The following is a 72089-nucleotide window of genomic DNA, read 5'->3' on the forward strand; positions in this document are numbered from 1 at the left end:
AAAGACTGGACCACTAACAACAACAATATTCTCCCAACCTTTATCTTTTAGAAAATTCCTAAAGAACCCAAGTGCTTTATATTGCTTTAACCAATCAACCGAATATACTCGTCCTGCGTGAATGCGGTATTGAGCAACTTGATTGATATTCCTTCGTTGTACTTGAGTTAATCGAAGATTATTCAGTCCATTGTTAGTGTAATCATCCATATGCTGTGCATAAAGAACACGTGAAGAAACATCTTGAAGTATATAGCTCTCCGTTTTCGAGCTTACCTCAGTTTCCGAAACCCATTTTCCTTTACCTTTAATCAACCTTCTCTTCTTGCTAACTATAGGTAAATTGGCGGTGTTGGTGCGGTCGGCGGCGGACCGAGGTGACCGTGAACCGGTCTCGGGTGGCGTGACGGAGCGGGTGGTTCTCAAGGGTGATCGGGTTACCTTCTTTCCAACAACAACGGGTTTCTTGGATTGAAAACGGGTTGTAGGATGATTTGCCATTATTAATTTTGAAGGTTTTGAAGGTATATTAGGTGAGGAGATGAGTAAATTGATGAGAATTATGGAGGGGTTAAGAGGGTTTAAATAGTATTTAAGGAGTTTGTGTTTTGGTAACAATAAAATTCTAAGGAAAGAAAATAATACCAATTTCTTTATTTTTTTTTTTCGGTGCCCTTTTTTTTGTTTTCTCGGCAACTTTCCTTTTTTTTTTGGTATTTTTCTCCTTTTTCTTATATGATAATAATAAGAAAATAATCCTATATATTGTGAGATAAGGAAAGAATCTTTTGTATTGGTGTTTAGGTAGGATTGTGAAGAGGTGGTTATAAGAATATGGCAAGGATAGAGATTTGTGTAGGAATATAATAAGATAGAAATATCTTTATTATATTTAGGCATTTTATTGTAGATTTTGTCGAATTTTTGTAAGAATATGTGATTATACAGAATATTAAATATTACCATACACATAAGCAAGATATATCACGTAAAATAAACATTATTTAACATAATTAAACTTGCAACAAAACATACGGACACAATCGTACAATCTCATCTTCCTAGTCAGTCATTCAGGTTCCCAGACATAATTATGACGGATTTAATTATTGCTAATTTAACCAATCTCTAGTCTCAATAACTCAAAGCGTTTTCTAGCTAATGGCTTAGTCAAGATATCAGCCCATTGCCTTTCGGTACTACAAAATTCAAGTGAAATGTTGCCCTTCTCTACGTGATCTCGTAGAAAATGGTGTCTAATATCTATATGTTTGGTCCTCGAGTGCTGAGCAGGGTTCTTAAAAATTACTATAGCACTTGTATTGTCACACATAATAGGCATACGACCTACATTTATACCATAATCACATAGTTGTTGCTTTAACTAAAGTAATTGAGAACATACCAGTCCAGCAGATACATACTCGGCTTCAGCAGTAGACATTGCAACTGAATTTTGTTTCTTTGATCCCCATGTGATGATACAAGGTCCAACAAACGTTGCATACCCAGAAGTGCTTTTCCTATCTAAAGAGCATCCTGCATAATTTGCATCTTGATATGTAGTCTCATCGACACACTTACCATGTTCATCTATAGTCATCTTCTTATCAGGTACCATAGGTGTATCGTAAGATTTTGTATTTTCCATACCGAATTTTCGAATTAGTTCCTTGATATATTTCTGTTGGTGAATCTTTATACCATCCTTTGTTTGTTGAATTTGTAAACCTAGAAAGTACTTCAATTCTCCCATCATGCTCATTTCAAACTCAGAAGTCATTAGATCTGAAAAATACTTGCACAATTTTTCATTAGTAGAACCGAATATTATATCGTCTACATAAATTTGCACAACAAGTAAATTAGAACCCTCGGATTTTAGGAACAAGGTTTTATCGACAGATCCTCTTTTAAAATTATTTTGTAATAAAAACTTGGATAATCTATCATACCATGCCCTTGGAGCTTGTTTCAAACCATATAAAGCTTTGTCTAATTTATAAACGTGGTTTTGAAACTTGCTATCTAAAAATCCGGGAGGTTGTTCTACATAAACTTCTTCTTCCAAATAGCCATTATGAAATGCAGTCTTAACGTCCATTTGGAATAATTTCATTCCTTTATGAGCAGCAAAGGCAATAATGAGACGAATAGCCCCAAGTCTTGCTACGGGTGCAAAGGTCTCGTTATAATCGATCCCTTCTTGTTGATTGTAGCCTTGGACAACTAGTCATGCCTTGTTTCTTGTAATAAGTTCTGCATCGTCCAGTTTATTTCTGAACACCCATCTTGTACCAATAACACTTCGATCACTAGGTCGTGGAACTAAGTGTCATACCTTATTGCGTTTGAATTGTTGAAGCTCATCTTGCATAGCAATTATCCAATCAAGTTCAGCAAGAGCTTTTTTGATATTGGTAGGTTCAATGGTTGACAGAAAAGAGAAGAACGAGCAGAAATTATTCAAGGACCTTCTAGTTTTAATGCCTTGTTCTAGATCCCCTAGGATTTTTGTCCAAAGGATGGGAGCTTTGATGTTTTCACTTTTTGAGAATTCTAGGCTCATTACCATTTGATAAACTCGCACCATCTGCAAACGAGGAATCATGACTTGTTCCCCCTGAGTTAGACTCGGGATTTTCTTCAGAAGCATCACTAACTTCATTAGAATTATCATGATTTGGATCGGAAGTTACAACATCTAATAGGTATAACTTCAAGATCTTTTTCTTTATTTAAGGAAGGGTCAATAGTATTATTAACTACGAACACATCACTTCTCTTAGGATCGTTTGCAGAGTTATCTAGTTCATCATTGATACCTTGAATATTTTCATCTTCATTTAAAGGATCATTTCTTGCTAAAAAGAAATCGGGCTCATCTAGATCCCCTTCTTCCTGTTCAACTTTATCAAACACATTATCTTCGTCAAAGCGAACATAAACACTTTCTTCTATGCGCTAGGTTCTTTTATTGAACACTTTGTAAGCTTTACTATGATCCGAATATCCCAGAAAAACAGCTTCGTCACTTCGGGGGTCAAATTTTCCTAAATTGTCTTTTCCATTATTGTGAACAAAGCATTTGCTCCCGAAGCAACGGAGATGTGATATATTGGGTTTTCTCCCTCTTAAAAGTTCATAGGGAGTCTTTTTCAAAATAGGTCGGATCATAGCTCCATTATGCACATAGCATGCGGTACTAACAACTTCTGCCCAAAAACTTCTAGGGAGGCCACTACACAACAACATAGTACGGGCCATATCCTCTAGGGTTCGATTCATACGTTCCACGACACCATTTTGTTGTGGGGTTTGTGGTGCGGAGAAGTTATGTCCTACACCATTTTCCCTACAAAATTCTATAAACAATTGATTATCAAATTCCGTGCCGTGATCCGTCCGAATCGAAATTAGCTGTTTATCATATTTATTTTGGGCAAGCTTCATTAATGCCATAAATTCATCGAAAGTTTCATCTTTAGAGGAAAAAAAGATTGGCCAGACATACCCTGAGTAATCGTCGACTAGAACAAATATATACTTTGATCCACCACGGCTTCTAACTTTCATAGGTCCACATAAATCCATGTGTACCAACTCAAGTGGTCGTTTAGTGCTAACTACTCTTTTAGGTTTAAATGAGGATCTAACATGTTTGCAGCGGGCATATGAATCACACATTTTCTCTTGCTCGAATTTAATTGAGGGCAAGCCTTCAACTAAATCCATGGACTTAAGCTTCTTTAAAATAGTTGGACTAATGTGTGCAAACCTCTTGTGCCACAAGCTAGAATCATATGAGGTTGCTTTCATACACGAGAAGGAATTTGTATTGACAACATTTAAGTCAATCATATACACATTCCTCCTACGGTGACCCTTAAGTAAAACATTACTAGTGCCTTCAATTATGATACGACTAACATCGGCATAAAAAACAACCTTTGTCACATAATTGAGAAATACTAAGTAAGTTATGTTTAAGACCACTTACCAGATATACGTTATCGATTGAATGAGAGGTTGAAATTCCAATTTTTCCTACTTCAATAATCCTACCCTTCTTGTTATCTCCAAAAGTAACCTTGCCACCAAAGAAGGGCTCTAGTGAAAGAAAAAAATTTCTGTCTCCTGTCATGTGTCTCGAACATCCACTGTCGAGATACCATAGATTATTTTCTTTCACCACTTCCTGCATATGAATCAAATAAGTCTTTTAGGTACCCAAGCTAAGTTGGGTCCTTTATGGTTAGTGACTCTGTAGATTTGATCCTTTCTAATCCATACTTGTTTTATTATTCTTTTGGCTTTAACATTAGGTTGTCTTGGTCTTTGTCTAACAATTGGAACATAAGGTACTCTAGGTTTTGTTCTAACAAAAGTAGCTCTGGGTCTAATACCTTCATGAGACACTCTATGTTTAGTGTTATGAACTTTAGACTTGAATGTATGCTTTTGATTCTCATTTATTTTGTTTGATTTTGGAGGAACAGATGAGTAATCGAAAGCCATATCATAAGTCCATCTAAACTCATTATTACGTTCTTCATTGTTGTTAGATTCATCTATAGTTGAGACATCGTCTTCCACTATGAAATCATAAGTCTTAACAGATTCGACATTCTTTTGCTTATCCAAAGCAAGTTTGACACAATTGACTTGAATATGTCCAGTAGAGCCACAGTAATTGCAAATCAAGTATTCTGGATGATTAACATATTTTCTTTTTCTGAAATCGTGATCAGAAGGATTAGATTTGCATTTATCATGGTCTCTACGGCTATAGCATTCATGAACAAATCCCATCTTCAGGTTATTATCAGATTGTTCAGTAAGGAAGTTTAAAACCTTTGTGCTTCCTTCCCACTTATCATGAACTTTTCATGCATGTAAGAGTAATTCTTTCAAGGACTCAATTTTTTTTCACATTTCGAATGATCTACACTTGAATCCTTGGAAGAGTTACCTTTCTCAAAATCTTTACGAAATTTATCAAAACGTTCATTCAAGACACGTTTCTCATTATCATGTTGTTTCTTAAGTTCAGACATACTATCACTAGCTTCTTTCAATTGCTTAGAGAGAAATGTAATTTCTCTCTTATGTTCGGAAACCACATTATCTTTGCCATTAAGTTCATCTTTTAAAATCTCATTGACTTTCTTCAGCTTATAAGTTATAGCATCACTAGCTGTAACTTTAGCTTAAAGATGCTTAATGTTGAGTTTGAGCTCTGAAGTTATGGCATCACTAGTCTTAACTTTTGATTCAAGATCGTTTTTCTCAGCATTTGTCATGTCTGAAGTTATAGTTGGGGTAGCCATAACTTTAGACTTGAGCTTTTTGGATTTAGCTTTTAGAAGTTGGTTTTCCTCAGCAATGTCTAGAATTTGTTCCTTAAGGTCTCTTAACTCTAATTTTTGTTCATGACAATAATCAAGGGTTTCTTCAAAAGTTTTAATTAAAGCACTCTTAGAAAGTTTCTTAACTTGCTTTTTAAGTTCAAGAAAGCTTACCTCTTCATCCTCTGAATCTGAATCTGAATTTCCAACAAGACACATCTCGGCATTAGAAGCATTACTTTCATTGTCGCTGTCGTAGAATAGGTCAAGACTGACGTTGCTTAGGCAAAGATTTGCCGTTTCTTCTTCATCTTCAGATTCACCATCTTCAGAGTCCAAGTCTCCCCAACAGTATGCCATCATAACTTGCTTGAATTCCTTCTTTGTCTTGTTACGTTGATCTTTGTCTTTTATTTTCTTCCATGTGGGGCAATCTTTGATCATATGATCATTATCACCACACTTGAAGCATCCACGGTTAGAGAATGACCCTTTTGACTCAGAAGTTTTCTTGGGAGTTTCCTTTGATTTGTTATTTGTTTTATTTTGGTTTTGATTGAAGAACTTTTTCCTAAGTCGTTTAACAAGCAACACAGTTTCATCTTCAATATCTGAAGAATCATTAATCTTGCTAGACTCAGCTTGTAAGGCCATCTTTTTGCTTGTACCTGCTTCCTCCTCATCCTGATTCAGAGTAATCTCGTGAGCCATTAAGGTTTCGAGTAGCTCCTGATAGGATAATGAAGTTAGGTCCTTACATTCCTCTATAACAGACACTTTATGTCTCCATCTGCGAGACATACTTCTAAGAATTTTCCTAGAAATTTCTTCGGAGTCAAATGTTCTTCCTAAATTCTTTAGCTCATTAATGATACTAGAAAAGCGAGATGACATGCTGTCAACTGACTCGTTTTGCTCCATGGCAAACAGCTCGTATTTTCGCATCAGTAATGCCATACGTTGCTTTTTGACAACAGTGGTTCCCTCATAGGCTAATTCTAGACCATCCCATATTTCCTTGGCAGATGAACTGGTTGAGAAATGATCGAATTCAGTTGAAATCATACCGTTTTGCAATAATCTTATTGCTTTTGAATTCTTCTCAGCCTTTTTATAATCCGCCTCAATATAGTCCTCTTCCTTCTTTTCGACGGTAGTGCCATTATTGGTTGCAAGTAAGATCTTATTCGGACCATTCTTGATAATCAACCAGCACTCCCAATCGTTACCCTTAATGAAATGGGTCATCATATTCTTCCATAAACCATAGTTCTTCCCATTGAATATAGGACACTTAAGGTGTTTAGAATCCATTTGATAAAAAATAAATGCAGCGAAAAAACGATAAATAGACTCAAAAAAAGATCAGACTCTAGCTGTTAGGCTATCAAGAGCACGAGGCTCTGATACCAATTGAGGAGTCTATTGATCGAATACGAAAGAAGGGGGAGGGGGGGGGGGGTGAATTGAGTATTAAAAATGATGCCCTCATTTTCGAAATATATGATGTAAGATTAATTATTTGATTTTACTGATTAAAATCAACTAATTAATTTACTAATAATAAACGCAAAATCGAAATAACTAAAATAAAGAAAGAGAGACACACAGAATTTTTGAAGTGGTTCAGTTTCACACGTTGAAACCTACGTCCACTATTCTCGATTAATAATTTTTAGTACCTTTCTACGGATTACAAAAATTATCAACCCACTCGTATAATCAACACTATGATTATAACTCAGATTGAGTATCGCTAAATACTCTAGATTGCTCTTACATTAATAAGAAAAGCACAACGATAAATACTAATCTCACGTTATGCGAGTGAGTATAATATCTTTGTGTACTTAGTATCCTATAACGATTTCCTTTGAGTGATTGACAAATATGATGCGCAACTTTTGTATAAGCAATTTGTAAAATAAGAGTTAAAGCTCAAATAATTTTTGCTTAAATATTTTTCTCTTGAAAGTTGTAGATGTGTGTCACCCATAATTGTTGAATGAAGAGAGGTATTTATAGTTTTTTAGATTAGGGTTTAGAATATTCTGGAAGGTGTGAAACCCTAAATAACTTGATGAACAGGTAGGAGGCTAGGGTTTGGTGGTTCGGCCTCTAGGGTTTCGGCCGGCCCATCATTGGGCTCTCATGAGTCCAATTCGGCCTCCACTTGTTCACAACAAATCGAGATAGAATTTAGCCGAAACCCTAGGTTGCATGACAACATAAATATCGTGCTACAAACCGATAGTACATCTAACTTAAATTCTAATTAAATAATTCCAATTATATAAATACTCTCTTATTCTTATAAAACATTAAAAATATATTTTCCAAAAATTAACGCATCATTTTTGTATAGCAGTAAAGTTATGGCTATGAGGTCATAACTTTACTAACCTTTAAATCAAACAAAGTAAAACCATTACCGGATGACGACCTATACTATCTAATCTTCAGAAGATCTTGAAGAACGAATCGTCTCTTCACAAGTCTCTCATCTTGAGTCTTGTGGTTGTTATTTGATCTTGATCTTGAATATTACGATCAAATGTTTTTGAAGTTGTACCTCCTTGGTCCAAACTTCAAGCTTGCTTCTTTTTGAAGTTATACTAGGGGTGCTAACGAGCCGAGTCGAGCGCGAGCCCAGGGGTGCTCGGCTTGAGCTCGAGAAGTGTGAAGGTGTACTCGGCTCGAGCTCGAGCTCGTCAAGCTTCAAATGGGTGGGCTCGAGCTTGAGCTCGACATAATCATATTGGCTCGAGCTCGGCTTGTGGGCTCGTTTTAGCGCTCGGCTCATTGGCTCGTTTCGAGCTCGACTCGTGAGGTTCTCGGATTATACTCGTGACAGCCAGGAATTCATTTAGAATTTTAACGCATTACAATTTTAACAACCAAGTCTCATGCTACAATACGATAAATTAATAGTTTGAGTACACATTTCCGTAATGTCTTTCTACGTTATTTTGACCAAAAACAATAATCCCCCACAAAGTCTACTAAAAATGTAAATAAAAATTATATAATCCATAACAAAACCATCTCTCGCCTTTTCAATCTTCCCATATCCCGTCTTCATCTTCTACGAGCAATACATTATGACCTCATATGTCTCAGCGCATCTCCTACAACAAAGTATACATTACACAAATAAGTTTGTAAGGAAAATAAATAAGTTGAGTCCGACAAATAATTTTGGTACTATAAAAAGTGTAAATAATATACAGCCATGTCCTCCACTTAAATACTTAACCTATGGAAGTGGGATATGAATTTCCTTCGGTTGATCCTCACTTTTATTCTGGAATAAAAACATTCATAAATCAAACAACAGCTAAAATAAAGTAAATGAACCAAATAAAATAAAGATTGTTTTCGGACTTATCAGTTTATCACCTTATTCTTTCGTTTCAATCCATATAATGATCGACACCAATATCCGGTGCATAACAACATTTCTATTGCATCCGAACTCAATGAAGCACGATAAGGATCAATAACTCGACTACCAGCACTAAAAGTCGCCTCAGACGCAACAGTGGTAATGGGAACAACTAAGATATCAGCTGCCAGCCGAGATAATATACGAAACTTCATGGATTTATCTTTCCACCACGCCAAGGCATCAAAACACTCATCCTCATGAGGAACATAACACCCCTCGTCAAGATAATCATCAACTTCAGATTTCCTCGACTCAATTGTATCCTCACTTCTCACTGCTCGTAAAAGTTCAGATAATCCTGGAGTGTTGCTCCTTATACTCATAGAAGAGCTACCTTCAGTTTCATCACTCTGCCCCGTAGGAGAATACATGGTAACATATTCTTTATATAGCTCATACAAGGTCTCTCTTACCTTATTAACATTATCTCGAGCTACATTACCATCATCAAAAGGGAACATCTTTGGAAAAGTAATCTCCACAACCTTCATTTTCAATCGCGGATCCAACACAGCTTTAATTGCCATAAGCAAATTCCATTGACCCCAATACTTATCAAACCTTTCTTTCATTTTTTTAACTAATTTCTTAACAAATTCATCAGAAGTGACTAACTGTGTATCCAACAACACTTTTATTCTATAAATTTCAGCCAAAAACAAATTAGAAGTAGGGTATTCAGATCCTGATATAATGTTGGTCGTATCATTAAACACTTCCAATATCTCGCTCAATTTTTCAATTTTCGCCCAATCTTCAGCACTAGGACAATAAGTATAATTACGATCTTCTTGAGCTAGCCTTGCAAACACCTTTTTGAACTTAATTGCACAAGCTAACATTTCATACGTTGAATTCCAGCGAGTCTTGCATTCAAGAACCAGTCTTCTTTCTTTAAGGTTGAATTGTTGTACTAGTTCAGTAAACTTTTTGAGTCGTAGATCACTTTGATTAATATAATCAACACTCTCATGAATATTAAAGATAATAGTTTACACTTCTTTAAGACCATGTTGTACCATAATGTTCAGAATATGTGCACCACAACGAACATGGAACAACTTATCATCACAAAGCAACCTTTTAGTGAGAGAGAAAGTGTCCTTGAGAACTTGAATGCAAGTATCATTTGCTGAAGCATTATCAACTGAAATACTGAAAATCTAAAAAATAAAATAAAATTTGATAAGCTATTAATATAAGGTGTTCAAGTTATGTTCAAGTTAGTATAAACATGCTGAGTAGAAAATAAATCATAAGAAAAACGAAATATTATAAGGGAAAAAATACTTACTTTATTCTCTATATCCCACTCCTTTAGGCATTTGAATATGCAATTGGCTATGTCTCTTCCTGCTCGGGGAGGAGGTAAATGAACAAAATTCAAGACCCTCTTTTGGAGCTTCCAGTCAGAATCAACAAAATGACCCGTTAAGACCATATACTCAATCTTTTTAGGTTTTGATTTCCATAAATCCGTGGTCAACGAAATTTTCTCAACACCTTTCAACAATGATTTTAGCTTCTTTTTTTCACTCTCATACACTTTAAAAGAATCACTTCTTATGGTATGGTGAGACATACTTTTATATTACGGCATTCCCCGTTTCATCATCAAATTAAAACCCTCTTCCTCCACAATTCTAAAAGGATGCTCATGCATAAGTATCCAGTGTGCAATTCCCTCCCTCATCACTGACATGTCAAGTTGGCCATCATGTAAAGCACTAACTAAACCAGGTTGTGATGCACCTGCACTCGAATTAGATGGTAAAAAATTAATAAGGTTTTGCCTCTTAGAAAACAATGCTTTCTTCGCATTTTTATTTGAGTGCCTATTAAAATGAGATGTTACCCCGGATTTTAAGTGAGATAAAGCTTTGTCACAATACTTACACTTAGATTTCCATATACCTTTAACCAAAGTAGGGTCTAAAAAATCATTCCACACTTTGGCTTTCCTTTCTCTTTTGAAAGGATGGAGAGGTGGGCTATCCTCAGTAAGCACATCTTCGGTAGAATCAAGATGAGGGTGAGTATCCTCCTCCGTTACTTGTGCCTCCATTTCTTCTTCAATTTCCATCTCATCGTCAACATTCACAAAATATTCTTCCACTATAGGACGAGTGAATGGAGAGGTAGGCTCTGATGGTTTTGCAATACATATAAGTAGACAACAGATCATTATCCATGTGATTAAATAATTTACATTGAAATTCAAGTGCAAGATAATTAAATAATAAATAGAGAATTTACCAGTCATGGTTGTCCATGTTTCTCCGGCTCTCTTATCCTATACATTAAGAAATTTAAGTATCAAACTCGGTTCACAGAAAAATGGTAAAAAGTGGACCATATTTAACCATAAGTTAGTACACTAGTTCTCTGAAGATGAAACAACACTTGGGTAAAATAAAATTAGTACACTGGTTCTCTGAAGATGAAACAATCAATAGTATTCAGTATGCAAATTCAATTGAGGACAGCAAGGAGAATTTAAAAAAAATCCGGAGAATCAGAGAATCAGCAAGGAGAATTCTTATAAACAGAGAATCAACTAGGATTCTTATAGGCTTCTGGAGATCGAGCAAATTATCGTGTTAAACTTGTGGCGGTCTCGTGTTAATGTAATGTAAGACCAACTCAAGTAACAAATAGCCACAATCTTGCCATCGACTGCCGCAATTAGATTGTTGCAAAGCAACAAAGAATGCAATCATAACTAAATTGTACCTGAAAACCTATCTTATAACAGCCACAATTTCCTTTCCTAGCATCTACTTGTTTGCCTTTGAAGTTTTGATGACCAAATAGTAACAGCTACCGAGTAGATATTTGATATCCTACCCAGCTGTTCCTATAGAACTTATACATCATTATTCATTATTGGCATGACCAAATTCAATCAAGCTAGAAGGAAGAAGATGTCTAGAGCGCGGGATGGAATTTTGAAGTATATGTTGAAGTTGATGGAGGTTTGTAAAGCGAGGGGTTTTGTGTATGGGATAGTTCCTGAGAAGGGAAAACCAGTTAGCGGTTCATCAGATAATCTAAGGGCTTGGTGGAAAGAGAAGGTAAAATTTGATAAGAACGGACCTTCTGCTATAGTCAAGTATGAAGTCGAGTGTGCAACAATGATAGAGGGAGCTAATAAAGGGAATGGTCAAAGTACTCTACAGGATTTACATGATGCTACATTGGGGTTGCCTTTTTCATCGTTAATGCAACATTGTGATCCCCCACAAAGGAAATATCCTCTCGAGAAAAAAGATATCAAATTCTCACTAATTAGCACATGACTTGATATTGCAAAGATAAGAAACCACATTACCTAAAAAAGATGTGGAAAGTTGGGGTTTTGACAGCTGTAATAAAGAACATGTCACCTGATATTGCAAAGATAAGGAGGTTGGTGAGACAGTCGAAATACTTACAAGACAAAATGACTGCTAAGGAGAGTTCAATTTGGATAGGAGTTTTGAATCGGGAGGAATCCCTTATCAGCCAGCCTAGCAGCGATAATGGAGCGTCTGGTATTACAGGAAGTCCATGCCAGCGCGGCATTTATACCGGCTACTTTTCCAACAATAAAACCACAAGTAACAAATTATCTACTAGATGAATCACAGGGGCTTATGAATTCCGTTCAAGGGATTGAAAATTAAGACGATTACTAAAAACGATTTCAAGGGATTGAAAATTAAGACGATTACTAAACATGAATAAAAACAGGGGCTTATGAACTCCTTTCATAGTTTTATGATTTGAGTTGTCATTAGACGTTCTGAGAAATCATCTACTCGGTAAAAAAGCCAATGGTGGATGATCAATTAATGGAGTTGGCGATGATTAAAAACAGCGGCGACGATTAAAAACAGTCGGCGATGACCCAATTTGTGTAAAAGGACGACCCATAATCCCAGAATTTAATCAAAAGACATAAAAGAATGAAGTGATTAACCATAAGTAAATAGAGTACCTGGCTTGAAGGTGAAGGCCTGAGTCTTGACTGCGTGACGGTGAGCGACGGCGAGGAAGAAGATGATAAAATTGTAAACAATTACTCCGTAGAATTTAGAAGTTAGAACGGCATGAGGCAAAGACGGTAGTTTAGGTTTTTTTTACTGCTTTGTGGATTATTGGGTAATCGGGTAATGGACTAGGGTAGTGGAGTTTTGGGTAAACATTAATTAATTAGGACTTTTTTTTAGAATATATAAATATATTTTACTATATTTTAAAAATCGAGCCGCTCGCGAGCTTTTCGAGCCGAGCCAGGCCTTGCTCGGCTTGACTCAAAAAGTATCCGAGCCGAGCCAGAGCTCGAGCCGAGGTCAAACGAGCCGAGCTTTGACCCAGCCGATCTCGAATAGCTCGCGAGCTGTCTCGTCTCATTAGCACCCCTAAGTTATACCTCCTTAGGCCAAACTTCAAGCTTGCGTAATTGTTCCTTTCTATACTAAGACTTGAGCACACAATTACACGCATATGTTTATAATATTAAGTTCACATACAAATCATTACTGTCATTATCAAAACGACTAATTAGGAGTAAAGGTCCAATAAAATCAAAATGCATATGGAAAAGTAAAACATTTGTCATATATATATATATATATATATCCACGTGGTATGATATTTGACCCGTCTTAATCTTAAGACGGATATCTCTCTACCCCAAATAACCTGAGATTAAATTAATCAATAACAGATATTAAATACATCATTGAGGGTAAAAAGTAACTTGATAAACCTCTACAGTCTACGCCCCCAAATAACTTGACTCGTACCCGTCCCACCCCTAAATCACAGGACCCAAATTTAGCCCGCATTACAAATGGGCCTGGTCATATCTAACTCGATATGAATAATTATTGTTAGTAACGTGGTACCGACCATTATTCATAAATAATTTGATTTTAATACACCCGAAAACGTCTGAGACCGAGATGATAGAACTAGGCCCGACTTCTTGCAAACCCCAATTGATCGGGCCTAAATTAACTCGAATATGAGCCGTATGACCCGTTTGGCAAGTTTACCAAAAAGTCATGTGAACCAAAATACTCCTTAATAAACTCGTTGTTGGCTAACTTGGCTCCTTGTCCAACGATTGAGTAGGGCATAAACTCCCACTCTTTTATCCTTTTTTTTCTTTGAGCGAATCGCAGTCCCCTCCCATGTTCTTTACACAATCAATCTAATCAATACTTGTCACTAATTTGATGCTTGTATCAATTTGACTCATCGTATCAGATTTACCGAGTTATTCTTTTGTCATGAACAAGCTATCCTTGAATTCTATTTAATATAAGGTGTGACTTCTAAGTTAGACCTATTTAAAACTTAAAACCTGTTTGTACTAATTCATTCTCGTACTATAGCTTGATTGTTCACATCAATGGATTATGTTAAGGTCTTGTATATAGCATATCATCAGTTCCGAGTTTCTGACTTCTGAGTATTATTTCAGACATTCTACTTTCGAGTGTTTAGTAGAAGGCCATGAACAAACAGAGAGAAGTGTATAACGAATCTTGATTTTCAGCAAATCGAAAATAATGTAAAAATTGGACTTATCGCGAAATCAAACAGAAAGTAAAGATACATCAGAGTTGTTCGAAACAAGGATTTTTTTGGCATTATGCACGTAGTTGTAACAAGAATACAAAATGCAAAAAATGACCACACTTCACGCACCTCAGCAGATTGGTAGCATTCTTAATATTGGTGATACTTGAGTCACATTGCTGCATTGTTTACTCATGGCTTTATCATCAACTACTACTTTCTCTAGGGCTTGTAACCATGACAACTGAAGCACTTGCAGCTGAGGAAACCCTATCTCAATAGACACCATCTGTGTGCCAACGTATGCATTATCCGCTAATTCAAGAAGGGTCAACATTGATAGTTTTCGCCTTAGTAATGTTTTACATAAATATAAATTTGTTAGGCTCTCTATAAATTGATGCATGTCCTCATGTATGTGCTCAATTTTTCCCTCCAACTTGAGTTTGACAAGATTCTTACAGTCCTTGATGTCCTTGATAGTGGTGGTAACTGCGGAAAACTGGTGTTGGTTTGGAGGACTAATGACTGTAGGTTCCTTAATTGTGTGAGAGTGTCAAGAGAAGATTTGACAATCCTTGATGCCACTATTCAGAGAATTTGTAGTTCATGAAAATTTGTAAAATTGCAATGTTTATTCGGGTATATTGCTCCCAAATCACGTAGTTCAATGTCCAAAATTGAGTCAAGATGTTGATGTGGAAAAGACTTTCATTACATACAGTTAAATGTCTCAATTGATTCAGCTTGCTGATTTCGATTGGTAGGTCCCAGTTGAAAGTTCTAGTTGCTACTAAAGTTGTAGGCTTCTCAATTTTCCTTTAGAAGAAGCTAACTCGGACACATTGCCATTTCTTAATGTCAAATATCTCAAGTGGATGAGATTCCCTATTGTAGAAGATATTCTATCAACTTTACCCAAGTGAGCTAATTTAGCACCCTCTAAGTCCAACACTCTTAACAGTTTGAAACGTGAATATATGAAGGTCGTTTCTTCTTTTTTGCATATAAGTTGGTCTAGATTGAAAATCATAAGTGAACGCAGTTGTGAGTTTGGATGATTATCTGATAAATACCTTTTGATTCTTGAATGTAAGACTTGCCTTTGGAAAGGTACAAAGTAGAGACGTGAGCTAGAATTCGTATTTTCCCCATAGATGTCGAGAAGATGGTGTTCATTTGCTTTCTGATTCGCTAACTCATACAAGCTATCATAAATTTTGCATATTGAACGTTTTCGCAAAACTACCTCTACTTCTTGAATCATGCTTCTATTTATCAAGTATTCCTCAACAACATCCTCCATTTCCCTTTTCTTGATTTATGAATCCTTCTGCTACCTAGAGTCGAATTAGTTTTCCTACATTTATCAAGTTATCCTCCGGGAATAGGCAAAATAAAGGAAACAAGGCTTGAGCTCTATTGGCAAATCGTTGAAGCTCAATTCTAATACACAATTAACAAAATGTGAATATCTGATGACATGTTGCTAAATATGTTCCCTCACCTTAGCCCATTCATTTAGAGGCCTTCTTGATAGTATTCCACCCATTACAATGATTGTTAGAGGCAGACCTCCACATCTGACCACCATCTCCCTTGTGAGTTATTCCAAAGCTAGATTATGGTTAAAGTCATGCTTACCAAAAGTTTTGTGGCAGAATAACTTCCAGCTTTCTTCGTCATTAAGAAACCTGAGGTTATGCTGGAAGCATTTCTCTTCAGCGAGTACACAAGTCCGATTATAAGTTGTAAGGATGATTCGACTCCCGTTTTAGTCATCAAGTAAGGCTCTTCTGATCTCAAGCTTTCCCAGACTTCTTGATGCCACACATCATCCAACACAAGAAAATACCTACTTCTTGCTAGAAAATCATGTAAACGATCTTCCAAATCCTTTACCGACATGATCTCCATAGTCTCCAAGTCCTTCAAGGTAGGCTTCCTCAATGAATTTATGATTCTCTGAAGAATATCGCCAAGTCTATATGCTTTTGAGACACAAACCCAAGCACAATTATAATACCCAGACCATTTGAGACCCTTATGTGGGAAATAATCTGTATACTTCCTTTTAACATGAAGGATTATAACGATTTAACAAAGATGATCTAAGGTCATAAAATAAAATACATAAACAAAAGTAAAAGGATTTAAAATTAACCTCAGGTCCTAGCAAAATTGGCCTAAGAACAATATCAAAATTGATATTCGCCTATTAGTTGCACCCAAGACGATCTGAGATATACCCTTTGATTATGCTAGAAATCAATCTAAAATTTTCTGTAAAATTTTATTGTCTTTGTGTTCTTGTGATGAGAAAGAGAAGGCAAGGTCAGAAAAAGTATTAGGTCAGAAATAATTCTCTACCTTTATTTTTATATAGACCAAAATCTGAAATCAATTAGGAAAGAAATAACCTCCTAATTTTCGGCCAAACAGACCGAAAATAAGGAGTGTATTTTCCTTATTTTGGTCTTTCCAAAAATATATAATATGTGTTGAATTGTCATCTAGTGAGGATCGAACCCATGAACTCTTGGTATGTGTACCCTCACTATTACCACTATGACACATTCAGCTTGTTGATATTAAATACAACTGATTATATTTAATTACAATTAACAGATTAATTCGTCGAAGCTAACATTATATATATTTAATTAAATATAACTTATTATATTTATTTTACGAATTGTGATTAATTGTCTCAATTTAATATTATTTAATTTTATTTAAATAATTATCTCATCAACACATTGACTAACTTTTTAGTCATTTTGGGCATCAATGTAATTATATTTCTATAACCACATTTCTCAAATACGTCCTATAGGTGTGACCTTTAGGGACCAGTTGATCACCGCCATCTGTATGATAATAACGTCAAACTTTCTAGCAAGCCAACCGTTATTAGGTAAACGTTAATCAACTGATTAAATATACGAAGTATACCCTTGTGAACCTATAAGAGATTTACAAATGTTATCTCACTAATTTGTGGAGGACACAAGCTCCAACAAACTCCCACTTGTCCTCACAAGTGTATGTGCGATAACCGATTCTCATATCCTTTAAAATTTCTTCCACTCAATGTAAAACAATTTGCAAATCCGAATTCACAAAGGTCGTATTTTACAAGCGATCAGTATCAAGAGTGGTTTTCCCGACTAGAGAGTAACTTAACTGATAAACGAATCAACATTCGAGCATGGCCATGCATTTCAGTTACAACTCCTCGAGTGGCCCTGAGAAATAACTATACCTGATAAGGGATGGATATTTTCCTCAACTCGAATCCTGCAGACGTAAGCACAGTATGAAATGACCCAGAAAAAATCTACTTAGCCCCAGTTACGGTAGACCCTGAGAAAGAAACCAAAGTCACCCAAAGACTGCCTTAATCTCAAGAGACAGTTGATGGTCAAAAGAATCAACTCTAGGTACACAATGGATGTCCTATCCACGACCTGGCACCGAATGTTATAAAACATTTAGGATTCCATTACGTTGTCACAAAAAGATGTCCTACGAGGCATCGTCATAATCTCGTATCTGTGATCGATTAGTCAACCGTTTAACTTATGGCTCGTTGAACCCACCATCAATCGACTGCACAATATAATAGCCGGAGTTATCGGCTCACATCGGCGATTACGGACCAAACAAATATAATGTAATTCGATTCACTTTGTATGCGTTCAATGTTGTCAGTACAATCCACATGAAAAACAAAATATTATACATATAAAACGATGAAGTTATAAATAATATATGAAAAAGATAATGTATCAAATCCATAATCAAGTACTACAACCTAGGAACATGTGTGATTCCCATGGAATTAACATGCCCTACATGCTTATCATAATTCAACGGTTTGGTGAGAGGATCCGCGATGTTATCATCCGTCGCAATCTTGTCAATCACTATCTCTTCTTGCTCCACGTAATCACGGATCAGGTGAGCCTTCCGAAGTACATGTCTAGATTTATTGCTAGACTTTAGCTCCTTAGCCTGGAAGATGGCACCTCTATTATCACAATAGATGGTGATCGGGTCATTCGAACTAGGAACTACCGAAAGCCCTTGTAAGAATTGACGCATCCATATCGCTTCCTTTGCTGCCTCCGAAGCGGCATAGTACTCGGATTTAGTAGTAGAATCTGCTACAACACTCTGTTTGGAACTCTTCTAGCTGACCGCAGCACCATTAAGAGTGAAGACGAACCCGGACTGAGATTTTGAATCATCTCGATCCGTTTGGAAGCTAGCATCTGCGTAACCGGTTGCGCATAGCTAAGTATCGCCTCCATAAGTCAATACCCAATCCTTAGTCCTCCGTAGGTACTTGAGGATATTTTTGACTGCTATCCAGTGTGTCTCACCTGGAGTCTTTTGGTACCGACTCGTCATACTCAATGCATATGCCACGTCTGGACGTGTGCATATCATGGCATACATGATCGATCCTATTGCAGAAGCATAAGGAACACGACTCATGCGCTCAATACCTTCAGCGTCGTGGGTGATCGAGACTTGCTCAATCGCATCCCGTCGTCATAGGAAGGTTCCCCTTCTTGGAGTTGGTCATGCTGAACCTCTCAAGAACCTTATCCAAATAAGACTCCTGACTAAGTGATAAAGTCCGTCGTGATCTATCTCGGTAGATACGGATTCCCAAAATACGTTGTGCCTCACCCAGATCTTTCATCTTGAAATGTTTCTTCAACCATTCTTTAACCGAAGATAGGAGAGGAATGTCATTCCCAATCAAGAGTATGTCATCGACATACAATATTAAGAACACAATCTTGCTCCCACTCGACTTGATATATAAGCATGGTTCTTCGACCGATCGAGTGAAACCATACTCTTTTATCACTTGGTCGAAACGATGATTCCAACTCCGAGAAGCTTGCTTAAGTCCATAAATGGAACGCTTAAGCTTGCATACCTTCTTAGGATGTTTAGGATCTATGAAACCTTCGGGTTGCACCATGTACAACTCTTCCTCCAAATAACCGTTTAAGAAGGCGGTTTTCACATCCATTTGCCAAATCTCATAATCATGAAATGCGGCAATCGCTAAGATTATCCGAATGGAACGTAGCATGACTACAGGTGCAAAAATCTCATCATAATGCAATCCTTGAACTTGAGTGAAACCTTTTGCCACAAGTCGTGCCTTATAGATATCTGGTTGCGCGTCTACAGAACGCTTTATTTTGTAAAGCCATTTGCCTTTGTAGAGGTTTTACCTTATTAGGTAAATCAACTAGATCCCATACGTTATTCTCATACATGGAGTCCATCTCGGATTGCATGGCTTCGAGCCATAGCTTTGAGTCGGAACAGGCCATAGCACCTTTATAGGTTGCGGGTTCATTACTTTCTAGAAGTAAAACGTCATTCTCCTCGACCATACCAATGTATCTGTCCGGAGGATGAGAGTCTCTACCCGACCTCCTAGGTTCCTCAGGAATATTAACCGTATCATCAGTTGGAGGTACAGACTTCCTCTATCTGTTCCTCGGTTGTTGGTTCCTGGAATCTCCGACGTACTCGAAGGTTCTATTACTCGACTTGTTCTCGAGAAATTCTTTCTCTAAGAACGTCGCACTAGCCGCAACAAAAACTCGATGTTCGGTTGGCGAATAGAAGTAATGACCAAATGTTCCTTTTGGATAACCTATAAAGTATGTCTTGACCGATCGCGGGCCGAGCTTATCCTCGTGTCTCCACTTGACATAAGCCTCGCAGCCCCAAACCCGAATAAAGGACAAGTTAGGTACCGTTCCCTTCCACATTTCATATGGAGTCTTGTCGTGACTTTAGTCGGACTTCGGTTAAGTATAAGAGCGGTGACAAAAGAGCATAACCCCATAATGAATCAGGCACTACGGTGTGACTCATCATGGATCGAACCATATCAAGTAAGGTTCGATTTCTCCGTTCGGACACACCATTTAATTGAGGTGTTCCAGGTGGAGTTAACTGTAGAGCGATTCCAGTCTTTCGGTGTTGATCAAACTCATTTGAAAGATATTCGCCACCCCGATCTGAACGGAGTGCTTTAATCTTTCTACCCAGTTGGTTCTGTACCCTATTCTGGTATTCCTTGAATTTCTCAAAGGACTCACTTTTATGCTTCATTAAGTAGACGTATCCGTATCTACTCAAATCGTCTGTGAAAGTGATAAAATATCTATAGCCATCTCTAGCGGTAATTGACATAGGTCCACATACGTCCGTATGTATGAGTCCTAATAGGTCACTAGCGTGCATTCCAACACCTTTGAAGGAAATTCGAGTCATCTTGCCAATGAGACATGATTCACACGTGCCATATGCAGAAAATCCGAATGAGGGAATAGTCCCATTATCGACGAGTTTCTTTACGCGTTTCTCATTTATGTGTCCCATTCGACAATGCCATAGATAGGTTTGATCTTTGTCACCAACCTTTAATTTCTTATTATTCATGTGTAATACTTCCGTGGTTTGATCTAAGATATAAATTCCATTCATGGAAACTGCTTTGCCATAAATCATTTCATTAAAAGAGAAAATACAACTATTATCCTTTATTGAAAATGTAAAACCGTCTTTAGCAAGTACGGAAAAAGAAATAATGTTCTTAGATAAACTGGGTACATAGTAACAGTATTTAAAGATAACTCAAAACCACTAGGGAGTTGGATTACATATGTTCCCTTCGAGGCAAGACTACTCGTGCTCCATTCCCGACTCGCAGTCCACATCACCTTTTTCGAGAGGTATGATGTTCTTTAGGCCCCGCAAATGATTACACAGATGAGAACCACAACCAGTATCTAGTACCCAAGTTCAGAAACTTGCATGGTTAATCTCAATCATATGAATATAAGATGACATACCAACAGGAACGACGCGGCCTGCCTTGATGTCCTCACGGTAGACGGGACAGTTCCTCCTCCAATGTCTAGTCTTGTGACAATGGTGGCACTCTATGTCACCGCCCTTGCTCTTTGTCTTGCACTGTGAGCCACTAGTCTCACCAGGCGCACTCTTACCGTTTCCTGGCTTCTTAAACTTTGGCTTACCTACAGCTAGGTCGCCATGAACCTTGCCCTTACCTTTACTCTTGTTGTGAATCGTGAGAACATCCTGCTTCATGCTCCCACTCAATTTCATATCCTTCTCGGTCTGTACGAGAAGGGAGTGTAGCTCATGAGGACTCTTTTTCAAGTCATTCATATAGTAGTTCGCCCTGAAAAGGGCAAAACCATCGTGAAGAGAGTGAAGCATTCGGTCAATGACAATGCTCTCACTGATTCTACAATTCAGTGACTCCAGTTTCTCGACATTCTCAATCATGTGAAGAATGTGTGGGCTAACCGGTTGGCCCTTCTGGAGTTTCGCATCAAAGAAGCGACAGGTATGCTCATATGTGATGATTCTCGGTGCCTTTGAGAACTCATTAGTGAGCGTGGTGAAAATCTTGTTTGCACCTTGGGCAATGAAGCATCTCTGCAAATTGGTTTCCATTGCAAAGATGAGTACGTTCTTTATCGCCCCTGCTTCCATAACGAAATCACTATAAGCGAGTGACTCGTTGGCTCCTGCATTTGGGCCTGGGTTGACCGGTATTGGCTCGATTAAATACCGAGCTTACCGTCGCAGATGGCAAGCATTCCGTAGTGCCGCCTCCCAGCCCGCAAAATTGGACCCATCATTCTTCAGTCGAGTGGACTGATTCATTTGGTCCATGAACATTTTAAGCCAGGACGAACGATCTAGTGTGGCACTAGGCATTGGTATTGCGTTATTTCCAGCCATTTGTTGTAACAGTATTATTGATAATAAACGTGTTCTACACTGCGAAAGAAGAATAAAATAATAAGCATGTGCATCGTTTTTATTTTAAGTCTAATGAACTAATGTCATAACGCGAAGACTCAAAACATTTATACAATTGACCTCCCTCAAGAATTATATAAATGACCCCAAGACTCAATTCTCTGTAAATTGATAAGCTAACCTTTTAGCTAATTCTACCGTTAGAATTCTTGGTCGATAAATTTCTGTAAATACTATCTTTAGTCCATCATAATCACGAGAAACTCTTCGGACTATGATGTTGAGGTAAACTAAGTCAACACAACTACTTACCCAACGTAGAAGGGGTCATATTAGGCCTACCGACGAAGAAGGGACTCATAGATGTTTGCCCTTATAAAGACTAATCTCAATTTCCGTTTTAGAGGAAGATCCCATCAATTTTTAATTCATTTTAAGTGAACTATAATCTAGCATGCGAGAATGATTTAAACCTAAGTGATGGCTTATAGACAGTGACATCTGCATGTCCATGAAAACTAACATACAACTATATGAGTCAATTTTCATGCATTTTAGTAGTAGGTGGTTTGGTTTTAGGCGGAATATGATGCAATTACTAGCATGTGAATGAAAAGCAATAAAATGAAAAACGTAAAAAAAAACAGTAAAAATCCTAGTGTGGCCTATCCTATCAAAATGAACAATAAATACAAGTTTGGAATCCATCCTTGGACCCGAGAAGCTTGTCTTGATGTTCCATCTTGATCCATGTAGCGGGAGTGAGCTTGAATCTTCATCTTTAGTCTTCTTTGAAATTAAAATTACAATAATTAAAATTACATAATTGACCTATTAATTACATTCTAATTTCAAAACCCAAAACTAAAATAAAGGAGATTCGAGATCTCATAATTACATAAAAATTATGTTTCCTTCATTACGAAAACATAATTGACTAAGGCCACACTAAGTATTACAAATTACAACCGATTGCAAAATTAAATACGTAAATAAAATTCATTCATTCGATTCATTCAACATAATTAAAAGCATCAACTAAAATAAATTAAACATACATAATACAATAAATTAATTATGTTGATTAATTTATCCAAACCACCTATTTAAATTAAATTAAGTGAAAATTCCGTAATTTAATCACATTATTTCATACATGATCCATATTAAACTTGTAATATGAATTCTATCCGTCAAAATTTTAAACTGCTTTAAAATAACTCGGTATCATTAAATTGTGAACCGATTCACAATAACTAATTGGCCAAAATAAAAAAAACGAAATCCAATTTTTTTAAATTGGTCACGGCAAAAAAACATAAATTTTTTTTTTTTTTTATGTTTCAGCTGCACGGCTGAATATTTAAAAAAAAAACCTTTTCCTATTTTAATTTGGTAAATAGGAAAAACAAGGAAAAAACTTTCCATAATTTTTTTCCCTTTCTATTTCGGTAAATAGGCAAATAAAAATTTCTATTTTTTATTTTTTTTTTCTTTTTCTCAGTTTACCAAAAACAAAATTAAAATAAAATTTTTTTTTTTTTTCGGTAAACCCTAAAAAAACGTCCTTACCCTTTTTTTTTTCTCTTTTTGCGGCAAGATGCCCTAAAACAAGATTTGATGACTAAATTGTTTACCTTTGCTATTAGCACATGATTAGCATATGAAATAATAAACATGATCAATTTATATGCCAAAAACTATATAGCAAAAACAATCCTTTTATCATAAACATGATGATTCCATTTAATTTTAACTTAATCTGCATTAAATCAAAAACTACCAATTTTTCATATGACAATTTTAACTGATTATAAACTATAAAATGAAAAATAGAATGGAAAAATATCATCAAAAAGAAAGAAAAAAAACGGCACAAGTAAAAAAAAATTCGAATCACAAAAAAAACGAAACCCTAATTTTTTTCGAAAATCAGGTTAATGTTTACATACAATTTTTATGAAAATCATCAAGATTAAAATCGTAGCCTAGTGCTCTGATACCACTTGTGGGAAATAATCTGTATACTTCCCTTTAACATGAAGGATTATAACGATTTAACAAAGATGATCTAAGGTCATAAAATAAAATACATAAACAAACGTAAAAGGATTTAGAATTAACCTCAGGTCCTAGCAAAATTGGCCTAAGAACAATATCAAAATTGATATTCGCCTATTAGTTGCACCCAAGACGATCTGAGATATACCCTTTGATTATGCTAGAAATCAATCTAAAATTTTCTGTAAAATTTTATTGTCTTTGTGTTCTTGTGATGAGAAAGAGAAGGCAAGGTCAGAAAAAGTATTAGGTCAGAAATAATTCTCTACCTTTCTTTTTATATAGATCGAAATCTGAAATCAATTAGGAAAGAAATAACCTCCTAATTTTCGGCCAAACAGACCGAAAATAAGGAGTGTATTTTCCTTATTTTGGTCTTTCCAAAAATATATAATATGTGTTGAATTGTCATCTAGTGAGGATCGAACTCATGACCTCTTGGTATGTGTACCCTCACTATTACCACTATGACACATTCAACTTGTTGATATTAAATACAACTGATTATATTTAATTACAATTAACAGATTAATTCTTCCAAGCTAACATTATATATATTTAATTAAATATAATTTATTATATTTATTTTACGAATTGACAGTTAATTCGTCTCAATTTAATATTATTTAATTTTCATTAAATAATTATCTCATCAACACATTGACTAACTTTTTAGTCATTTTGGGCATCAATGTAATTATATTTCTATAACCACATTTCTCAAATACGTCCTATAGTTGTGACCTTTAGGGACCAGTTGATCACCGCCATCTGTATGATAATAACGTCAAACTTTCTAGCAAGCCAACCGTTATTAGGTAAACGTTAATCAACTGATTAAATATACGAAGTATACCCTTGTGAACCTATAAGAGATTTACAAATGTTATCTCACTAATTTGTGGAGGACACAAGCTCCAACACCTTAAAGGAACTTTGGGAGGTGTTAGAGACCTTTAGGCCGATAAAAACTACTCGATAATGAAGGACAACTGTACAGTGGAAGCTGTAGTGGACTGAGTAGGTTCCACTCGACCGAGTACACACCGTACTCCACTGAGTGAGTGTCACTCGGTTGAGTAGTTCCGACACTCGGCCGAGTGTGTCGTGTCAGATATCGTCTTATATAACTCATGATTCCTCATTCTATCAAACCCTAAATCATTTCCCCTCCTCCCTCTTCAAACTCAAACACTCTCCCTTCTTTCTAAAACCCTCTCTAACCTTCTTCCATGGAACCCAAGCTTGAAGATGTGGAGCCACTACCCTCTTCTCCACCTTTCACCTATTTTCATGGTAAGTCAAACCTTCACCTTTCTTCATCTTTTGTTTAGACTAATCCTAGATTTGGGGGTTTTGGGATGTCTTATTAATTAGGGTTCTGATTATAGTTATATGTAATTAAGGGAAGGGTTCTTACATAATGAGAGATTATGAGATGTTTTGCAATAGTATCGTATGACCTATGCAGGAGATGAAGAACTTGTAACACCCCCTTCTTACCCGACCAAGGTAATTAGAAAATGTTACCATCTCGGTTTTCCGAAGCAGTGAAATCGGAATTACAATTAAGAAACTTTATTGAATAAATGACAAGTTTAGTTATTACAAACATAAACTAATGAATAAATGAAATACAACTCATCTATGACTATGTCATTCATGCTACACTACTCGACTCCGAGTCCAAAGCGCGGCCCAAATCCCGATCACGCCAACAAGCAAGACATGTACTTAACCTGCTCCCCATATGCGGAAATATCATATGGATTAACAAAGGGCACCTCGGAAATAGGTGGCAATTACACAGACACACAAACGTCAGTTTCAATAAATAAATAAGGTGTGACACGACTCAAGTGTGTGAATATGCAACATGCTTCTGATATGAATGACACGCTATCAAACTACCACCACCATGGTACCGGGACACGCCCAGACATACCGACAACCACACTGATACCGGGATACGCCCAGACATACCAACAACTACAAATAGATACCGGGACACGCACAGACGTATCGGGTCCGGAAGCCCACCGGACCCCTTGCCAGACGTCGTGTCTCAACCACACGAGTCTCTCCATGACTCAAACCATTAATGTGCACATCCCTCTTGGAGTGGGAAGCTCCAAGAGGCAACTTAAGCGTAAGACGGTCTCCCAACCGCCTTACATCTCTATACAACAAGTAACCAAACAAACCTCCATGTCCTCCGACATACAAGACAACACAATAAATGCAATATACCATATAACATACCAATTACCGACGCATTCAATGCAATTGATAACAAATGACTCATTTAGCAAATAAACACGATATTGAAACTGAGTAGGATAAACCTACCTCACAGCATATCCGCATAAGCAATCCGTCAAATACAAGCTAGGTCCACCTTCTAAAACCGTCTCACCAAAACCCGTCTCCTAAAATACGACAATAATAGGAATACGTATAAATATACTAATCTAATTATATAATCGAATACGTATACACTAAATAAACCCGTCTTATCTAACTACCCAAACCCGACTCAACAACTCGAACCACCACCACCTCTCCCCACCGTGACCACCTCCATCTAGCCCCTATGGCCGGCCTGCCCAGCCACTAGCCGCACCACCTAGGGCCGTCCTATGTAATACTACGGTTTTACGAGTCTTTTGGTACTCTATCGAGTAGGGCTTACTCTGTCGAGTAAGTATGTTTTTATACGAAACAGTAGTCTGTCTGATGGGTACTCGATCGAGTATGTATGGCACTCGATCGAGTAAGTTACTTACTCGATCGAGTAAGTTACTTTTACGGGTTGTTTTAGTCGGGTTTTGTTAGTAACGCGTGATTGATATATTAAGCTTTCCGTCACTTTCTTCATCATTTGTACTTTTTATAAAAATCTTTCAAAAGAGAAAAGAAGTTACGTTGTCTACGTCATCGCGTTACCATCAAATCCCAAGGGCTAAGGTTGTCTGATCATCACGTTCTTTACACCGTTGAGTTCGTCGTGTCGAGAGTAAGATCCTTGTATAGTTTTTATGTTGTTTCTTTAAGTTTGGTTAAAACCCTAATTGGGTAATTAGGGTTTTTTAATTATATTGTTGTGGTAGTGATTGTATGAATGTGTGTATAGGAGGAGGGTTCGTAGAAGAAAAATTTTGAGACAGCTGCTAGATCGTCTGAATAGTGATTGCATTCCAGGTAGGGTTTCCCTACTCAATATTAGTTACATGATGTGTGTGGTGATTGTGTTGTAGATAGTAATTGTTGATTGTTTCAGACGGTGGTGATATTGTATTGTTGAATGTTTCAGACGGTTGTTGAGGTTGTGTTGTGATTACTGTTTAACTGTCTGTGATCTTCGGGGTGCGTCCCTGGCTGAGTGGAGTCACTTGCGGGAGTGGCTTCACGCCCCTGATTCGCATTCTGTGGAACCCGCCACAGAAGGGTTGTGCACATTAAGGAACATGGGTTTATCGCTCGATGAAATGAGCGGGGCTTAGGTGGGAACGGCTGCAGTCCCCCACTGGCGGTGTGGAGTACCTGTTGCGATGGGTACTCTGGCAGGGCTACACACTTTAGTGTGTAGTCAGTTGTGTGGAGATTGATGATGGAGACTGGGGATTGATGTGTTGATTGAGCTGCTTGGTATTTGCTTCATGTTGGTTTGTGTCGTGTAATTAGTACTGACCCCGTTTAAATGTTTTAAAAACTGTGGTGATCCATTCGGGGGTGGTGAGCAGTTATTAAGCAAGTATGATATGACGCGTATGGGATAGCCGTGATGAGTCATCACGTGGCAGTTAGAAGTCTTCCGTTGTGTCAGACGATGTTTTATAGCTTTGATAGTTTTAGCAGTAGACCGTCTAAGAATCTTGTATTTCGGTTTAACAGTTTTGGTTTTGATCATGTAATCACTTTAAACTATATTGTTATTTAAATTATGTTTCTTCATTGTCATTTGATTATCATTGCCTCGGGTAACCGAGATGGTGACGTTCTTATACCTTAAGTGGTCCTGGTAAGGCACTTGGAGTATGGGGGTGTCACAAAGTGGTATCAGAGCGACGATCCTGAAACCTGTAACCAATGAATATAATGAACCTAGGGAGTCTAATTAAAATGAACCCGGGATAGAAGTTGTAGAAGCTAATGCAAAGACTTGGGAGACGTCCTAAAGTCGCGAACTCGCCCTACAATTTTGAACCGGTCACCATGGGATATGAGTCGGGATCGCTATGTATTTATCTTGTGAATTGTGTATCTTTGTTGCAAAGTGTGGTATAATTGGTGGATGTATGTATATGGAGAATGGGGAATGTGTAGAGAATGATGATAATGAGGTGATGTTATACATTATTGATTGAAAGCATGATAGTTGTTTTATGATATGGCATTATAGAAATACGGAAAGAAAATTTGTTTGATTTGAGTTATACATAGAGTTATGTATACATATATGTTGTAGGTAGTGTTGTACGAGTTTATATAGCTGAAAGTTTGAGTAAGAGCATGAATAATTGGTGGAAAAAGATGATAATTATTGCATGATAATATGATTTTTGATAAAGCATGTTGTATGATGGAAGAGGTTTTATAATGTTGTTATGCTAGTAACATGTGAATAGGAGACTTGATGTTATATATTTGTGATTTTGTTTACGTAAAGTTATAGAATAAAAACATGTAGGTAATACATGCTTGGTAAATTGAATGATGCATGTGCATAATGGATGTTGTTGCTTGGCTTTTGAAGATAGTAACATGTGGTTAGGGATATTGGTTTTATGAGCATCGAGTTATTTTTGTTTACCTTGTTGTCGTTTAAGTTGTTTGGAAGTAAAATCAAGTAGTTGTGTTTTCGATTATAGAGAGGTTGTCTTTAAACTGTTATAACTTGAGATGCATAAATGATTTTAATGTGATTCCAATTGTAAGTGATAGCTTGTTCTTTTACGATTCTAACGATAGGTCACACGCCCAAAACGACCAAGAAGCGAGTGAGTTATGACCGTTTTACGAAAACTGGACAGTGCTGAGAAATGCGTAGGGTACTCGATCGGGTGGCCCTCACTCGATCGAGTGCACCTTGGTACTCGATCGAGTACCCCTTACTCGATCGAGTAGCCCTGGTAATTTGTTTTACGTGCTTCTGACCTTCACCTACTCGATCGAGCAAGTCACTTACTCGATCGAGTGGCCTGTACTCGATCTAGTGACCCCTGTTTTGGGTCATATGCTTATCTTTTGACTTCGTTGAATATTATGTTTAATTCAAAGGTGTTATTTTGCTTCTTCATGCATTGTTTTACATGTATGTTGGTCTTGATACGTAAGTTTTTTTTTGGTGAAATGTGAGGATAAAAAAGGCTAATTACAAAAGAGTTTTGAGTAATAGTCTAAGTTGTTACTCATAGCCAGAGCTAAACAAATACAAATATGCACACACATTATATGACTACTCATACTTCTAGCATACTCATAGTATGCCCCAATTTGCCAGCCATATCTTATCAGTGCTTGATACTGGTTCCTTGAGCTTCCTTCTAATTCTGCTCCTGACTTCCTCAATGATGTGCTCAGACACTTTCTCTGGTTTAATCAGTACTTGATTCATTATGGCACTATTCCTTTGTGTCCAAACTTGATACATAAGTTACCCAATCTTATGGTGTAGTGAGTGGCACCTGTGGTGAGTAGGAGTTTGGTGGGAGGGCATGAGTTATATGTGTTGTGATAGATAATGGAAAAAGAAAAGGAAGATTGGTATGGCTTATTGAGGCATGGAGCATGTTTTGTGAGAAGATATGAGTGATATGATTTTGTGTTGAGTAATGTAAAAGTAAGTAAATATGGGCAAGGGATGATGTGAGTCTAAGGTACGTGTGAATGAATAGATTGAAAGAAAGAATGTGGATAGTAGCAACTTGAAATGTGTAAAGAATTATGGAGGGAGATGGTTAGGAATTGTGTTGGTTAAGAATATATATATAATGAAAGGTCGGTTTAGAGGGATTGAGAAGAGTGGTATATAGTGAACTTAATGGAGACATGTCGCGACGTGGATTTGCAGATAGTGACTGAGTTTGGGAATTTGTGTTATCAAGAGGTGAAACTAACGTGTGATTTCCTTGGGCAATTAACGGTATAAAATGAATTTTGATTTCTAGAGATGTAAAAAGGGAGATGCAATTGTTTGAACAAGTAAACGTTGATTCTATGGATGGATTGGTGGCAAGGGTGAGTGATAGCATAATAAGAGAATATTTATGGTAAGAAAGATTTAGATGATATCGATATGAAATAATGAGATGTGAGTTTTGGAGCAATGAGAAGGTAACCGGAGCATTAAAGAGTTAGGTAAGAGGTAATAAGGAGTTGAATGGTTAATTGCTTTTGTCGAGTGTAAAAAGAAAAGAATGAAGGGAGTAAAACTAAGAAAATGTTCACCGGAGTTATGTGATATAAAAGTAAGGAATCGTTGAGATGTATGAGACTATCATGAGGATTTGAGTTAATGGTTATATAGGAGTTTCAGAACAACATGATTAGTCAGGAGTTTCGAGGAATTAAGTAAAGTAAAAGTTGGGTAGAGAATTTGCACGATATGAGATCTTGGTGGTGAGTCAGGTGACGATACAATTAAGGATGGAATTGGAAATAGTGTTGAGATGATTTTTGTTGATGTATTTGATGTTCGTTATTTGGGATGATAACCAAAGATAGAAAAGAAACTGTGATGTTTTGATGTACGAACGGTGGTAGTGTGGAGGTGTTGTCACTAGTGGTTAAGGGTGATGATAAATAGGAAAGATGGCAATTCTAAAGAGGTTGATTTTGTAGAGACCGAATTGATATGTATGGTTATGAGGAAGTATAAGACGTAGTCTTAGGAGGCGGTTCCTCGTAATGAGGGTTAGTTGTATGGTTATGTATGGCAGAAAGTGCTGGTTATGCGAATGAGAGAATGTGTTATGAGGGGCATACGAGTTAAGCTCGGGTGAGAGGTAACCTTTGTCAGGTGGTAACTTACGTGATCAGGACTGACTAATTGGATGTGATTACGGGTCTATGATGAGTATAAATGTTTTGAGTGAGGTTTTGACCTCACGAGAAGTGGTATGGTGTAATAGTTATAAAGTTGGTATCTGAATGTTCTATATGTTGGCTACGGTAACGTAATGGAATAATATTCAAAAAGTAATAATCTGAGTGATTTGGCATGGCTAGTTATGCTTGTATGTGCATTCATGATTTATGTTATTCCGTGATCTGGTAGGGGGATGATATTCATGAGATTCTTATCTGTTTAATTCATATAATATGTTGCGTTGTGATTTAGTGAAGTGGATTTGAGTAAGTTTTCTTGTCCGGGAAGTTATTTCTGAGTCGGTGTTTATGGGATTGTGTATGTTGCGATGTCTATCGGTGTGGTTGTGGTGCCTCGGGTGGTGATCCGGGCACGGTACTTAGTGTTGTGATGCGGGTATTTTCGCACTGCGGTGTGGCTGTTGGTGACGGTGTTGCGATGCCGTCACCGGTTGTGGTGGAGTAGGCGAGATGATTATGATACGAGTTTCCGAAAGTACATACCAATTATACATATATTGTTATTTTGTTTGCTGCTGTTCCTTGTGAGTTTTGGGTTGAACATGTAGACTGTTATTTTGTTTGTTGATGTTTCTTACCAGTTTCAGTTTGGGAATGAGGGTAAAGTATGATACAAAAGAAAGCTGCGTATGTTTTCATTGTTGTCATAGTATAGTAATATTTTGTTGATGGGCCACAGTTGTAAGAAGTTGTTATAGTAATTTTGATCTTGTTTTAAGATGAGGAATCGGTAGACATAGTCATGGCAAGTGATTTGTGGAACATGTGTTGTACTGATATGGACGATGCAGGCGGTTCATAATCAGATTTTGGGACAGTGAGTGTAGAGTGTTGGGAATTAGTGTCATGTTAAGTTATATATGAGTTTTGCGGTAATGAAAGAAAAGAACTTGAGAATTTAGTGTGAGTGTATGTAATAATTGTGGATCTTGAGTTATGAGTATGAAGATAGGTGCAAGTATAGAGAATTATGTCGTTTTGGCAGTAATAGGGAACAATTAAAGTTTTGGTTAAGCTAAAGATTTTGAGGTATAGGGTAGGTGGTGTGACGAGTGAATTGAAGTATGAGATCTGTTTAAGTAAGAGAGCCTTAGATATATACATGGCGAGTGTTTAGATTATAGGTGGTTATCTTTGACATGCGGTAGTGATGAGGATAATGAGAAGATATAGCTAGGATTTAGTATTAGTGAATTACGAGGACGTAACATTTATCTTATGAGCAGTAGGATGCGAGAAAGAGAGTTTGATGGTTGCAGATGTTGTAGTATATGGAAGTTTGAGTCTTAATGGAGAATAAAGGATGGTTTTCTGTTGTAGTTGAGTTGTTAAAGGTCATGACCATGCTTGTAGTAGTGTGATATCCAGGAGTGTGAGAATTCTTCGATAGTGTTGACAGTTGGATGATGATGTTATGAGTGGGAGTAAACTTCGAGGACGAAGTTCCTTTTAAGGGTGGTAGAATGTAACATTCCGTTTGATGTCTATGAGTGTCTTGATATTGGATTTGCTAGTGGATGATATATTACGGGGCTAGCAGCGCTTGTGGACGGTAGTTGGTAGTGTATGGAGTTAGTGTTGAGAGAGATATAATGGAGTTGATACGATATCGTGAGCCATGTTGTGGAGGTAGGAATAGTTAGTGGAGTTGGTGTTACGAGTTCATGTTTGGTTGGAGTTTTGTTTTGAGTTCTTAGTAGCGTTGTTGTGTCTTGATCGAGTTAGTATGTTTGTTTTTTAGTATGGGTTGAACTTCGGGGACAAAGTTCTTTTTAAGGAGGGAAGACTGTAATACTACGGTTTTACGAGTCTTTTGGTACTCTATTGAGTGAGGCTTACTCTATTGAGTAAGTATGTTTTTATACGAAACAGTAGTCTGTCTGATGGGTACTCGATCAAGTAAGTTACTTACTCGATCGAGTAAGTTACTTTTACGAGTTGTTTTAGTCGGGTTTTGTTAGTAACGCGTGATTGATATATTAAGCTTTCCGTCACTTTCTTCATCATTTGTACTTTTTATAAAAAACTTTCAAAAGAGAAAAGAAGTTACGTTGTCTACGTCGTCGTGTTACCAACAAATCCTAAGGGCTAAGGTTGTCGGATCGTCACGTTCTTTACACCGTTGAGTTCGTCGTGTCGAGAGTAAGATCCTTGTATAGTTTTTATGTTGTTTCTTTGAGTTTGGTTAAAACCCTAATTGGGTAAATTAGGGGTTTTATAATTATATTGTTGTGGTAGTGATTGTATGAATGTGTGTATAGGAGGAGGGTTCGTAGAAGAATGATTTTGAGACAGCTGCTAAATCGTCTGAATAGTGATTGCATTCCAGGTAGGGTTTCCCTACTCAGTATTAGTTACATGATGTGTGTGGTGATTGTGCTGTAGATAGTAATTGTTGATTGTTTCAGACGGTGGTGATATTGTATTGTTGAATGTTTCAGACGGTTGTTGAGGTTGTGTTGTGATTACTGTTTAACTGTCTGTGATCTTCGGGGTGCGTCCCTGGCTGAGTGGAGTCACTTGCGGGAGTGGCTTCACGCCCTTGATTCGCCTTCTGTGGAACCCGCCACAGAAGGGACGTGCACATTAAGGAACATGGGTTTATCGCTCGATGAGATGAGCGGGGCTTAGGTGGGAACGGCTGCGGCCCCCACTGGCGGTGTGGAGTACATTGCGATGGGTACTGGCGGGGGCTACACACTTTAGTGTGTAGTCGGTTGTGTGGAGATTGATGATGGAGACGGGATTGATGTGTTGATTGAGCTGCTTGGTATTTGCTTCATGTTGGTTTGTGTCGTGTAATTAGTACTGACCCCGTTTAAATGTTTTAAAAACTGTGGTGATCCATTCGGGGGTGGTGAGCAGGTATGATATGACGCGTATGGGATAGCCGTGATGAGTCATCACGTGGCAGTTAGAAGTCTTCCGTTGTGTCAGACGATGTTTTATAGCTTTGATAGTTTTAGCAGTAGACCGTCTAAGAATCTTGTATTTCAGTTTAACAGTTTTGGTTTTGATCATGTAATCACTTTAAACTATATTGTTATTTAAATTATGTTTCTTCATTGTCATTTGATTATCATTGCCTCGGGTAACCGAGATGGTGACGTTCTTATACCTTAAGTGGTCCTGGTAAGGCACTTGGAGTATGGGGGTGTCACACCCTACCCCACAAATTGACACCAATCGATCAACAACACACCAAACAACAACAACACTAATCGACCCCAACACACAACCCAACTAACACCACTATACATGGCCACCACCATGGGCCACCACCACCACGGTGGTCACGGCCTAACCGACTCCCTCACCACCACCAGACCCGACTCACCCGAGCCATCTCCTACCCACACCTGACCACAACAACAATAACAAGCAATAACAACAATACCGACACCTCCCTTTCTCTCCCCATTCCCGCCACCTACAACCGCCCTAACCACCACCCCTGACCACCATAATACTCGCCCCTCAACCCTCGACTAACCCACCCCACCACCGGTCCAAGTCAGCCACAATTAAAGGGGTAAAAACGCAGCCCTAAACCCGAGTCAAGAAAAGCCCAAAACTCCTTAAAATACTCGGCCAAACCACCCCGGGTGGTCAATGGTAGTTGCCCGGTCAGTCATGGTGGTCACACAGTGGGTCCAAGTCGCGGGTGAATCAACGGTATAAAATAATTAGTATTAGGGCTAGTATAAGACGGTCTTACCTCAGATCTTGAGACGGAGGGACTAAATGCTCATATCTTCTAATCTCTCTCTTTTTCTCTTTCTTTTGTTTGTGTGGTGGAAATGTGTAAGATGAAGTGATAAGGTGGGTGGATAAGGGATAAGGGGGTATATATAGGGTGAGAGTAGTATATGATGAATGTATGTATGTATATACATGTAGCTTGTTATTATTATTATTATTATTATTATTATTATTATTATTATTATTATTATTATTATTATTATTATTATTATTATTATTATTATTATTATTATTATTATTATTACTACTACTACTACTATTACTATTATTATTTTTTTTTTTTTTTTGGTAACGAGGGAACCCGCAACCGCTACCTTTTGGTGCGCACTGGGTAAACCCGCGGGTGTACGTGATAGCCTGCAAACCACGTATACCAGGTAAACCACCCGAGGGTGACAGGCTCGAAGTCTATTAGGCATGGACTCAGGCCAAGAATGCTCCATAAGATTTTGCTCTTGGGGAGGCTTGAACCTGGGTCTCCTGTGAATTTCACCCAAGTTTTAACCGCTAGACTCCACCCCTGCGGGCATTATTATTATTATTATTATTATTATTATTATTATTATTATTATTATTATTATTATTATTATTATTATTATTATTATTATTATTATTATTATTATTATTATTATTATTATTATTATTATTATTATTATTATTATTATTATTATTATTATTATTATTTATTATTATTATTATTATTATTATTATTATTATTATTATTCCGTCTTAAGCCCAACTCGATAAATATAATAAAATATTATTATTATTATATAATTATTAAATACGGAGTATTACAGAACTAGTGAGTCAGATGCGGTTTTTCATGTTGTTCATGAAATCTTACTATGAGGTACAGTTTCCCTACCCGGTTTTCATTATTTACATATAATTATTTGTGCCTTGTGTCGATCTTGTGTTGGTTGTGTTGGTTTCGTGTTAGTGGTATTGGTTTCTTATTGTTCGATGTGGTGGAGTGGTGTTGTTAGTGATGAGGTGTTTGTGGGACACCGATCTTGCGCCTGACCTTGCGCTTGAGATCGCTTCTTTGAGGGACCCACCTCCAAGGAGGATGTGCACATTATTGGTTCTGGTGACTAGATTCGTGTTGCGATGCGAACTCAAGTAGACCGTGTTGCGATGCGACTACATTGGGCTGCGGTCCGGCAATGGTGGTGATGGTGTTGCGATACCGTCACCGAGATTGTGATGAGATGAGATGGAGATGGATGTATTGGGTTTTGTGTCTCATGTGTGTGGCCGTAGACTTGTGGTTAATGGTGAATTGGTGATTATGTGTATTGTTGAGGTTGACGTTTGTGTGTGTGTGTGTGTGTGTGTGTGTGTGTGTGTCTGTGTAACTTGTCACCTATTTTCGGGGTGGCCTTTGTTGATCCATATGATATTTCAGGTCATATGAGGAGTAGTTGGATTGCAGGTTTGGTTTTTACTACGAGCAGGACATGGTGCGCGCGTTGGACTTACTTGAGAGTGGCGAGTCACCTCCATCGAGGTGGTGTAGTTTATACTAGAGATACATGTGTTGTAGTAAAGAGATTTTCCTTTCTATGTATTTTGTCTTGTAACAACTTTAAACTTGTTTGTAATAAAATGTTTTGCTATTGGAGTTTTGATGCACTACCTCGGAAAACCAAAATGGTAACACCCTTGGTTACCTTGGCTGGGTAAGTGGGGGTGTTACAACAATAATCAAACTTACTCTTGATTTCGGGAGAGGTGATTATTTTTTGTGCAAGTGTTGTCTTGCCTATGCCGCTCATTCCTGATAGTGTGACTAATACGTGATGCTAATTCTCATTGACAAGTTGATCAATGACTAAACTCCTCTAATTTTCAAATCCAACAACCTCATCTACGATTTCATATGGACTTGTTCTTCGATACTCTCGTAGTTTGTCAATCATACTCTTGCGCACTTTACTCACATCGCCTATATTTCCAATGCCATACCTTTCTCTACTCGTAAAGATATCTTGCATCCTTGCATTCAGCTCTTGAATCTTGATGCCAACATTATGCTTTGTCACGGTCCTGGGGATTATGCATATTAGTTGCTTTGCTCTAATAGAACACTCGCTAGTTTCACTCGAAATCTCTAAGGTGAAGCTATCTATCACATCTTAAGCTTCGTAAGAAATATTCCTGATTTCGTCCACCTAGTTGCGCACTCTTTCATCAATATCATAACTTTGATCAGCATCTCTCAAGAAAGGCAACATTCTGTTTAGTTCTTTTCTCAGCCAAACCACTTCATTTTCTACTCCACTGACAAATATTACTTCATCTGTGAGTAAAATGCGTAATCTCTCCATAATATACCCGATCATGTCCGACAATTTAGACTTTCAGGTGTTTAGACTTTAATTCATGGTCTACGAGCTTATGAATTTCAAGCTCATCTTTTGTGTTGGTGCTTGTCTGACCTCGCACCATAGATTAGATTAATCACTAATTACATGTTTTACCAAGTCTATTATTACATGATGGTTAGCTTGTTGCCATGTCTTTATGAACTTGTTCAATTCCTTTTTATTAAGGGTTATTTAGCATAAATACTCCAAACTCTATGTGGTCTGCTCATAATTCTCCAATCTACATTTTACCTCAAAATAAACCCAACTTTAGACACCCTCTTCTCAAAATAGAATTACTCAATTTTTGACTTGTAGTATGAGGTTAATCTTGAGGTGGCGCCTACATGGAATCGATGTGGCACAGTGCTTTTTAAAACAATTATTTAAACAAATTAATTATTACATATTACAATAATGCCCCCACGCTACTTACCCCTTACTCACTGACAATCTCAGAGCATCTACAATGGTAATCTAGTTGCTACTAGCTTACCTTTGCCACATAAGATTTTCAAGTTAGAATATTTTTAAGCTACAAACTACTACAATGGTAAGCTACTAGCTTAGTGTTGTGGCTTAAATGCACCATATGTCAACTACCTTCCACAACACTCCTTTAATTAATACATTTACTTATTTTACCTAGAAAATAAAAATTAAAAATATTTAAGTGTTGTTTTAATTGGTAGATTTTTTCTTGTAGGCCCATTTGAGCTACTAGCTCCATTGAGCTATTAGCTTAATTTAAGCTAGTACATGTAAAGTGCTCCAATGGTTAAGCAAGTAGCTTGAAAACTTTTTTATTTGCAAGCAAGTCATTTTGCTTAACCATTGAAGATGCTCTCATATCTCATCCCCAATAACCTAACCCATTGTTACACCAGACCACCACCACCAGTTACTTCTCACAACACACTACCACAATATCCTATGGCCACCACCGTTGCTCAAACCTCACAACCACCATTTTTCTCCATATAACTTCTTCAATAAACCAGTAAATTAAGCCCCATTTTACTTGAAGCAAGATCTGATGTCTTAAATCATCAATTCAATAACAATAAAATCATTAATACTCAACTCACCAACCATGGATGCAAACAAGTGAAATTAAGCAACATCCATTTCCTATTAATAAGCTCAATTATTATCTCGTCTTCGCTCCATATCAAATTCGCTCAGTTGTCCATAAAAATCTGAATTAGCATCATTTAATTTGTTTGTATGATTTTTTGGATTCCCAATCCCCCCAAACCCATATTTTTATCCACCCCCGTTTCATCGCCTCAATCACCCATTTCTGAATCCCCAATACTTTTCCAATGCCACCACCACCATCCGGTATTTTATCCACCCCTGTTTCACCCCCTCAATCACCCACTTCTCCGAATCTGCCCTCACTGTCTGGATGGGAGTTTGAGTGGTAGTATGTACTCACTGCCAAATGTGGGGTCAAAGTGGTTGTTATGGTTAGTGGTCAGAAAACATAGGTATTGGTGGTGATGGTGGTGGTGGAACTTTTGAGTGATTTTATAGTGGGGTGATATTAATTATTCTGATTATTTGATAGTAGTTTTAATAGGATTATTATTAATATTATTATTAAAAAAAACAAAATCTAAAATGGCAATGACCTGTTAATCAGGTAGCAGGTCACTCGAGTCGATTTTAAGAAGAGGGTATTAAAAGTTGGGTTTATTTTGAGTTAAAATATAGTTTGGAGTATTATGAGGAGACCATATATAGTTTGGAGTATTTATGTTAAATAATGCTTTCATTAATGTATAGATTTAATTAGCTAATATATTTTGCTTATGACTTTAATACCCCCATTTACCAAGGAGTCTTTAGCAAGATATTTCCTAGAAAATGGGAGGGTTACCATCTCGGTTTCCTGAGGTAGTGCACCAAAACTTCAATCAACAAACATTTAATAACGCCCTAAGTTTAGTGATTAATACAAAAAGGGAGTCTACATGAATATACAAAATCTCAAAACTACAACGAGCAACTCTAATAAAGTCTATATCAATGCTCAACTAGACTTCAATTGTTAATAGCTCGTCCCATGCCCCGATCATCAACAAATCCAAATCTGCAACTAGCTGTTCCCCCAATATGATCGAAAATATCATATGTATCATCATAGTTTTGGAAACATTTACAAGTCAGTCTCAATAAGATAAATGATCACAATCATTGAATATGTCACAACCGAACAAATGCATCACACACACACACACACACACACACACACACACACACACACACACACACACACACACACACACACACGCGCGCGCGCGCGCGCCCACACGATCACAATCAATGAATATGTCACAACCAAAAAAATGCATCATATGGAATATCACACACACACACACACACACACACACACACACACACACACACACACACACACACACACACACACACACACACACACACACACACACACACACACACACACACACACACACACACACACACACACACACACACACACACACACACACACACACACACACACACACACACACACACACATACCACCTTCAACTCCAATACCAGACTCCTCCTCCTCCACAACCCGATAACGACATCGCAACACCGCCACCAACAGTCGGACCGCAACCCAAAGGTACTCGCATCACATCACGGAGTACTATGTGCTCGGATCGCAACCCGAAACACGACAGCCAGCTTCGCATCACAACACGAACCCAATAACCCAGATCCTTAATGTGCACAACCCCCTTGAGGAGGGACCCTCAAGGAGCGATATCGGGCGTGAGGCCGGTCTTCCCGCAACCTCATCACCAACACCACCACTCCACAAGAACACACGCATGTAACATGTATCAAAATACCACAACACAATTATGGCACATATGCCAAATCTCCAAGAATCACAAACAAATATGCCAATTAAACCAAATATCACCGAGTATCACAATTGGCGATATTACAATCACATATGCAATCATCTATACTATCAAGAACCGAGTTGGTAAACCCTATCTCGAAGCAAATATTCAACAAGCACAAGCAAGCACTAGAACTCCTCTTCTATGAAGTCACCTCCCAAAATTAATCAAGTAATTTCTATCTCAACAAAGGCCTACAACAATATAATAGGTAGAATCCTCCATTATAACCATCTAATTACCCAAATCCCTAATTACAACACCCTAATAACAAAATCCCCATTTTCCCCCAAATTTTAGGGTTAAGACAACTATTTAAAAGATTAAAAGCATAGATTATCACTTACAATACAAAATCTCCATTTTCCCCCAAGTTTCGGTCGTACTTGTTAGGAGTCAAAGTGATTATCTACACCGACCACAAAGCCATCACTCAACTTGTAAGCAAGAAAGACACCAAACCGAGACTTATGCGGTGAGTCCTCCTATTAAGTGAATTTGACATTGAAAAAAGGGAGAAGAAGAGGTTGGCAAATGTTGTGGCTGATCACCTTAGTCGGTTACACCTTGATGATCAACAAATGCAAAGGATGGGAGTAGTTGATGGAAGTTTGCCTCATGAATCTCTTTATGCATTAAGAATGACGGAACCTTGGTATGCCAACTTGGTGAATTACATGGTGACTAAGAAGTTCCCTACTTCTTTGTCATCAAGTCAAAGGAACAAGAGTAAAGCCGATGCCCGGTTTTACATATGGGATGATCCCTATCTATGGAAAATGAGTCAAGACCAAGTTATCCGCCGATGTGTGCCGTATGTGAAGCTACCACCTATTCTCAAACAATGCCATGAATATACTTGCGGAGGTCACTTTGGACCCCAAAGGACAGCTAGGAAAATACTTGAAAGCGGGTTCTATTGGACAAAACTTTTCAAGGATGCCCACATCTTCACAAAGACTTGTGACAAGTGCCAACAGGTTGGAAACGTATCAAGGATGAATGAAATGCCTCAACAACCCATGCTCTACTTGGAGATCTTTGATGTGTGGGGGATACATTTTATGGGGCCATTCCCCAAATCGGATGGCTATCTCTACATTCTATTGGCGGTGGACTATGTCTCGAAATGGGTTGAGGCTATACCAACCCGGAATGATGATGAAAGAACCGTTTCAAGTTTTGTAGAAAGCCACATATTCTCAAGGTTTGGTTATCCAAGAGCATTGATAAGTGTCTGAGGCACTCACTTTTGCAACCGAATTATGGAGGGGTTACTCAAGAAGTACGGGGTCGTACATAAAGTCTCTACCACTTACACCCTCAAACAAATGGGCAAGCGGAGGTATCTAATCGGGAGATCAAGGGTATCCTAAAGAAAACGGTGAACCTCGATAGAAAAGATTGGAGTCAAAGGTTGAACGACGCCCTTTGGGCATATCGCACCGCCTACAAGACCCCGATTGGTATGTCCCCGTACCGGCTCATATATGGCAAGGCATGCCACCTCCCCTCACTACAACGAAAACGCGGGAAGCTGACGGACAAAATCCGTCAGTAAAGGACAAAATCCGTCAGTAAAACAAAATTCCTGACGGAATTTCCGTCGGTATGGGACGTCAGCGTTTTTCGTCAGTAGAATACCTCTCCTGACGGAATTTCCGTCAGTAAACAGAAATACTGAAGGAAAACTGACGGAATAACCGTCGTCTAATACCAACATACAACTGACGGCATTTCCGTCAGTATTCGGATTTCCTGAAGATATTTCCGTCACAGGCTTGACACGTGGCATACTTGGCGGGTTTTTTAAGATTCTGGAAAAATGGGCCCTGACGGAAATTCCCTCAGTATTTTGGTCAATCCTGACGGAATTTCCGTCAGTAGACAGGACACGTGGCAGTAAATTGTGATTTCTGGAAAATCTGGAAAAAAAGCCTTGACGAAAATTTTGTCGGTGTTTTGGTCAATCTTGACGGAATTTCCGTCAGTTTTATTAAAAAACAGGAGCTGGAAACAGCAGCCAGCTGCTCAGCCACGATGCATTTTTGCATCGTTTCAAATACAGCCACGATGCCTATTTGCATCGTTTCAAATACAACCAAAACCTGCAAAACACATAAAGAATCGTCGACCGCCAAGCGGGAATCCATTTTCACGTCGACCGCTATTGCAGGAATCAAGAGAGGCAACAAAAGAGAATTGAACGCAAATTTTTTACATAAAAAGTCGGTCAAATTCGTACATTGTCTTACTAATTAAACACAAATCACCAATGTTTTTTCATACTCCCTACTATACGACAATACTAACCTAACTAAAGGCTCTAACCTATAGAGGAAATAAAACTACCACCTCCAAACCCGTGTCCATCATCCGCAAAGTCGTCCCGCCTTTGTGGATTAAATTGTGAACACGTGTTTGGGGGTTGAGATGCTTGCGTATCAGCCCAACCCTTTTGCATTGCCGCCATTTGTTCGACCTGTTCACGAACGGTTTTTTCAAGAGCAATTCGAGCGGCTCGCTCATCATTCATTTGGGTGAAAAGCTGTGAAATCATGCTAGGAGCATAAGAGAAAGACCGTCGACCAGCTTTGTTAGTAGGAGGATTATACCATATTTCGGCCCCTTTATCTCCGGTCCCAAATATCCGGTTCTTCTCGTCAAAGCCCTTGACAGCCTTGTAGTATGCCCGGATCTCGTCGGGAGACTGTCCAGGTGGCAATGGTTGACTCATCTCCTCATTGTAATCATGCTGAAAAAAGAAACAAAATCGTCAAAAATGATATATATATATATATATATATATATATATATATATATATATATATATATATATATATATATATATATATATATATATATATATATATATATATATAGAGAAGGGTTCTTATAAGGTCCTTATACCATATAAGGTCCTAAGTCCTTATAAGAGCCCTTGGATGGAAGGGATGGAGGGATGGGATTGTCTCTCAATGAGTGGCCACAAATTAATCCCATCTAATTACCTCCCTTAATCCTTCTAACTTCTTAAACATTCATCCTCTCCTAATCTCCTCTCATTATCCCACCACCCTCCTCTCTCTCTATATCTCTCTTTTATCTCAAATTCCCAACAAAATAAAAACCCAAAAATCCCACCACCTTTCTCACCCTCCTCCTCTCCTCTTTCTGAACCACCACCTAGCGGCAACTCCGACTTGGCCCGCCCAATAATTCACCATCACCGACCTCCCCACTGCCGCCAAGACCGTTGCCGACCACCCGACACCCAGTCTCCCACCACTTCCTTCGTATCCCTCCATTCGAACCCCACTTCCACTGCCACCTCCCTCCATTCGAACCCCACCAGCACCCCCTCCTTCGTATCCCTCCATTCGAACCGCCACGACCGCAGCAACCACAACCCACCACGACAACAACAACAACTCCACGACTCCCTCCTCCCTCTACCACCGCAACAACTCCACGACAACAACAACAACAACACCAACAACCGTCCTTACCACCACCACACCCGCCCCACACTGCCAACAACAACACCGCAACAACCCTCCGCCAACTTCGTCCTTTTTTTCTTCAGATCTAAACAAAAAAGAGCCCGCGTAGTTTCAAAATTCAAAATTTGAAAATCCCGCCTTTCCTCCATTGCTCGTCGGCCGTTGTTGTTGCTCGTGGTGGTGGTGGTTGTTGCGGTTTGGGGAGAAAGGTGAGGTGAGTGGGTCAGTCATGGTGGTTATGGTGGGGGTGGCGGTGGTTGTGCGAGAAAGGAAAAATGAAGAAGGTGGTGTGGTGGTGTCGTTGTTGCTTCTTTGTTTTCTCATTTTTTTTGTCTTTTTTTTGTTTTTTAGATTTTTTATTCCTTATTTTTATTCCTAATTTTTCCTTTGGTTTTTTTATTCCTTTGCTTCCTTTGGTGGTGTCATGGTGGACTTAGGACTTTCACTTTGGTTTTTTTATTCCTTATTTTTCCTTTCTCATTTTCCTTGTTTTTTAGATTTACTGCGTTTTTGTTTTTTTTTTTCTTTGTTTTTTGTTTTATTTTTGTTTTTGTTCTTTGTTTTTTGTTTTGTTTTTGTTTTTGTTTTTATTTTTTATTTTTTTATTTGGTTGTTATTGTTATTTGATTTTTTGGACTAAAGTTATACATCTTGTCTATTAAAGTTATACACTGCGTGCATTAGAGTTATACATTTTTTTGATTTTCATATTTATTGTTTGATTTTTTTACTATTTACGACTAAAGTTATACATTTTATGACTAAAGTTATACATTTTATGACCAAAGTTATACATTTTATGACCAAAGTTATACAAAAAAAGACTAAAGTTATACAAAAATTGGACTAAACTTATACAAAAAATTGGACTAAAATTATACAAAAATGAACCAAAGTTATACAAAAATGAACCAAAGTTATACAAAAATGGACCAGAGTTATACAAAAATGCACCAGAGTTATACAAATAATTGGACTAAAGTTATACAAAAAATGAACCAAAGTTATACAAAAATGAACCAAAGTTATACAAAAATGAACCAAAGTTATTCAAAAATCGACCAGAGTTATACAAAAATGCACCAAAGTTATACAAAAATTGGACTAAAGTCATACAACAATGGACTAAAGTTATACAAAAAATTGGACTAAAGTTATACAAAAATGAACCAAAGTTATACAAAAATGAACCACAGTTATACAAAAATGGACCAGAGTTATACAAAAATGCACCAGAGTTATACAAAAAATTGGACTAAAGTTATACAAAAAATGAACCAAAGTTATACAAAAATGAACCAAAGTTATACAAAAATGGACCAGAGTTATACAAAAATGCACCAGAGTTATACAAAAATGCACCAGAGTTATACAAAAGTTAGTCCATTTTTGTATAACTTTAGTCCATTTTTGTATAACTTTGGTCCATTTTTGTATAACTTTGGTTCATTTTTGTATAACTCTGGTTCATTTTTGTATAACTTTAGTCCATTTTTTGTATAACTTTGGTGCATTTTTGTATAACTCTGGTCGATTTTTGTATAACTTTGGTTCATTTTTTGTATAACTTTGGTTCATTTTTGTATAACTTTGGTCCATTTTTGTATAACTCTGGTGCATTTTTGTATAACTCTAGTGCATTTTTGTATAACTTTGGTTCATTTTTGTATAACTTTGGTTCATTTTTTGTATAACTTTAGTCCAATTTTTTGTATAACTTTAGTCCAATTTTTTTTGTACAACTTTAGTTTTTTTGTATAACTTTGGTCTATTTTTGTATAACTTTGGTTCATTTTTGTATAACTTTAGTCCATTATTGTCTTAGATGAAAAAAAGTATCTCACAAAAAAAAACGAGATTTAAAACACGAAATCTTAAAAAAAACGTATACTAAAAAGAGATTTAAGAAAATGAATAATAAATGAGAACTAACAAAATAAAAGACAACTAAAATAAAATAAAAGACAAAAAAAATAATGAATGGAAAAAACAACTCAAAACATACAAATTAACACAAAACGAAAAAAAAAAAAAAAAAAAAAAACGAGTTGAAAAAAAAAAAAAAAAAAAAAAAAAAAAAAAAATTGGCGGCGGTGCAGTGGCGGCGGTGTGGTGGCGGCGGTGGTGGGTGGTTAGTTGGTGTCGGGTGGGGTGGTGGTGGGTGGTGGTGAATGAAGATGAGAGGAGTGGGTGATTTATTTGGGTTTTGGTTTTTTGGGATTTTGGGGTTTTTTTTAGAGAAGAGAGAAAAGTGAGATGTAGAGAGAGGAGGAGGAATTGTGATAATGAGATGATGAATGATTAGTGAGGTTGTTTTATTAAATTGATGAGTTAATTAAATTGATGAGTTAATTAGAGAAAAGGTGGAGGGATTAATTTGTAGCCACATATTGACATCAAATCTTAGCCTTCCATTGCCTTGATCCAATGGCCCTTAGAAGGACTTATGGACTCAAATATATAATGGACCTTAGTTGATCCTTCCTCTATATATATATATATATATATATATATTACCTATCTTTATAAGAAAGATATTATCGTTCTTTCTACGAAAGATATTACTGTTCTATGTAATAAAAATAAATATTAAATTGAATACAAAAACTTACATCTATCTCAGCAGCTCGAGGATTAACCCACTCGCCCTTCTTATTTTTCTTCGTCTTCATAAACAACTTATACGGAGTGGCCTCTTCACCCTGAAAGTAGTATGGAAACAAGTAAAATCAAGTATATATTTGTCAATCATATATATTAACCACTTTTTAAAAGCAATATAAACAATACTTACCGATTCCTTAAAAGCATCAGAGCAACTCTTCCGACCAAGAGTGTGGGTGCCCAATGCTTTTCCATCTTTACCACCCGACTTCCTATTTGCCGTGTTGATTTTCGAATGTTTGGCAAAAGTGGGATCTTCTGGCCTAGTCTTAAGGTTCTCCCACCAAGTATCAGGCACCCACTTTGGCTTTTTCTTATTATATTTCAGTCCATTAATAAGAGTGGTAATCCGCCTCGTTACCCTCATCTGCCACTCAGGCGTAGGATCATAGCCACGATCGATGGATCTTACATGACTCTGTTTCAAAAGCAAGTGTGAAATTAGTTATATAAAACTTAAGAAAATTATTATAAACTTAAGAAAATTATTATTGAAATACATAATTATAAATAAATGTCAAATTAATTACCGCAAAGTAATTCCACATCTTCTGACGCTGTGCGTGGCTCGCTTCACCCCACCTAGTGAAGTACTCATCTCCTAGGTTACGGGTGAATAACCAAGTAACATATTTCTTGACCGGCATGTCATCCCACCTGAAAAACACATAAATATTTGAAATTAAAACTGTAAATGATATATATAAGTTTTAAAAATTAAAAAATTAACATAAACTTACCAAAAATGATCTGGCCGAGAACGGGCTGATGAGAGAATCACCTGCATGCCCTCTTGCTCCCGTGTTGGAGATTGAGGATCGGCCTCATCCTCAATCTCCTCGTCCTCCCGATCATGTCGAGATGCACTACTATTGCTCCCAAAAACACGGCGAAAAATATTCGGCATAATCACTGCTTAAAAACAATTCAAATTGTTAGTTCAAAGAAAAAATCGTTAGTGCAAATCAACCATTTCTACAGGCTATATATAAACAATGGAAACAAACACTAACTATAATTTTAAACAATGCAAATTTTATTGAATGTTTAAAATTCAAACTTTTTTACAAATGTATTAATAATTATACAATTACAACTAGTCCTCCTCACTATCACTGTCACTATAAATCAAAAGAGGTTCGTCATCTGAAAAAAGCACTCCTACTTCTTCCTCTGATTCCTCATTTTCGTATCTAATAAGTTCTTCAACTTCATATTTATCCCCTTCTTCTCCGACGTCCTTGTCATATTCCCTTTGACCTCTTTCCACTGCTACTTCGTATTCATCTTCATCCTATATATCTTCCAACAAAATCGGTGAAATTGAGTGATCATTCACAACCACATCTTCTTCAAAGACACTTTCTTCAATAGGAGCATCAACTTGTGATCTTGCCTTGGTTTTAAAAACCACGGACCACTGAATACCTTGATTACCTTTCTTAATGGTTGGATAAGGAGCATAACAAACTTGATCGACTTGAAAAGCTGCCACAAATGGGTTATGTCCACGAAGTTTCTTTTTCTCGTTTACATCTAGAAGTCCATAAACCTTATGGATAGTAAGTCCTTATGGGGAATTATCAAACCAATCACATTTAAACAATATAACTCTATAAACCCTTTGCTCGGCATAATAAGAAAGCTCAATTACTTCATTTAGGGTTCCTTAGTAGTCCAACCTTTAAGTTGAATTCACAGAAACCCCATTGCTTAACGTAGATTTCGAAACATCAACTCCCTCCTTAAAAGCTCAAAATTTATAGCCATTGATGGAATACCGTCTCCAAGACTTCACCATGTTACTAGGACCCAATGCTAAAGCTATTATTAGATGATCCTTCCATCTATGAACCTATGAATAAAAAAATGTTAATTAAGTTGTTATATTTTTGTTCAATATTTAATAAGAAATTCAAATGTGTAGTTTAATTTCAAAGAAAATGTATCATCACTTACTTCATTTCGGAACCATTTCGGAAAACTTTTGTCATGTTTTGCCCAAACATCATCAGAGGACGTGACATCCGGAAATTTGATTTTGATATGTGTCTCAAATTCCCTATAAGTAGGGAAAGCATGTTTTAGTTATGTATTACCTATAAATTCGATCTAGTTTGATAATTAAAATACAATTGAATTATGATGAAGTATTAACTTACTTTTCATAAGTCTCTAAAAATTCTCCACAGTTCCTTAGCACATAAAAATGAGATTCTTCATACTCTTTCTCAGTCAAGTACGCTGTATACATTTCCCGGTTGTAGTTCCCATGTCATCATTGAATAACTCGGGTAACTTAGATTTTAACTGGTCATCGGAATTTACACCAACATCTAAGTCTTTTGCTTTTGTGTCAATGTGATCTTCAAAATAAAAGGAACAGAAATTTGAAATTTCCTCTAACAAAAAGCATTGCATATTGACCCTCCACCCGAGCTTTATTGTCAATCTTTTTTTTTAAATGATTAAGAAATCTATCAAATGGATACATCCATCGATATTGAACAGGTTCTCCAACTTTCGCTTCATAAGGTAGGTGAATAGGCAAATGCTCCATGGAACTGAAGAAAGATGGGGGAAATATCTTCTCTAACTTGCATATTATCTTCGCAATGTTTGACTCCAGAGGTTCCATAGAATCAACTCTAATAGTAGAAGTACACATGTCTCTAAAAAATTGGTTTATCTCAGTTATTACATTCCAAGAACCGGTCGGGAGCAACTCTTTCAAGGCAACAGGGAGTAGTCGTTCCATAAAGACATGACAATCATGACTTTTCATGGAATGCAACACCATCTTTTTATGGTCAACACACCGACTCAAATCTGAAGCATAACCATCCGGGAATTTTAATTAGCAACCCAGTCACATAGAGCCTTTTTCTCCGCGGTTGATAAAACAAACCTAGATGATATGGGCCGTTTATAGCAAAGTTCATTAAAGTCGTCTTTACCCTTAGGGCCAAATTTAGTTTTACCTGGTACATCCATCATGGTGTTGATAAGTTGTTCAAAAGAAATTTTCTCAATGTGCATAACGTCTAAGTTGTGTCGAATCAGCAACGTTTTCCAGTAGGGAAGTTCCCAGAATATGCTTTGTTTCCACCAACCTTCATTCTGATCTTTCAATCTTTTCAATTCTTGATCAGAAGTATCAACTATTTTTGGCAAGTCTTTTACGGAATGCCACACTTCATCACCCGTTAATTTCAATGCGGCTATACGATTCTCAGTTTTTCTGTTTTTTAGAAAATGCCTACAATTGTTGCAGAAAGGATGGTCAGGTCTTAAGAACTCACGGTGACAATCAAACCAACAAACCTTTTTTGCTATTTCTAAGCCAAAAAGATCTATGATCATTTTCTGGACAATAAGGACAAGCACGATACCCACTTATGGACCAACCAGAAAGCATGCCATATGCCGGAAAATCGTTGATCGTCCACATTAATGCAGCCTTTAATTGAAAATTTTGTTTCTTAGAGACATCGTAGGTGTCCACGCCGGTTTCCCAAAGTTGTTTCAACTCTTTGATCAACGGTTGGAGGTAGACATCTAAATTTGACTTAGGGTTCTTAGGACCGGGAATGAGCACAGATAAGAACAGAAATTGTCTCTTCATTCATAACCAAGGAGGTAAGTTGTACGGAGTCACAATCACGGGCCAACAAGAGTATTTCGTCCCGAACTGCCCAAAAGGTTGAAATCCATCCGTACACAAACTTAGCCGAACATTCCGGGGTTCACTTGCAAAATCTGGATGCTCTCTATCGAAATGTTTCCACGCTTCTCCATCACTTGGATGTGCCATTGTCCCCCTTTCTCTTAATCGAGAGTTTTTGTAGTACCAACTCATCTCACCTGCTATGTGCTTGATTGCATATAGTCGTTGTAACCTTGGCGCAAGCGGGAAATAAGTTACTGGTTTACAAGGAATTCGCCTCCCACTTGAATTTTTTTTACCTTTATACCGAGATGCACGACACGTTGTACATTCTTCAAGATTAGAATTTTCCTCTCAGAAAAGCATGCATCCATTGAGACATGCATCACTCTTCTCATGGGGTAGTTGGAGTCCCTTGAGAACTTTTTTAATATCATTAAAATTGCGTGCCATTTGATTTTACTTTGGAATTAGGTCACCAACGAACGACACAAAACCATTAGCGCATCTAAGAGATATGTTGTTCTCACATTTAAGTGATAACAACCTAGCAGCCGCTTGCAACAAACTCATATCACTTCCCTCATACACTGGTTGTTCGGCTTGCTCTAACATTTTAAAGAACGAAGAAACTTGGGGGTTCGGGGTTTCATAACGCACTTCTTCATCGTTAAGGTCATCAGGATTGAGTCGATCCTCTAAAATTTGGTCAACAGTATCACGCAATGCATTTTCCACGAACTCACGGTAAGGATTCTCACTAGCATTTGTACTTGCTTTACTAGGTAGTTTCTCACCGTGATATGTCCATACATAGTAATTATCGGCGAAACCATCGACCAAAAATGAATTTGAACATCTCCTTTCCTTTTAAAACCTAGGTTTTTGCATTTTTTACACGGACACCTCATTTCACCTAAATTCTTATACTCACTACTTTCTTCCGCGAATTTAATAAACTCTTTCACCCCCTCTGCAAATGCTTTCTTGGGTTTCTTTTTTTCGTCTAATCTTTCATACATCCACTGACGTTCTAATCTTTTCATGTTATTATGTATCTACACATTTATATATGTCATTACAAAAGACAATAACTTAACAACAATCACAATCAAGAATAATACACAATAATTTAACATTTTAACCATATAAATATTGTTACAGTTGTCTACACATAATTTGTATTTCTTTGGATTGGGTCCTTGTCGCTCCAACCTAAACCCATCAATTACGTTTCAAGTCACTAGCAAACATGTACTTGTGATTTATTAATGAGGAAAAAAATTCGGCAGCAATTCCCATCCGTTCTCTAAATACACAATGTAGAATAAATAATTACTCCACATATGCATTCAGAGAACATTAAAGGAATTGTCACCAAACTCTTTCCTCATTAACAAATAACAAGTACATGTTTACTACCTAAGTGACTTAAAACGTACAAAGAAACGATCCCAAAACGGGGACTATTCAAAAATTACTCCTAGTGAGTAATTTTTGAACGGGTACTAGGTCAATATGAACAATAATTTTAACAATATTAAAAACAAAACATACAACAATGACTACTTTTTAATTAACAAAAACTAACATGACTAACTTTCCATTTTACATATCTAGTCTAATTAACATTAAATCAAATTATCATTTTAAAAACATTAACATTTCACAAAATTTAACAATAATCTAATTAAAAAAAATTCCAATTTTTAAAAATATTTTTAACAATAATTCTAATTTTTAACAATAAAATTACATAGCTATCCTATGTCAACATGCATAAATTAAAATTTAACAACATACATTTAAACAAAATTGGCTTCTATCCTATATCAACATGCATCAACACCAACAATAATTCAACAACAATTAAAACAATAACTAATATTCTAAATTACTTAAGCTAATTAAACAAAAAAAATTAAAAGGAGATTAAAAAATACCTAATTAACTTCACAAAGAAAAAAATAAAAAGGAAGATTAAAAATAAGAAGGAGGACGGCAAGGCCGGCGGGTAGGGCGGCGGCAGGGGCCGGCAGGGGGCGGCTGTTGAAAAAAAAATTAAAAACAAGAAAAGGAAAAGGAAAAGGAAAAAGAGAAAGGAGAGAGGAAGAAAAGACAAAGATAATTACCTTATAGTGACGGCGACGGCGTGGTGGTGTTGGTGATGGTGGTGGTGGCGCCGGAAGTGGAGGAGGGTGGTGGTGGTGTCGGGTTTTAAGAAGGTTAGGGTTTGGGTTTTTTAATCGATTTGGGGGAAGCGAAATGGTAAAGTGTCCAGGAGATTGTTGCGAATTTCAGATAAAAGACACATCTGACGGAATTTTCGTCAGTTATTTAGAATTCCTGACGGCAATTCCGTCAGTATTTCTAAATTACTGACGGACATTCCGTCAGAGGCCCACTTTCTCAGAATAATAATGCATCAATAGTACACGTCACAATAATTCACCCTCTGACGGAAATTCCGTCAGTAATTTAAAAATACTGACGGAATTTCCGTCAGAGGGTCAATTATTGTGACAGCTGTGATGCACACTGGTTTCAAGATATCTAATACATCTGACGGAAATTCCGTCAGTTTTTTTCTTTTACTGACGGAAATTCCGTCATATGTCCCAATTACTTAACAGCTGTTCTACACTGATGTGTGTGAGAGTCATCTGACGAGAATTCCGTCAGTAATAGCACAATACTGACGGAATTTCCGTCAGACGTTTTTTAGTGCCATTGACTTAGTCAACGCGCCAATTATAGCTGACGGAATCTCCGTCAGGAACCTGTACTGACGGAAATTCTGTCAGAAATCCGTCAGTTTCCTGTGTTTTCTGACGGCTTGTTTTTTCCGTCAGTATGCCCGTCACTATGCCGCGTTTTCGTTATAGTGCCTTGGAAGTAGAGCATAAGGCCTATTGGGCCATCAAGTCTTTCAATCAAAGTCTAGATAATGCGGGCCTCCATAGGAAGTGATGCGTGCCTTTTTGACGTATTTATTTACATATTCGGCACGCATTTTTATAAGTTTAATTATTTATTTCACTCGTTTTTCCTCCCGTATTTGCTACTTTGATGCGTTTCATGCTCCATGTAGGTTCGAGACACACTTATACATTTACAAGCCAAATCCGTTTAACAATGGAATAAGAAAGGAGTTAGAAGAGTTTCAGACAAGTTTGACAAGGCGAGAATGGATTTTTGTTTACTTGGTATGCATGCTTGAGGAGATAATCAACTTCAATTTTGTGCCCAATGCTCATGTCGCCCGACTTAGAGGTTATGTCGTCCAACATGTTTGCCAAGTAGAGCGACCAATACTCCCTGTGGTCGACACAGCAGCAATCACAAAGCAGCGATCATAAAGAAGAGCAGCATGTGTCGGCCGACTTATGACTCGATGTCGGTCGACCACCATGTATCTTTTGGTAGACATAGTGGAGAGCCAAAGCACGACATCAGCCCTATGTCTACCGACTTCAGATTTGTGTCGGTCGACTTTAGTCTATCTTTCGCTAGACTTCCTCCATATTGTCGACAAGTTATCTTATTTTATTTCTTTTATTTGGGCTTTACTATAAAAAGCATCAGGGTAATCCCAAAATTAGGTTACGCTATTATTATTCAGTTAGACTTTTCTCTCAAGAACTTTTAGCAGTAAAAACTCCATTAGCTTTCAGATCTAGAATTCCTTGCACTCAAATCTTACGGTACTTTGTTAATCTTTCTTCATTAATTAATTTATTTAGTTTCAATAAATTATTAACATCTTTCATATTCTTTTATGTTTACAATTATGTCTTCTATTATTATAATTGCTATTGTTTCCGTTAGTATGCATAGCTAAACTTCTCATCTAGGGAGAAGGGGGATCTAGGTTGTTAGAAAAGGGGTTATTATGAATTGATTGTTAAATTGCTCTTAATTGTTGTTTGATTATCGTATTACTTCTAATTAGTTAATTACTGATCAGAATTGATTAATTAGTCTTGCATAAACTAGGATTATCACCGACCGGGTTAAGACTAGTATAGGCCATGGTAATTGAATAGAGATAATTTAATGATAGCGATCGCATATTAATTTAGATCTAAAAGAAATATTGAATCGACTGATCATATGACTTTCAAAAATATAAATTGTTCAATCAATGAATTAAATTCTACCCTTTGATGACTACCTAGTGAACCCGAATCCCTAGACTCTTTAATATTATTGTTATTTGTCTTTTAATTACTTGCAATTAACTGTTAGCATACAAACAGTGAAACCCACCACAGTTGGTTACTTTAAGACAGATTTAAATATAAAAAAACTAGATAATCACCGCCTCCCTGTGGATTCGACCCTGACTTACCGCTAGCTATTTTGTTAGTAGTAGTTTAGGTTTACTTTGATTAAGGCAAATTTGAAAATAACCTTATCAAATTTGGCGCCGTTCTCGGGAAGCAACAATTGTTCTGTTTGTTTTGTTTATTTTTGTCTTTTGTTTGAGGAACTTGAGTTCCTTGAGACGATTTTATCTTTTCTTGTTGTTTTTGTGTATGCCCAGGTCTAACAGGTTAGAGATCCTACCGTTTGATCCCGAGCCAGAGAAGACTTTTCGCTACAGACGGAAATTTAATCAAGAAGTGGGTCAAGTAGAAGACTTGAGTATACTTGACGTCGAGACGGCGAGCTCGTGAGTCGGTCGATCGATCGGTCATACGAAGAGGAAGAGGACGACATTCCTATTCCTGAAATTCCAGTCATAACTGCTATTCCCGAAACTACCATCATGCCTACTCTAACCAGTCACTCCGAGCCGACCTTAGTTTCTATCCCAGAAGGATTTAAGCTGCCCACTACTGCCAATGGAACTTTTGAGATTCGGTTGTCTTACATCAACTTGGTAGAACGAAATATGTTTGGAGGGGCAGCTGTTGAGGACCCTGCTACGCATATAGAGAAGTTTGTCACCTACTGCTGTTCCATTCCTTTTACAGCTGGAGTGACACAAGATCAAGTTAAGCAGGTGCTCTTTCCTTTCTCTCTACGAAGGATGGAGTCGAGTGAGTGGTTGAGAGATTTGGATATGGAGAGCGAAGGAGTTACGGACTGGAATTCCTTGGCTCTTGCTTTCTACAAGAGGTACTTCCCACCTCAAAAGACTAATGCTCTGAGAAGTCAAATTACTAGTTTCAACCAAGGAGCAACTGAAGATTTGAATGAAGCTTGGATTCGCTTCAAACGTTTGGTCCGATCAGTTCCCCATCATGGTTTCCCTAAGTGGTTTCTATGCAACCAGTTTTATAACGGGTTGTATGACGATCATCGTTCCCTTTTGGATTCTTCTGCTAATGGGAGGTTTCAGGATAACACCAATGATAATAACGCGTGGAATTTAATTGATCAGATTTCTACCCATACCGCCAGGTATGGAAATCCTAGAGGAAGCACGCGAGGTACTGGTGTTGATAGTGCCCTGGCGGCACAGCTGAAGACTATTTCTGCTCAGATTGCTGAGATAAAGACTACCCAATCATTGGGTAGTAAGGAAAGAGTTCATGCCATGAGTCAACAAGTAGGGGAGTCTTGTGCTAGATGTGGCTTAGACGGTCATGGTGCAGCTGATTGCATGAGTACATTGGAGTAGGTTAATGCTTTTCAGGCCTACAGACAAGGTGCACAAGGTACACCCTTCTCCAATTTCTACAATGAAAGAACGAAGGAGCACCCATTCCTTCAATGGTCCAGTCAGAATGTACAAAACCCGCAGCAGCCACAGAAGAATGTTTATGTCCCTCCCAATAATCGTGGTAATCAACCGCCAGGGGGATATCAGAGACAAAATCAAGGAGGCCAGCAGTTTAACAATCAATATCAACAACCTCCTCAGCAAACTCCTCAACAAGCTCCAAACAATGAGATGGCAGAGTTGCGCAATCTTTTGCAACAAACTTTGTCGATGCAGCAAAAGCAAACAGCTCAAATCTCCGAACTTATGGCTCATAATAAGATGTTGGATACTCAAGTTGCTCAAATGGCGGCTCAAAATCCATCAAAACAGTCTGGTCTTCCTCCTCAAGGTAAACAAGCTCATGAGCAAGTTAATGCAATTTCTTTAAGGAGCGGTACTTCTTATAACGGTCTGGACATGCCCATTAAAGATGATGAAGCTCCATACATGCATTCTAAGGGGTTGGGAAATTTGGAGCTAAGTGACGATGAAAAACAAACTTGCAAAGATGAAACACGAGATTTGAAGAAAAGCAAAAAGACGGAGCAAAGCCAGGTTCCTCGATCGAGTAGATACGGGCTCGATCGAGGATCTTCCTTACTCGATCGAGTGCACCCCGGGCTCGATCAAGGCACCTCTGTAACTGAAGTTGATGTTTCCAAACGTACTCCTAATGCAAAAGAAGTCGAGCCAATTAAAATTCAACTACCTTTTCCTCAAAGATTGCAGAAATCCAAACTTGAGCAACAGTTTGGAAGGTTTATGGAGGTAGTAAAGAATCTTCAAGTGACAGTGCCATTTACTGAATTGGTAACTCAAGTGCCGGCGTATGCTAAATTTTTAAGAGAAATCTTATCAAAGAAGCGGTCTTTTGATGAAGTGGAGACAGTAGCATTTACTCAGGAGTGCGCGGCCGCATTATAAGCTAACTCACCACCAAAGCTTAAGGATCCAGGGAGTTTTTCTATTCCTTGTCATATTGGTAGTATAGCTATTGATAGAGCCCTTTGTGATTTAGGTGCTAGTGTTAGTGCCATGCCGTATTCAATTTGCAAAAAGTTAAATATGGGTCAACTCCGTATTACTAATATGACCTTACAAATGGCCGACAGATCTTTAAAGAAACCTATGGGTGTCTTAGAGGATGTGCCCGTTAGAGTAGGGAAGTATTTCATTCCAGTTGACTTTATTGTTATGGATATGGCTGAGGACTCTCAAGTACCCATCATTCTTGGTAGACCATTCCTTCACACTGCAGGAGCGCTCATAGATGTTAGGGATGGTAGTCTGACACTAAGAGTTGGGGATGACACTATTAGATTTGTTCTTGATAATGCTTTAAAACGTCCTCCTGATTAAAAAGCTTCTTGTCATATGATTAATGCTCTTGATCCTACTTTTGACGATTGCCTTGCTTTATGTTTTTGAGAAATCCACATGACGCCTCTTTCTGCTGCGTCATATCCATGGAGCAAGGAAGTGGATGAGATAGAGAAGCTTATTTATGGAGAAGATCCTCCTCCGAGATGGTTTACTGACTATGATGAGAATGTTGATATAAAAGTCGAGTTGGAGGCTTTGGAAGTGAAATTTTCAGAGAGGAGCAGTTAGAGTTTTTGATGAAGCTTCTATAACATTTAAGTGCCTTATCTCCTTCCTCAAGAGGATGACTTGAAGAACAATGACCATTGCTCTTATTTTACATTAGATTTTGAGTTTGATAAGCCAGGACATTTTACATTGTTTTTATTCTTTGCTTGGACTTTTTATTGGTGCTACTTATGTTTGTGTGTAGCACATGCGCTACTTTTTGATTTACTGTTACGAGCTTTAACTTGTATTGATTATGACTTGTGTGCGCATTTATTTTAAATGCAGGAAATCTGGTCGACATGAAGGTTCCTCGATCGAGTATCATGGGGCTCGATCGAGTCACCTCGTCTTTTGGGTCAATAACGTAGCCAGACGATGATAGGGTGCAGGTGATGATTAGCGGCAGCGGCAGCGACTTCCCCTTCGTTGTTGCTGGTTTGGGGAGGTCCTTTGTGATGATGTGAGTTCTCTTCTTCCTGTTTTCTTCATTTGCATCCATCTTGTTGGTATATCCCTTACCCCTATATTTTGCTGGTGTTGTTGTTTGCTGAATACAATGAGGGCATTGTATGATTTGGTTTGGGGAGGGTATACATATGTCTGTTTGCATCCATAGGCATGTTTCTTGCATTTCCGCATTCAGATCTAAAAATTAATTGAAAAATTAAAAAAAAAAATCCAAAAACATGTTTTTCATTTCGTGTGCATTTAGATAGAGTCTTAGGTAGAGTCGGAGTGGCTATATAACAATGATGACACTGCATTTATACTTTAACTCGTGTAAGCCTTGCATTCTGTACACCCTATTTTGAGAAATTCATTTGCATAATCTATGAGTTTTTGATAATTTCTACCAAACGAATAGACTAGACCTAAATGTTGGCAAACTACATATACATTCTAAGGTTTAGAGCTTTATAAACTGGTGACATTCATGACCGGTTTCATTTAGGATGTGAGTAGTTACTCCTTGCATAGCATGTAATATCAAATGCATAAGTATGAAATTCAATTGCTTTTTGCCTACATACATTCGGGTTGGTGGCCGGTGTCACATGTGGAAGAGTGCTTACATTTTCCCCTTCTTTCATTACTACCCATGAGCTTCACATAGCCAAATTGACTTGTTTTGACCCCTTAACTACAATCCAAACTTAAGCCTACCCTAATCAAGCTAGTTAGTAGTTATTGTTGGTATGTTGTTATTTGTCATTTGGTTTTACTTCGAAAAGGAGATGTCGTTTGTATGAATGAGGAGGAGGCCCGAATGAAAAATGATGAAAAATGAAAAAAAAAAAAAAAAAAAAAAAAAAGTCGTGAAAAAAAAAGAAAGAGAAAAAAAAAAGATTTGAAAAATAAAAATAGAAGGTTGGTAATTTATGAATAATTCACTCCTATGCTATATCTTTATCCTATGAGGAGTTGATGTTATATTTGGTTAAGTGAGTTGAATGCTAATTTTGGCATTTGTGCTTAAATTTTTGAGATGGATTAGAAGCGGAATGTTGTCACTTGGTGCTGTTTAGGTGCTAGCTTGACGATTTACCTACACATATCCCAAATTATTTTGCCCCTTCTTACCTATTACCTCACTTTTCCAAATTATTGTGAGTGCTTGACATGTGATAGGACCAGATTGGTTGGAGTGTATGTGTACGGTAGCTAGAATTGTCTATCATATTAGATTGCATGCATGTTTATGTGGGTTGTAGTTTAGGTGAGCGACTATTATTCTCTTTCTCTCTTACAAAATTTATACTCTCCCTTTGCTTAAATGAGAGAAGAGTGACCCGTGAGAGTCCGACATAGATGGTCTTGCAAGGTCGACGGTTTGGTAGTCTTTGGTCATTAAATTAACTCGTTTGCATTTGAATTTTTGTGCCTTAGCTTTTGAATTTATTATTAAGCAAGGGTGTATTTTTGCATTAAATTGGTTTAACGATCTTTTGTATAGCTAGCTCTGAGTTGTATGCCGCTCTATTAGTCCCCTCTTATGTTTTGTGTTTATTGCTTGGTTGGGGACAAGCAAGGGTTTGGTTTGGGGAGGTTTGATGCGTGCCTTTTTGACGTATTTATTTACATATTCGGCACGCATTTTAATAAGTTTAATTGTTTATTTCACTCCTTTTTCCTCCCGTATTTGCTACTTTGGTGCGTTTCGTGCTCCATGTAGGTTCGAGACACACTTATAAATTTACAAGCCAAATCCGTTTAACAATGGAATAAGAAAGGAGTTAGAAGAGTTTCAGACAAGTTTGACAAGGCGAGAATGGGTTTTTGTTTACTTGGTATGCATGCTTAAGGAGATAATCAACTTCAATTTTGTGCCCAATGCTCATGTCGCCCGACTTAGAGGTTATGTCGTCCGACATGTTTGCCAAGTAGAGCGACCAATACTCCCTGTGGTCGACACAGCAGCAATCACAAAGCAGCGATCATAAAGAAGAGCAGCATGTGTCGGCCGACTTATGACTATGTGTCGGCCGACTTATGACTCGATGTCGGTCGACCACCATGTATCTTTTGGTAGACATAGTGGAGAGCCAAAGCACGACATCAGCCCTATGTCTACCGACTTCAGATTTGTGTCGGTCGACTTTAGTCTATCTTTCGCTAGACTTCCTCCATATTGTCGACAAGTTATCTTATTTTATTTCTTTTATTTGGGCTTTACTATAAAAAGCATCAGGGTAATCCCAAAATTAGGTTACGCTATTATTATTCAGTTAGACTTTTTTCTCAAGAACTTTTAGCAGTAAAAACTCCATTAGCTTTCAGATCTAGAATTCCTTGCACTCAAATCTTACGGTACTTTGTTAATCTTTCTTCATTAATTAATTTATTTAGTTTCAATAAATTATTAACATATTTCATATTCTTTTATGTTTACAATTATGTCTTCTATTATTATAATTGCTATTGTTTCCGTTAGTATGCATAGCTAAACTTCTCATCTAGGGAGAAGGGGGATCTAGGTTGTTAGAAAAGGGGTTATTATGAATTGATTGTTAAATTGCTCTTAATTGTTGTTTGATTATCGTATTACTTCTAATTAGTTAATTACTGATCAGAATTGATTAATTAGTCTTGCATAAACTAGGATTATCACCGACCGGTTTAAGACTAGTATAAGCCATGGTAATTGAATAGAGATAATTTAATGATAGCGATCGCATGTTAATTTAGATCTAAAAGAAATATTGAATCGACTGATCATATGACTTTCAACAATATAAATTGCTCAATCAATGAATTAAATTCTACCCTTTGATGACTACGTAGTGAACCTGAATCCCTAGACTCTTTAATATTATTGTTATTTGTCTTTTAATTACTTGCAATTAGCTGTTAGCATACAAACAATCAAAACCACCACAGTTGGTTACTTTAAGACAGATTTAAATATAAACAAACTAGATAATCACCGCCTCCCTGTGGACTCGACCCTGACTTACCGCTAGCTATTTTGTTAGTAGTAGTTTAGGTTTACTTTGATTAAGCCAAACGACTGAAAATCGACTGATCATATGACTTTCAACAATATAAATTGCTCAATCAATGAATTAAATTTTATCCTTTGATGACTACCTAGTGAACCCGAATCCCTAGACTCTTTAAAATTATTGTTATTTGTCTTTTAATTACTTGCAATTAGCTGTTAGCATACAAACAATCAAAACCCCCACAGTTGGTTACTTTAAGATGGATTTAAATATAAACAAACTAGATAATCACCGCATCCCTGTGGATTCGACCCTGACTTACCGCTAGCTATTTTGTTAGTAGTAGTTTAGGTTTACTTTGATTAAGGCAATCGACTGAAAATAACCTTATTAGGAAGCTTCAACTTCAAGAGATTGAGGAAATCCGTCTTGACTCCTACGACAATGCCGCCATATACAAAGAGAAAGCAAGAATATGGCATGAGCGGATGATAAGTCGTAGGGAGTTCAAGGAAGGTAGCAAAGTTCTTGTCTTCCAAAATAGGCTCAAATTGTTCTCCGAAAAGCTAAGATCAAGATGGTTCGGACCATACATATTTAGGAAGGTCCATTCTCATAGAGCGGTTGAGGTTGAAACCCCAAGTACAGGGAAGATGATAAAAGTGAATGGACAACGTCTCAAGGCATATCATGAGGGAATGGAACCACAAATGGTGGAAGAAGTCACTTTGGAAGACCCTATTTATCAAGCATGATAAAATGAAGCACTAAGTCGAGCCATCGACATTAAAAATACGGCAACCTTTGTAAATACACTCTCTTTAGCGTAATTTACCGCTTTCATAGATAGAAATTACATTCATGTCATTTAAATTCATGTTATTTCATTCATTGTTGACAATTAATTGTATCAAATTCGTTGAAGTTACTAATGCTCTTGTGGAGGTTTGATAGACGAGTTTTGCATGGGAAAACGTGATGAAAAGGGGCAACACGAGATTTGTGGAGTATGAAGGACGACTCAAATGTGTGTGTGTGGGGGGGGGACTCATTTAACTCAAAGAAAACAAGCATCAAAAATGAAGTTTTGACCCCCCCCCCCCCCCGCACCCCGGCAGTCCAGGACGCAGCCTGCGTCCATCAACGCAGCCTGCGTTGGAGGCCGAATAGTGACCTTCGCAAATATTTAAACCCAAAACATTCCGTCAGAGGCCCACGTTCTCGGAATAATAATGCATCAATAGTACACGTCACAATAATTCACCCTCTGACGGAAATTCCGTCAGTAATTTAGAAATACTGACGAAATTTCCGTCAGAGGGTCAATTTTTTTGACAGCTGTGATGCACACTGGTTTCAAATTATCTAATACATCTGAAGGAAATTCCGTCAGTTTTTTGCTTTTTCTGACGGAAATTCCGTCAGAAGTTCCAATTATTTAACAACTGTTCTACACTACTGTGTGTGAGAGTCATCTGACGAGAATTCCGTCAGTAATAGCATAATACTGACGGAATTTTCGTCAGATGTTTTTTAGCGCCATTGACTTAGTCAACGCGCCAATTATAGCTGACGGAATCTCCGTCAGGAACCTGTACAGACGGAAATTCCGTCAGAAATCCGTCAGTTTCCCGTGTTTTCTGACGGCTTGTTTTTTCCGTCAGTATACCAGTCACTATGCCGCGTTTTCGTTGTAGTGCCTTGGAAGTAAAGCATAAGGCCTATTGGGCCATCAAGTCTTTCAATCAAAGCCTAGATGATGCGGGCCGCCATAGGAAGTTTCAACTTCAAGAGATTGAGGAAATCCGTCTTGACTCCTACGATAATGCCGCCATATACAAAGAGAAAGCAAGAATATGGCATGACCGGATGATAAGTCGTAGGGAGTTCAAGGAAGGTAGCAAAGTTCTTGTCTTCCAAAATAGGCTCAAATTGTTCTCCGAAAAGCTAAGATCAAGATGGTTCGGACCATACATTGTGAGGAAGGTCCATTCTCATGGAGCGGTTGAGGTTGAAAACCCAAGTACGAGGAAGATGATAAAAGTGAATGGACAACGTTTCAAGGCATATCATGAGGGAATGGAACCACAAATGGTGGAAGAAGTCACTTTGGAAGACCCTATTTATCAAGCATGATAAAATGAAGCACTAACTCGAGCCATCGACATTAAAAATACGGCAACCTTTGTAAATACACTCTTTTTAGGGTAATTTACCGCTTTCATAGATAGAAATTACATTCATGTCATTTAAATTCATGTCATTTCATTCATTATTGACAATTAATTGTATCAAATTTTTTGAAGTTACTAATGTTCTTGTGGAGGTTTGATAGACGAGTTTTGCATGGGAAAACATGATGAAATGGTGCAACACGGGATTTGTGGAGTATGAAGGACGACTCAAGTGTGGGGGTAGCTCATTTAACTCAAAGAAAGCAAGCATCAAAAATGAAGTTTGGACCCCCCTCCTCCCCCACCCTGGCAGTCCAGGACGCAGCCTGCGTCCATCAACGCAACCTGCGTTGCAGGCTGAATAGTGACCTTCGCAAATATTTAAACCCAAAACATTCCGTCAGAGGCCCACTTTCTCAGAATAATAATGCATCAACAGTACACGTCAAAATATTTCACCCTCTGACGGAAATTCCGTCAGTAATTTAAAAATACTGATGGAATTTCCGTCAGAGGGTCAATTATTGTGACAGCTGTGATGCACACTGGTTTCAAAATATCTAATACATCTGACGGAAATTCCGTCAGTTTTTTGCTTTTTCTGACGGAAATTCCGTCAGAAGTCCCAATTATTTTAATTACTGCCTGCTTTGTGTGTAAGAGTCATCGGCGGGTATTCCGTCGATAATAGCATAATATCGGTGAATTTCCGTCAGATATTTTTTAGCGCCATTGACTTAGTCAACGCGCCAATTATAGCTGACGGAATCTCCGTCAGGAACCTGTACAGACGGAAATTCCGTCAGAAATCCGTCAGTTTCCCGTGTTTTCTGACGGCTTGTTTTTTCCGTCAGTATGCCTGTCACTATGCCGCATTTTCGTTGTATTGCCTTGGAAGTAGAGCATAAGGCTTATTGGGCCATCAATTCTTTCAATCAAAGCCTAGATGATGCGGACCTCCATAGGAAGCTTCAACTTCAAGAGATTGAGGAAATTCGTCTTGACTCCTACGACAATGCCGCCATATACAAAGAGAAAGCAAGAATATGGCATGACCGGATGATAAGTCGTAGGGAGTTCAAGGAAGGTAGAAAAGTTCTTGTCTTCCAAAATAGGCTCAAATTGTTCTCTGAAAAGCTAAGATCAAGATGGTTCGGACCATACATTGTGAGGAAGGTCCATTCTCATGGAGCGATTGACGTTGAAAATCCAAGTACGGGGAAGATGATAAAAGTGAATGGACAACGTCTCAAGGCATATCATGAGGGAATGGAACCACAAATGGTGGAAGAAGTCACTTTGGAAGACCCTATTTATCAAGCATGACAAAATGAAGCACTAAGTCGAGCCATCGACATTAAAAATACGGCAACCTTTGTAAATACACTCTCTTTAGCGTAATTTACCGCTTTCATAGATAGAAATTACATTCATGTCATTTAAATTCATGTCATTTCATTCATTGTTGACAATTAATTGTATCAAATTCGTTTAAGTTACTAATGCTCTTATGGAGGTTTGATAGACTAGTTCTGCATGGGAAAACGTGATGAAAAGGGGCAACACGGGATTTGTGGAGTATAAAGGACGACTCAAGTGTGTGTGTGTGTGTGTGTGTGTGGTGGGTTGGGGGGGGGACTCATTTAACTCAAAGAAAACAAGCATAAAAAATGAAGTTTAGACCCCCCCCTGCTAGCCTCAGACGCGACCTACGTTGCGAAGTGAATAATGACCTTCGCAAATATTTAAACACCAAAACTCACCCCTATCCCTCAAAAAATCCGGAAATCACCCAACATCCCCATTGCAATCTCCATCAAAACCCCATCTCCAAACACCCCAAACTTCATCAAATCTCCACAAATCATCACCTTTAATCATCCCTCCTTTGCACAAATTCCCCAATTTTGTGATTACCACCACTAAATACCTCTCATACAACCTTTTTGATGGATTTTGCCCAATTCAATCAAGAACCCTAACTCAAGAATCGTCAAAATCAAGGCTTCAACTAGGATTTTAAGGTTCTAGACGGGTTTTACAAGGATTATTCAACAACTAGTAGCAAGTTTTTTGTGAGACCGGGAAGGTATAACCATACTCTCCCCTCTTAGTTTTTACATACTTGTTTGAGTCGAAATTAAGAGTTTTAGGATTCCTTGTTTCATTTTTATTCTTGTTGTTGAGATTATACCATTGTTGTGGCAACGTTTTTTCTGGGTGAGGTAGAGGAAATCATCAAACATAAATTTTTAAGTAGTTGCAAAGTAGTGCACACCAAGCGTTTGTTGGTTTGCCTCATTGAGTGAAAAAATGTTTTGAGAGATATTTGTTGTGTTTTTGTCTTGAAAAAAAGTGTAGGATGGCCCCAAAGATCACAAAATTGTTTTGTGGAAAGGGTAAGTCAAAGAAGAGAGCGGTTGAGGCATCTGATTCGGATGTTGAGGAAGTATTTATAGGATATGAGGGCATTGCTCAATTGAAAATATGGAACAAATTCTTTGCCCCAAAACCACAAAATGTTGTCACCACCAAATTCTTATGCCCGACCATAATGAAAAAGCTCGGCCTCTATGACACCACCTTCTCCTTATTTGCTAAGGTGGGACTAGAGGCCTACCTCCATGAAGATATATGGGACACAACTTACCGATCCTACACCTACGAGTTCCTAACAACATTAACCGAACTTGATATGGATGAAGAGGGCGAACGTGTATATAAATTTAGAATCCACAAGAAATGGTACGAGTGCACCCTTTAACAAGTGAGGGAGATCCTAAAAATAACAAAAACTACCGAGCCAATCATGTCAAGAAAACGAACCGCCGAGGACTTTTGGAATGCACTCACCGATAAAACCTCTACCACCAAAGATGATAAAATTTCCGACCTGACAAACCCGCCCCTCCGAATAATTGCCCGTTTTCTTATCACCTTTTTCACGGTCATTGGAGAGCCAACCAAGGTTAGTGAAGCGGTGAAAATTTATTTGTGGACCATGCTCCCCGAGGGAGTAGGCATTCCGGATTGGGCTAAGTTATTCATGGATGCATGCTTGCATCACAAGTTGAAGCAATCGGGTGGGAATATTCATAATGGTGGACTTGTGACCTTCTTTGTCCGGCATTTCCATGGGTAAATCCCCGAAAGTCAAGCCGTCAACGAAGCTAGGGGAATTTGTTATTACAACGAATTTGCCCTTTAAGAATGCAACATGTTTAGAATTCTTCCCACGGTGGGACTTTCGGGTCATTGGTTGGTAAATAATGGTTTGTCTTATCTTCGTTTGGCTCCTCTCACACCTCTTTCTAGAGGACCCACAGCACACCATTTCTATTGCCGCAAAGATCCCGATATTGCAAGTGAGCAACAAGAAGGGCCAAGGAGGAGTGTGTCTAGAAGGAGCGAAGTAAGGCCAAGAAGGGAGAGGGAGAGTAAGAGACAAGAGGAAGTAAGGGAAATAGAAAGAATTGAGGAGCCTAATTTCCAACAACCGGGTGTGCACTCCACTTTTGTGCACGCCACTCCTATGCATGAAGCCGGAGGTTCCACCACTCCACCTTTGGAACCTTGGCAACATCAAATGTCTAAGTACTTTGAGGACACCCGGGGGACTTTACAAGCTATTAGTGGGAGGGTTGAGAGCTCACACACTTGGCAACAACAACATGGGCCAAGATTGGAGAGCTTAGAACTATGGAAGAATGCTTTTGATGATCATAAGCGGTTGGGAGATGAAGCCGAATTGGCTCAAATGAGAATGCTTGAAGGAATTGCAAAAAGATAAGAGGAATCCTATGCTTGGCAACAACAACAAGCCAAGCAATGGGGAGCTAATCAAGCCTTGTGGAAGGCTCAAAATGAATGGAGAGAGCAAGTGAGTCAACAATTTGGAGTGCAAAATAAAAGGCACCACCAATACATTGAGGACTCCTACCAAGATGCCCAAACACAAGAAGATTCTTTTGGCCTCATCCGAGGCCTCTTTGGCATGACACTCTACCACAATGATCCCAAATACCAACCCACCATTAATGAGCAACAAGTTGATGAAGGCTATGCGAGAGAAAGAAGAGTAAGATAAGCATGGGAGAGGAGAAGAAAGAACCAAGGGACATATGAGCAAGGAGAAGGCTCGGATCCCTTCAACAATTAAGCTTGAGAAGGTGATGGTACTCCTCCACATTGAGGACAATGTGTGGTCTAAGTGTGGGGGGGGGGGGGTTGAGATGTTTGTAATATATGTATATACTTAGTCTTTGATGCATTGAAAAAAAAAAACGAAAATCCCGGCTAGGTGAAAACCCACAAGGGTGGGCGCCTAAGGCAAGATTAAGAAGGTGGCTGAGGATGGAAGGAAAACCCGAACGGGCATTCCGGACAAAATAAAAAATAGAGTTGCGAGCCACCATGAGAGGTAAGGAAAGCTAAGGTGAAACCCCGAGAGGGCACCTTAGGCAAAATGAGGGATTTTAAAAAAAAAAAGAAAAAAGAAAAAAAAATCGAAAAATGAAGAAAATGCAACACCAAAAAAATAGAGGGATAAGAAAGGAGTGATAAGGAGGGTCTTGGAAGGAGGCTAGATTAAGATTTAATTTATTTTTGAGTCACAAAAACTTATTCTAAATTGGTGGTATTTGCATTGGCTACTTGGGTTGTTGATTCTTGTAGGTGTGTGGCCAACCAAGTAGCATGATCATACTTTGCTTGGAGTGATAAGCGGGTGATATAAGTGGTGTAATGTGATGATTTAGGAGTTGTCTAGGCCACTTTGCTATCACCTTGGGATAAGGTGAGAGTGGCCTCCTCTTGCTTGGTGATATAAGAAGAGTGGAGTTGGAATGAGTCGTAGTTGGAGGTGTGTTGTGTCTTTGTATGAGGAAGATATAAGGTGGGAGTGTAAGGGAAGAGCGAGTGTCAAACACTTTGAGTCTATATTTTCATTTAATTGATGGGTTGTGTATGAGGGAGACATAAGTTGGATGTGGAAAGGGAAGAGTGATCATTCATCCCTATACTCGCCTTTAGACTTGCCCAAGTGCCGTCTTTGAGTCTTACTCGGGACAAGCAAAAGTCTAAGTGTGGGGGAGTTTGATATAGTCTAAAGTGTCGAGTCAATAAGGCCTTCTTAGGCCTAGTTTGGTTTAATTTAAAGGTCTTTTGTCGGAGTATTGAACTAGTCTTCCCGTCTCATTGGTTGGTGTGATTAATGTGTTTTAATGCATGGTTGGAGCATGGTTTTGAAAGAGAGCTCGGAATTCCGAGCAAGTACCTCTAACCACGTCCCTAAAGCATGCAATCAAGTGCAGACGGTCTCTCCACGAGCTAGCAATAGAGCTATCACCCCTTAGTGAACAAAGCATGGAGGCCAAATGATGAAAGGAGAATTAAAGGAGAAGCAATTTTGGAGCGGAGATCAGCCCTGGACGCAGCCTACGTCTGTTGACGCAGGCCTACGGTGGGTGACGCAGCCTGCGCCGTATGACGCAGGCCTGCGGTGGGTGATGCAGCCTGCGTTCTCCTCAACCTTTGGGTGTTGATAATCCGTCTTAAGCCATTCCATGGAAGCCCAAAGCATGTTTAACGTAGAAGGGAGTGCAACCATAGATACAGTCATGGGCGGATTTAGGGGGGGTCGGGTGGGCACGTGCCCACCATGAACCCTTAGAGATAATTTTTTTTAAGTATCAATTCAAGGCAATAGCTTTATGTGGCTGAGTCGGTAAGTTTCCAATTTGGTGTTCTTGAGATACCGGGTTTGATCCCTGGTAACCCAATCCCAGTTAAATAATTTTTGGTTAATTTGGTTAAGGGCCATCTCGTTTAATTAAGGGCCCATCTCGTTTAAATCATATAAAAATTGTTTAATGCGAGATTTGAACCTTGACCTCAAGGTAGGAATTAAGATAGTAACTTTGTTACCATTGAACCACTTCTGTTTAGTGGTTTCTTAAGTACTAAGGATATGTTATATCTTATCATACGAGATATTATTTACCATTACTTACAAAGTATATTTATTTTGAATTTAAATATTTAGAAGAAAAATCTAAATAAAATATTTTTTTAAAAAAAATTATAAAATTATTAAAATCAATTATTTTTCTTTTTCCAAGGGAAAAAATCCAAAAAAAAATGCGGTTTAAAATGAAAATTATATGTATCGAAATTTTTTGGTGCCCCCCTTTCGACTAATACCTGCGTCCGCCCCTGTATACAGTTCATGGTTTGAAGACCATCAAATCATCTCCTCATTATTGAATAATCTCAAAAACTTGTATGAAAGCAAAACTTAGTATTTTGGAGAAAATTGTAATCTTTGGTTTTATTTGGATATCAATCTTTCCATTAACCTTGGATTCATCTATGGTTATGGAAGGCTAGACCTTTTGCTTGGTGTGATTTGGTAGGCACTAGTTTCCTTAAGCTTTGTAAGAACCTCTTAATCTTTCCTCAATAATTATTGCATTTTTCTTGATTTTATTGTTTATGTTGGATGTTACTGTGTTAGGAATGATCAACCTTACATGTTAATCATCTTACTATTGTAATCCTTGTAGCAAGCTTGTATCTTTATGAATTTGGATTAAAGTTTATATCTTTGTGAGAGGAATTTGCATGTTAATATTTGGGATAGTTGGATTAAGCCTCCTAAAGGATTAATCTTGACTTCTTTTGTTTGGAATTGATCTTAATGCTCTTGTGTGCAAGCCTTGTTGTGGTTTTCAATTGGGTGACCATATAAGTAGGATCAACTACTCTAACTTAGGAGTAAATAATCACCATCTTACAAAAGTTGTTGGGTAATTGTTGAGGGAAGAAAAGAGAGGATCTTTGTGCTTAGGAAGTAGTTGTTGAGCCTTGTTACACCAAGTTTCTCCATCTTGTTGAATCTTGCATACTAGTTGTTTGTTGAATTGTCTTAATAGGAAAGTCTCCAATTTTACTCTTTTTCATGTTTGTTTCCAACCAAATGCCTTCTCCATCTATGTTTCCTATAAGTTGAACATTGTTAATATCCATTGTTTGTGATTAGTTTAATTAGTTAAGTTTAAATTGTCATTAGTGTCTTAAGTAGTTTACCATTCAAGTTTTAGTTATTAGACCTTCTCTTGGGTTCGACCCTTATTTATGCTATACTATTATTCTTAATTGCATAGTGTAGAGTTGAGTTTGGTTTTATAAATTGTTAATTTGATAGTTAATCAATACTATATATTAAATCCAGAAACCAAGGGACTTTAATGTAATTAAAGAAAGTTATACAAATTAATTATACTATATAGTTTTAAATCAATAGCACCGTGTGATGGACCCGATTAGGGGATCTCAATGCAAATATTATATAATTTGGGTTAAAATTAAATTATATAGAAGCTTGGTAATTTTCCTAAACATGGTCAATTTCCTTAAAATAAAATAATTAATTAGTATAAACATGTACACTTATGGTATTAATTATTATCATCATAAAATTATATATTAAATTCAAAATCTATGCAATTTTATTAAACTTTATAGTTTATTAGATGTATAGAGATGTTAATTATTTAACATACAAAAATATAATAAGTAGGTTATAAATAATTCAAGTTAGATTCCATAATATATAATATTGCATAATTCTTTCGATTTGATTTAATGCATATATGTAATATATTTAAATAAATATATAATCCTCTTAAAATTGCATGCCTAAGTAGTAAAAGTAATTTCGCCAGTAAAGAAAAGAATTGTAGTAACATTGGATATAGTTAGTTATATGATAGTAACCACTCATTTGAATAGTAAAAGTAATAATATTATCAACGAGATTAGTGAGAGTGGTAGAAACAACAATAGGAGTAGTGAAATAATCAATATTAATGCGGCAATAGTGAAAGTAACAATAATTACGGCGGGAGTAGTGAAATTATCAATATTAGTGCGACAATAGTGATAGTAACAATAATTACGGCGGGAGTAGTGAAAGTAACAATGATTACGGGTAAGTAACAATAATTATCAATATATTAATGATAAATTTATGAGTTATGCAACTTTCAGTAATTTTATTAATGAAAAAAATTTAATGATGAGTAGAGGTAGCCCGGACGAAATCGGGCACCAATACTAGTTCTAGTAATAACGACAACCTAGTATATTTATCTATCAAGGTATCAAGTTATAACCGACACCACCCAGATATAATTTCCGATTCAAAACCCATATGCATGCGCGAAACAAAAGCCCTACACCCTCTAAGGCCTCAAAGAAGCTTCATCACCATTCGCAGAACACTCTTTCTCGCGACCTTCTTCACTTTCCCTCCTTCCTTGTGAATCAAATCATCAAATCAAAAAAATCAAGATGTCAGTAAGAATACTAAACCCTAATGCCGAAGTTCTCAACAAAACCGAAGCACTTTCCATGAACATCAACGCTGCTAAGGGCTTACAAGATGTTCTCAAGACTAATCTCGGTCCCAAAGGCACCATTAAAATGTACTCTTCTATCCCTTCTCTTATTTCCCGTCCCGATCATTTGTTTACCTTTTTATTAAAGCACGCCTCACAAAGAGTGAAAACGGCGGGACTACTTTTTTTTTTTTCCTCCAGTTTTCTCATTGTTTAGTTTTGCAGGCTTGTTGGTGGTGCTGGAGACATTAAGCTCACTAAAGATGGCAACACTCTCTTGAAGGAAATGGTATTCTTCCCTGAATTCCTTTTTTTTTTGTTAATTAGGGTTTTTTTTTTTTTTTTTTTTTTGTTGATTCGATTTCAATTTCAATTTGGGTTGTTTTTGATGTGGATGAATGTAGCAAATCCAAAATCCAACTGCGATAATGATTGCGAGGACCGCGGTTGCTCAGGATGACATTAGTGGGGATGGCACTACTTCTACTG

General features: G+C 37.6%; 3 protein-coding genes and 1 pseudogene across 3 annotated transcripts in view; 3 read left to right on the plus strand and 1 right to left on the minus strand.

Moving 5' to 3' along the window:
• Window positions 1-11687: 11687 nt before the first annotated feature.
• On the plus strand, window positions 11688-12095 carry LOC141649528 (ETHYLENE INSENSITIVE 3-like 3 protein). The gene has a single exon (XM_074458216.1). The coding sequence runs from the start codon at window positions 11688-11690 to the stop codon at window positions 12093-12095; it is 408 nt and encodes a 135-aa protein (XP_074314317.1).
• A 2402-nt stretch (window positions 12096-14497) lies between these two features.
• Window positions 14498-38530, minus strand: LOC141649529 (putative disease resistance RPP13-like protein 3; annotated as a pseudogene).
• A 25538-nt stretch (window positions 38531-64068) lies between these two features.
• Window positions 64069-64527, plus strand: LOC141649530 (uncharacterized). Its single transcript, XM_074458217.1, has one exon. It carries the CDS (start codon window positions 64069-64071, stop codon window positions 64525-64527), a length of 459 nt encoding a protein of 152 aa, XP_074314318.1.
• A 6890-nt stretch (window positions 64528-71417) lies between these two features.
• LOC141647877 (T-complex protein 1 subunit zeta 1-like) overlaps window positions 71418-72089 on the plus strand; it is a 6224-nt gene continuing 5552 nt past the window's right edge. The window contains exons 1-3 of the mRNA XM_074456239.1: window positions 71418-71687; window positions 71826-71889; window positions 72005-72089. The exon at window positions 72005-72089 is cut by the window's right edge and continues 51 nt beyond it. Coding sequence (XP_074312340.1) covers window positions 71554-71687; window positions 71826-71889; window positions 72005-72089 — 283 coding nt within the window. The 5' untranslated portion in view covers window positions 71418-71553. The remainder of the gene's footprint in view (window positions 71688-71825; window positions 71890-72004) is intronic.

This window comes from Silene latifolia, chromosome 3 (genome assembly GCF_048544455.1).
Source record: "Silene latifolia isolate original U9 population chromosome 3, ASM4854445v1, whole genome shotgun sequence".
Classification (NCBI taxonomy): domain Eukaryota; kingdom Viridiplantae; phylum Streptophyta; class Magnoliopsida; order Caryophyllales; family Caryophyllaceae; genus Silene; species Silene latifolia.

Excerpts from the sequence above, each read along its gene's own strand:
- LOC141649528 (XM_074458216.1), top strand. The coding sequence starts at position 11,688 with ATGACCAAATTCAATCAAGCTAGAAGGAAGAAGATGTCTAGAGCGCGG.
- LOC141649530 (XM_074458217.1), top strand. The coding sequence starts at position 64,069 with ATGCCGCATTTTCGTTGTATTGCCTTGGAAGTAGAGCATAAGGCTTAT.